Source organism: Chenopodium album, chromosome 5, assembly GCF_948465745.1.
Source record: "Chenopodium album chromosome 5, dcCheAlbu1.1, whole genome shotgun sequence".
Taxonomy (NCBI): domain Eukaryota; kingdom Viridiplantae; phylum Streptophyta; class Magnoliopsida; order Caryophyllales; family Amaranthaceae; genus Chenopodium; species Chenopodium album.
Genome location: NC_137838.1, coordinates 33,245,334 through 33,306,281, shown reverse-complemented (window position 1 = coordinate 33,306,281; position 60,948 = coordinate 33,245,334). Strand labels below are relative to the sequence as shown.

The 60,948-nt window shown below is 34.0% G+C and overlaps 6 protein-coding genes, 1 long non-coding RNA gene and 1 other non-coding gene across 9 annotated transcripts; 1 reads left to right on the top strand and 7 right to left on the bottom strand.

The window, feature by feature from the left end:
- Positions 1-1,512: 1,512 nt before the first annotated feature.
- On the bottom strand, positions 1,513-2,866 carry LOC145630658 (non-specific lipid transfer protein GPI-anchored 21-like). The gene is made up of 3 exons (XM_081682869.1): positions 2,486-2,866; positions 1,960-2,049; positions 1,513-1,857 (listed from the first exon to the last, which is right to left on the bottom strand). The coding sequence occupies exons 1-3, from the start codon at positions 2,814-2,816 to the stop codon at positions 1,625-1,627; spliced, it is 654 nt and encodes a 217-aa protein (XP_081538995.1). The 5' UTR covers positions 2,817-2,866; the 3' UTR covers positions 1,513-1,624.
- Positions 2,867-8,669: 5,803 nt separating this feature from the next.
- LOC145630657 (non-specific lipid transfer protein GPI-anchored 5-like) lies at positions 8,670-9,950 on the top strand. The gene is made up of 2 exons (XM_081682868.1): positions 8,670-9,084; positions 9,813-9,950. Exons 1-2 carry the CDS (start codon positions 8,760-8,762, stop codon positions 9,935-9,937), a joined length of 450 nt encoding a protein of 149 aa, XP_081538994.1. The 5' UTR covers positions 8,670-8,759; the 3' UTR covers positions 9,938-9,950.
- Positions 9,951-10,293: 343 nt separating this feature from the next.
- Positions 10,294-10,366, bottom strand: TRNAF-GAA (transfer RNA phenylalanine (anticodon GAA)). Its single transcript has one exon. It is a non-coding gene; the product is annotated as a tRNA-Phe (tRNA).
- A 4,880-nt stretch (positions 10,367-15,246) lies between these two features.
- LOC145632805 (MLO-like protein 15) lies at positions 15,247-21,424 on the bottom strand. The gene is made up of 14 exons (XM_081685139.1): positions 21,302-21,424; positions 20,994-21,051; positions 20,704-20,906; positions 20,153-20,269; positions 19,997-20,060; positions 19,782-19,855; positions 19,173-19,247; positions 19,005-19,093; positions 18,853-18,902; positions 18,653-18,693; positions 18,331-18,540; positions 16,171-16,238; positions 16,004-16,064; positions 15,247-15,441 (listed from the first exon to the last, which is right to left on the bottom strand). Exons 1-14 carry the CDS (start codon positions 21,422-21,424, stop codon positions 15,247-15,249), a joined length of 1,428 nt encoding a protein of 475 aa, XP_081541265.1.
- Positions 21,425-22,636: 1,212 nt separating this feature from the next.
- Positions 22,637-25,788, bottom strand: LOC145632804 (MLO-like protein 1). Its single transcript, XM_081685138.1, has 5 exons — positions 25,783-25,788; positions 25,352-25,561; positions 23,214-23,281; positions 23,050-23,110; positions 22,637-22,948 (listed from the first exon to the last, which is right to left on the bottom strand). The coding sequence occupies exons 1-5, from the start codon at positions 25,786-25,788 to the stop codon at positions 22,868-22,870; spliced, it is 426 nt and encodes a 141-aa protein (XP_081541264.1). The 3' UTR covers positions 22,637-22,867.
- A 1,088-nt stretch (positions 25,789-26,876) lies between these two features.
- LOC145632059 (uncharacterized) lies at positions 26,877-27,330 on the bottom strand. The gene is made up of 3 exons (XR_014112459.1): positions 27,212-27,330; positions 27,047-27,104; positions 26,877-26,926 (listed from the first exon to the last, which is right to left on the bottom strand). It is a non-coding gene; the product is annotated as an uncharacterized LOC145632059 (long non-coding RNA).
- Positions 27,331-29,514: 2,184 nt separating this feature from the next.
- LOC145632058 (MLO-like protein 1) lies at positions 29,515-33,228 on the bottom strand. Its single transcript, XM_081684329.1, has 14 exons — positions 32,907-33,228; positions 32,764-32,821; positions 32,484-32,671; positions 32,160-32,276; positions 31,965-32,022; positions 31,769-31,857; positions 31,549-31,623; positions 31,220-31,308; positions 31,093-31,142; positions 30,949-30,989; positions 30,535-30,744; positions 30,372-30,439; positions 30,200-30,260; positions 29,515-29,846 (listed from the first exon to the last, which is right to left on the bottom strand). The coding sequence occupies exons 1-14, from the start codon at positions 33,030-33,032 to the stop codon at positions 29,706-29,708; spliced, it is 1,371 nt and encodes a 456-aa protein (XP_081540455.1). The 5' UTR covers positions 33,033-33,228; the 3' UTR covers positions 29,515-29,705.
- Positions 33,229-35,184: 1,956 nt separating this feature from the next.
- LOC145632057 (protein CDC73 homolog) lies at positions 35,185-42,547 on the bottom strand. 2 transcript variants are annotated; one of them, XM_081684328.1, is made up of 4 exons: positions 41,427-42,547; positions 40,169-40,251; positions 39,923-40,038; positions 35,185-36,439 (listed from the first exon to the last, which is right to left on the bottom strand). In XM_081684328.1, the coding sequence occupies exons 1-3, from the start codon at positions 42,469-42,471 to the stop codon at positions 39,949-39,951; spliced, it is 1,218 nt and encodes a 405-aa protein (XP_081540454.1). In that variant the 5' UTR covers positions 42,472-42,547; the 3' UTR covers positions 35,185-36,439; positions 39,923-39,948. The 2 variants fall into 2 exon arrangements, with proteins under 2 accessions (XP_081540454.1, XP_081540453.1); XM_081684327.1 differs by lacking the exon at positions 35,185-36,439 and having other exon boundaries at positions 39,807-40,038; positions 41,427-42,546.
- Between the last annotated feature and the right edge of the window lie 18,401 nt (positions 42,548-60,948).

Below are 60,948 nucleotides of genomic sequence, written 5' to 3'. Positions count from 1 at the left end.
GGCATATTATTAGCTTTGGTGGAGTTAGATTCTAGTTGACTTTATATATGGCTTCCCCTGTTTCCTCAAAAAAAAAAAAAAAAAAAAAAAAAAAAAAAAAAAAAAAAAAAAAAAACTCTAAGCTAGCTAGACATGTAAGGCTTGGTATTAAATTAAATCTTGGTCACAAGGACATCAAATTCATGAAACAAATTCTGTTCTAAGGCAACCTTCAATGCTCAATTAACTTTCTCATGGTCTGACTACAAATCTACAATAAGAAGGATTAAAACACCACATAGAAAATTTAGGCTATACATAAACCAAGGCATAAAGAGCTATAAAAATCAACCAACAGTTGAAGCAGAAAATATGATCCTCTTTACTACCAGATGAAGGTACATTATTGTTTCCATTCTCCACTACATGTAGCATCGGTGTAACATTTTTGGTTGGATGCGACTGCTGCTCCACCGCAGTAGAATTAGCAGTTGTGGTAGTGAGGCCTAATTGATCGTCGATTGCCTGAGGAGAAGCAGGAGGAGGAGGAGGTCGCGGCAGTAGGGGGGTTTGTTGGGCAGTCTGAATATCCTTGGCTGAATTGTTGGGAGGAATTGGAAGCGATATTGGCATTGTACCTAAATCTTCAACAATAAATGAAACTCATTCATATTCAGCAAAGATTATGAGTAAATAAATAATGTATTGCATCATTGTAAGAATATGATTAGAATGTATTTACCTCGGCACATGGTGAAAGGAGGGACTGTAATGTAACAGCTTGAAAAGGACAAAGAGAAAATGGTGGTAAATTGAGGAGCATCAGTCATGAAAACCGAGCACAAACAGTGGTACCCAACTCGAAGAGCTTGGTTAAGGGCTCTGCAACAAGGCTCTAAGAAAACATATTGTCCTTCTTGGTTTAAGCACTTATCAAGCTGTAGGCCTTGTAACGAGCAACCCGGGCTTTGAGATTCTATCCCAAGAGGTAAAACACACAAGAGTAAGGTCATTACTAGAGCTAATTTTACGCGCATCATGACTCTCAAACCCATTATGTTTACAGCAATTTACTAGTGTTCATCAGTCTAGACTATATATGTGCTTAGAGCAATAGGAGGGCAGTTTGTACTTCCTCATTCTATTTTCATGATTCCATCGTTGCCCTTTTCTGTATCAATTTGTTATGCTCAGTTTCGTTGTTTGATTAAAATGATGGGGCAGATTAGTAATTTAGGACGAGTCACACGAATGGTAAACAAAGTCATGTAAATGTGAAGGGTACCAACTATGAAGGGATGCTTAGATGAATGACTTATCCCACAATCAAAGCATTGACTGTATGAGCAGTAGGGAAGAAAACTAGGTTATGTACTGATAAACATTCATGTGCATTCTGATTACACCTAAAATATGTGTAAAATATCTGAATCAAGATCATTAAATATTTCGATATCAAACTCTACACAGTATAAGGACACAATAAAATTTTATTTCACAAAAACATGTACATAAATATTTCCTGATAAACAATTAACCTTACAATAAAAGAAAACGAACACACACCCGAAACAAATAATCACAACTCTCAAAAGAATAATTCTCATCCATATATTACATAACAGTGGATAAATCAGAAAATGGTCTAGAAGTACTTCATCATCATGACAGCAACTGCTGAAAGCAGGACAGCAGGTGAAATGCTTAGAGAAGGCATTGCAGCTGAATCAGAAGGATTTAGAGAAGAACCCGAACCAGTTCCTGTACTTGTCGATGTTGGTGGCAGAGAACCACCTTCTACTGTAGATGGTGGAGTCAAAGTTGGATTCGCGTCTGAAACTGGAGCTAGTGCTGGTGTATCAGATGTTGGAACTGTACCTGATGCATAGTTAAGCAACATATCAGAATTAGTCTTAATACTTTCATAAGCTTTTCTCATGTAATGGAATTCAAAAAAATTTCATAATAGAAGATACTAACCTACTGGACTAGGGGAGATGGATGATGCAGGGGAGGCAGATGGGCCGAAGGCAACCGGACCAGGAGCAGGAACTGGAGCACCAGGAGAAGCTGAAATCAGAGGAAAAATACAAGTTTAGTATCAAGCACAAGATAGGAAAAAAAAAGAGACTTAAATAGTCCTTTCTTTTTACTTCTGAATTAAGTCAAAGTTAGCAAGCTTTGATTGATAAGTTATGAAATACAATTTATATATATTGACACAAAGTTGTAGATATGAAATTACTGATGATGAAGTACATCCTTAAATATTACTTCATATCATATAGATCATACATGGTTGTAAGAAATTATGCTAGGATACCAATATACCATTAGTATTATATCCACCTAATCAGTGTAGTCAATCTTTTGTATTTTAGCCAATTGTATCAGTAAAGATAATATAAAGTAGTTCAATGGTTACGTTACTAAATTTATCATAATAAAACATGACAGGTACTAAAAAACTAGAGCAGAGGAGGTTATATTGTTAAAATGATTTCACCTTTGCACTGAAGTGGAACACCAGGTTGATTGCAGGCCCTAGGGAGGGAAATAGCCGTGGTCCGGTTGATAGGAAGACGGAAGGGAACACCCCCGGTCACAATTTGGCAAATACAGTCAGTACCATTGCTCATAAGATTCCTTAAAGAGTTGCAACAATCGGCTGTAGGTGAAGATCCGGTGCCACTGCTGTTGGTAAGGTAGTTTACACAAGGAGTGAAGCTCGAAAGCATCGAGGATGTGCAAGGAGAAGTAGGAACTTGTGCATAAGCTCCTAAATCTAGCACCATCAAAGAAACTGCTAGTACTATGACACCTTTCATCATTTCCATGATGAGTTAAATTTTCTTGCAAATTTGGTGCTTGTTTTAAATAACAAGAGTAAAATTGTTGATTAGTGAGTGTTTTTTCTAAAGTAGTAATGAAATATAATTGAATTTGTAAGTTGGTGATTTAAGAAGGTTTAGTATGCAACAATTTATAGACAATTTTGAGGTAATAATAGTTGAGATATGGAATATTTGGTAGTTTTAAAGTGGGTTAGGAGCTCAACTACTTTTAACTAATTTATAAATACTAAAATAGGACTAAGGTTAGGTGGGTTTGGCCTGTTTTTGGGGTTAGCCATCTGACTTTGGATATTACTAATATAAATGATTGGTTATCAGCTTAAGTCACAGTTATTATCAATTGGAACACTTATAACTGTTTTTGGTTTTAAAAGTAACCTAAAGTCAGCAAAAGAAGAGTTCAAAGAAGTAAAAATAAACAAAGGTCAAAATACTTGGCACAATTTTCTTTTGGATGTTTAAGTTTGTGTCGTATTCTAATTAAGGATTGTATAACATATTAAAATAAGTGCTATTAAGTTTCTTATTATTAGTCCGTAAAAAGATTTATATTTTGAAACTAATCGTGCAATGTTGGTACAATAATTTATGGGAAATAAAAGCTCATATGAAGGATGAGAAAGTACAGGGTGGCAATATTGCAATAATGTAGTATGTTGCACTTTTGATCTTAAGACTATGCGTGTATTCGGTAAAATATAGTTGTGAAGGTAGCTGTTAGCTGTTAAAGTAGTTGTAAGCTGTGTAGGTAGCTTTTAGCTGTCAACAAGCTGTAGCGGTGAAGATAGATAATTTAGGTATGAGTATTCGGTAAAGTAGCGGTTAACTAGCTGTTACATGTAAAAATTATAAATTATATTTTATATTTAAAACTATAAATTAAATTTTGAACAGCTACTTCAAAAGCTAATATTTCTAACTTTTCATAAAAGCTACCCTAATCACTACTTTGCCAAACACTCATATTTTTTGTTAAGTAGTGGTTTGACCAAGTCAAACCACTAAAAGCTGCTCAAACGCTACCGCCGAACACACTCTATATCGTATAGAAACAAGTTGCTTATTTGAGGTATTATGGGTAAGTGAAACTTTTGGTTGGAACAAAAACTTCAGATGCTCAATCAAATTACTTTTACCACTTATAAGGAAATACTACGTAAAACTATTAACTTTTAAAGTTTTAAAGTTCGAACTAGTGTATAGCACGAGCGTTGCCCCGAGTTGGTACTTTTTATTAGGAGTTATATACAATTGAAGGTACTAAAGTTTGCCAAAAGTTGCAGGGAAGGTATTAACGTTTCAAAAGTTGCAGATAGAGTACTCAACTGAAAATTAACCTTCTACGACAGGTTACCCAAAAAAAATTTTAAAAAAGGAAAATTAAATTTCTGACATAAAGTCAGAAGGTAATAATGTTTGCTCCATTTTTCCACTAAAAAAAACCTTATAATCTTCTCCCAAAACCTTCAACACTCAATCATGGATTCCCCACAATTCTAAGTACCCCATCAAATCAAAATCATCAATAAAATAAGCTCAAATCAATTCATCAGTGGTGAATTCATCAATAATGGACTTATTCTTTCAACGCTCATTAGATGATTTAATCAAGGAATTCGACTTCATTCCCCAAAATCATCAACACCCCTTTCATCTTTCCTCTCAAAAGCCGTTAAAGAAATTCGTCGCGAAATTAAATCAACAGACCCACAAATGAAATCCACTGCACTTCTCAAATTAACTTATCTTCATTTAATTTATGGGTTTGAAATTTCTTGGGATGCTTTTCATGTAGTAGAAGTAATCAGTTACCCTCAATTCAATCTCAAAAGAATCTCAGTAGAAGTAATCAGTTACCAATCAATTCATGAATGTTAGAATTTCAATTAAAAATAGATAAATAAATAAATAAATTATTTCTTCTAAATTTTTTTTATTTGCTGCTTCTAAATTGAAGGTTTTCTAAGGAGAGAGAAAATAGAGGAATTGAAGGATTTTTGTTGCAGTAATGGAGGAGAGAGAAAGTTGAGAGTTGGTGGATGGTGATGAAGGAAATGAAGATTTTTTTTTTAAAGGAATATAAAAGGGGGAAACCGGTTGGAACAAGTTACCACTTGGAGTTTTACCTGCTGTAATAAGTTGAGTACTCTAAATGCAACTTCTCAAACTTTAGTACCTTCTTTGCAACTTTTCCCAAACTTTAGTACCTTCAATTGTATATAACTCTTTTTTTTAGTTGTGCAATTGCTAATTTTGTAAAAGACATTTAATAGTTTATATGTGATTTCAATACTTTTGTAGTATAACATTAATTTGTGTGCAAGTTTATAACATAAGTGACAATTAGTTAGATGGTTAAACAATGACTTTTCTTGCTTTCCAAAAAAAAAAAAAAAAAAAAAAAGACTTTTCTTCTATGAGGTCGAGTGTTCAAACCTCTTAATCCACACGTTTTTTTTTTTTTTTTTTAAATTTAATTGGGGCATCATATAGTGTAACTGTTGGTCGCATAGGGTGATGTAGTGGCATATTAAGGAATTGAGTTGGAGTCTTTGAGTATACGTGGTACATATTAGTATAGATAGATGTATGACCCGTATGGAGATATCATTTATTACTACTTTTGTTTAGTATTGTGAGTTTTTCACGATAGATAGTTAAAAATTTGAAACACTACATGATTTGCAATTATTATTGCTTTATTGCTCATGAACTTTCATTAAAAAAACATACACAATACAAAGTTTTATCAAGGTAAGACCTAGAACTTGAAGAGAGACGAGCGATCGGTCTTCATAAACAGGGTTCATAGGTCTAAGAAACATGAATCCTATATAAAAACACCATTTAAAAAACAATAATATGTACAAACCAATTAACATTGCACCAGCAATCAATTGGTACAACTAGAAACTTATAAAAATATATATTGACAACTTCAATCCAAAATATTGGCCATATTAGTCAAATTATTTTAACTCAATGCAAGTTTTAGTGATTTTATAAATGTCAATGCAACACTAAAACTGTACTTGACATACAATAAAGATGCGGAAAAACCAATTAACACTGCACCAGCAATCAATTGGTACAACTAGAAACTTATAAATTAAAAATATATATTGACAACTTCAGTCCAAAATATTGGCCATATTAGTCAAATTATTTTAACTCAATGCAAGTTTTAGTGATTTTAAAATGTCAATGCAACACTAAAACTGTACTTGATATACAATAAAGATGTGGAAAAAACAGATCATCATTTTATAACATACATCTATATCTATATCTATACTTATATATTAAAAAGCGTTCCTAAAACAGAATATGTGTAAACACTATAAATATGCCATATCACCTCCACAACAAAAATTAGGTTTGACATTTAAAAATGCTTACAACATGACTTGAACTTGAGATCAATAAGTATTACGATATAAGTCTTACCACCTTAGCTAACCATATATTGTGTGAATTTATCCAACAAAATTATAATTTACTTGGATAAGATGATTTGTCCTTAATTGTACTATTTGTTACATATCATCGGATAACTTAACAACTTATATTAAATTTTGTTACAAATATTGAATATGGTTCTCCTAATACAAATCTTTATTCAAAATATTACACTTTGAAGATAATTAACAATACATTAAGCAAAAATAATCAAAAGTTAATTATAAACTAGCAACTCGGGGCATCGCCCGAGCCACACACTAGTTACCTCATTAAAATTCTGATCGTTGCTCCATTTTCTAATCTATCTATAATATTATTAAAACTCAATGGGATAATATGGTATCGCCATGTGTCATCCATCCGTTGATAAATTTTGCGCCACATGAGCAATGACATGTCAAGACCTATTCATGTACACTAAATATAATAATTCAATGCAAATTTATGATTGGAATATAATTTGAACCACTAAACTTTAGAACAACATTTACCATCAAATTATCAATGTCTTTTAATACTTATTGTGCTTAATGGAATGATTAAACTACGCGTTGTAACTTTCTAATTTGACTGTAATGCTCGCAATTTGTATTAACTACTCAGAATACTATTATTTTATTATTTATTATTCAATTTATAAGCAAACCTAAATTCATTTTTAAATTTCAACTTCAATTTATTTTTGAAATTTTATAACCGTTGATGGGCATCAAAATTTCCTACTATATACGAAGTACTTTTTAGTCTACTCCCTTTAATAATGTCTTTATACAATACAAGTAATGACACGGGACATCGTTCGGACCAAACACTAATTACTATATAAATGCAATTACACTTAAACTTTAATTGAATGTATGTATGAAGTACGGATTACTTGTTAATTTTTAATTGACCCGTTTCTTCTTCTTCTTCTTCTTCTTCTTCTTCTTCTTCTTATTCAACTTCTTCTTTTATTTATTTATTTATTTATTTTAATCATAAGCTTGCCATGTACCAACTTACCTTGTTACACCATAATTATACTCGTACTTTTTTTACACCACTTCTTAGTTCTTACTTTATTTTAGTTAATATATGGCATGCTAGAAGGACTTGTAATACGTACAGTCTCTCACATGGTGCCATGGACCATGGTGCCATTGGTGGGAGTCCGATGTAGATATATACTGTATGTACTAGATATGGGAGTATGTTTGTACTCCCTCCGTCCCAAAAAGAACGACCCATTTGGCCAAAACTTTGTCCCAAAAAGAATGACCCATTTGCATTAAAACACCCACCAATTTGCTACAATATTTGTGCAAAATTAACTTCTCCATATAAGAATTTGATTTTCCATGTTATTTTATTATTTTCTCTCTCTATTTTTTTACAAACCCCATGTAAATTTATCTTTCCAATATACTTTTACTTCTTTTTACTTAACTTCCTTAATACCCGCGTAATCAACCCAAATGGGTCGTTCTTTTTGGGACGGAGGGAGTATTAAATTAGTTCTTTTTCGCAAATTTTGCTAAGCTTTGGCGGAAATTGATCTTATTTTATAAAAGCTCCCTCTATCTTTCATTGGAAAAAAAATTAACAAACAAAAAACAAATCCACCGTTTTATGTATAGATTTATTTACACCTATTAACTATTTTCAAAAACTACATTCTTGTAAACAATTAGACCATAAAAAGTTAGGTGTGTTTTCCGTGTGGCTGACCAAACTGTGTAGCCGGGGTCACTTATTTAGGGGATACCCAGTCGATTTAGGGTTACTTATTGGCCAGTTAACGCATTTTTGGGTGAGAATAACCCTTGACCGATCGAATAACCCCTGAATAACCTCTAAATAAGTAATCCTTGACCGACCGAGTAACCTCTAAATAAGTAATCCCGACTATAAGATATGACTAGCCACATATGAAAATTTGTGTAAATTAAGTGAAATTATTATTGTTGTTACCAGCATAAAGGTTATTATTGTTGTTAATGTTCGAAAACTAAGTGTCCAAAATTTACACTCAACCATGCCAAAAATTTCCTGAACAAAATCATATCTTATGGTATTAGTTTTGTGTTAGGTAACCTGAATCTCATGATCATTCAGCTAATCCTTCGCCAGGTGTATTATAACGGCACCATATTATGATAAAAATAATACTTGCATACGAAGTATTGCACATTTGCACTGTACATATGACAAAAGTTATACAATTAGTTAAATTCATATCATCAAACACGACAATTTTAAACCACAAATTTAGATAGATGGACTACCCCTGAAAATGACACAAAAGTGTAAAATTTTCTTTTAAGTTGTTAACTGCTCTCTAATTTTTTGTTCTTGCTAGTCAAAATAAACCCCTACTTTGTTCACCTAGTACGTGCCCAAAACTACATAACATGCACTTCTTATATTTGATACCTCAAAAATATTGTGAAATCAAAATAAGGTTTGTATATCAAAAATAAAATGGCTTTGAGAAAAGTGGGAATGACTATGGTTATTATGTTCGTCGTATTGATGTTTTGGGCAGGGGTTAGTGCTCAACCTAGCTGCCCTGCGGCGTTAACGTCCTTAATTCCTTGTTTAAGCTTTAGTGTCCGAAATTCATCTACACCGTCTTCTTCTTGTTGCTCGGAGCTTGCTAATATGCTTCAAACGGCTCCAGTGTGTCTTTGTAACGTGCTTAATGGTGTTGGTGGGGAATTACTAGAGGGTTTCCTTGATCGAACACTCGCTAGTGCTCTTCCTAGCGCTTGTAATATGCAAGCTCAATCTAGTAGTCAATGTGACGGTAAGTACTACTCTTTTATTGATCAAATTCTAATTGAATTTGTATATTTTTATTTGCATGATTGTTTATATACGAAATATTTGAGTTCATAACAATATTTGTTATACTAGGTTTCAAATTACTTTAATTCATTTTTTTTTTATTTGCAACATATATTCATGCCATACATTTTAAGGAATAGATTAGTAATGTAAACAGACAAATTAATCAAAATCTATGCACTTTGTTGCGAACCCTTCTCTATTCTTGGTGATAAAATTAAAAGATTGTATAGCCCCAAATATATATATATATATATATATATATATATATATATATATATATATATATATATATATATATATATAAGGTTAGTAGCTAAGGGTAAATATGTATTATGTAATTCCTCATTTCCTCAAGTTCAATAAAAACATTATTTTGTCTGAATATGAAGATGCAATTTAACACATGGTTATGAAGATATTAGGCATGATAGAGCTTTTTCTTTATTTATTTAACTGTGACGAGCATGTAATACAGTTGCCCATCATTTATATAGTTAGTTGGGATACCGGATCATGTGACGAACTTGTTTGTACCAGACCGTTTATTTAGAGGCGGAAATCGATTAAACTTAATAATATGCTTGGCCTACCTTTTGCTAAAAAAAAATTAACTTATGGTTATAATACGCGTGTTTTTTATTCATTAATCTTTCTTGCATTGTAATAACTCTGAATTGTTTGCAGGATTGGGCTCTCAAGATATGGGTGATAGTGGCAATGGTGCATACTCTGGAGGATCCATACTAAAGATGCCATTAATGCTTGCTATCTTCTTCGCGTTAGTAGCATCATATACACTCCATGTTTAATTAAGTACATACAATATACTACATTCATTATTACTTTGTAAAATTTTAGATTTTACTGGAAATTCCTTATGTATACTTTGTCACATTTTATTTTGATCATCTTACCTGTTTATACTTTATACTTCGTATATAGTATTATTTCATTTTGTTTTGGCTGGCTAGCCTCATTGTAACTCTTGTAAGTACAAAGAACATTATATATATATATATATATATATATATATATATATATATATTTGTACTCTATTTGAATGAAATTATTAATTTTGGTTTCACTATGCAATTTGGATTAAAAAAAACAATGCACTCAAAATGAAAGAATATAAGAAATACATTAATTAAAAAAGGCATAAAAATGCGGTGAATGTGGATCGAACACGCGACCTTCAGATCTTCAGTCTGACGCTCTCCCAACTGAGCTATCCCGGCAATTGTTATTAGATTTCTTCACAAATATTATATAAATATAATGATAACGTTAGTTTCCATAAATTGTTAATACGGACTACGGAGTACTATGGAAAATTAATTGTCTCTCGTAAAAGTTTGTACACATTTAATAATTCTACGTTTACACTTTTTTTTTACAAAAAAATACGGAGTAATAATTAAGGACTACTTATAAATCATAACAGTGTGATGTTGAATTGCTTATTCTCATTCTTATTGATTAAATAAACCAATATATACTCCGTATTGTTCTCACCTTTTGACACAACCCATGAAATTGCAAGCTACCATCTTGATTCAATAGGAGAACCAATTGCTTGGATACAAATTTTTTGAATAAAATACCTATTTAATTAAACCGATTAACACCCGGGTATACATAAATTTTATTTTAATATTCGACCAATGCAGAATCAAAACTACAAAAATAACATTGACCTACATAACACTCGTGTCCTACACCTAACTAACATATGTTCCAACTTGAAATTAAACCAAGCCAATTAGCCATACCTAACACTAGGGGTGTTCATAAATCGGTCCGGACCGAAAAAATGGATCGGACCACCCTGGACCGACCCCGGAATGGACCATACCGAATTAATCGGTCCGGTCTTCGGGTCTTGAAATTCATTTTTCCGGTCTTCGGTCCGGTCCGGTCCAAAACCCTATAAAAACCGGTTTTGGACCGGATCGATTTTTTTATAAAAAATATGTGTGAAACCTTAAATAACGTTTAAAATTATCCTTAATAAGCTTAGAATACTTTAACTTTATAAGTTTTTTTGCACTAAACATACAAAAAAAGACGCAAAAATGACGTTACAATATCGTTTTTCCAATATTTTTTTTGTGTTTTCCTTGACTTTATTAAAAATTAATATTCTTTTTAAAAAAATTCTTAAATCGGTCCAAAACGGTCCGGTTCGGGTTTTGGACCGATTCTTTCGGTTTGGTCCGGGTTCGGACCTAACTTAATCGGTCCGGTCTTCGGTTCTTAAAATTCTAATTTTCGGTCTTCGGTCTTATCCGGGTTGGTCCCGTCCGGTCCGGTCTTGGACCGATGAACAGCCTTACCTAACACTAAGTACAGAGTGCTATATACTCCTTCAATTCCTGTTTAGTTCATACGAATTGACATAGTCAAATTTTAGACACAACAATCTAATATATATATATATAAAAAGGGGAGTTTTTTCCCGAGATTTTAGAGAGCCACGTACGATCTAATTTTCTCAGCGCGCCATGTAGGTTTTATAAATCTTAGTAGTAACCAATTAAATAAGAGATTATTAATTTCTTTTAGAATTAAATAATTCAAATGCCACGTAAGCAAAATTGGCGAATAAGATTTTTAAATTTAAATTAATTAAATATTAAATATTATCTTTTAATATTATGAATTTTATCTAAATATATAACAAATTTTAGCTCATAAATACAAAAAACAAAAATTAAAAAAATTTCAAACAAACCGTGCATCGCACGGGCTTCATCTAGTTTAATTTAATATGGAGTGTAACATTGTGTGAAAATTGGTAATGGAGTAATATATTAAGTATAGTTAGGCGCTGTTCATCATCTAGTTTAATTTAATATGGAGTGTAACATTGTGTGAAAATTGGTAATGGAGTAATATATTAAGTATAGTTAGGCGCTGTTCACTTCACCTTACTTTTACTTAATTGAAATTATTTTTACTGAATTGAAATTATTTTTTCTAAACTTAAATTATGTTTACTAAATTGAAATTATTTTTTCTGCACTTAAATTTTTACTAAACTGAATTAATTTTACTATGAAATTATTTTTGCTGAACTGAAATTATTTTTAATGATTTTCTATTATATTTCTTCTTAAAGTTATAGAATTTTACTGAACTAAACTTATTTTTACTGGACTAAAGTTATTTTTACTGAACTGTACTTAATTTTACTGAAGTGAAATTATTTTTACTGAAATTAACTTATTTTTACTAAACAAGATTTTTTTTACTTAATATTTTTTTTAAGGTGAAGTGAACAGGGCCTTAGGTCTTGTTCAATTCACCTTAAAAATATAATTTTAGTAAAAGTAGTTTCAATTCTGTACAAATAATCTCAATTCAGTTAAAATAATTTTAGTTTAGTAAAAATAATTTAAGTTCAGTGGAAAACAATAATTTCAAAGAATAAATATAATAGATAATCAGTAAAAAGAATTTCAATTAAGATAAAATAATTTCAATTCATTAAAAATAATTTGAATTCAGCAAAAATAAGGTGAAGTGAACAGGGTGTTAGAACATATTCTTTCACCTTTTTACAATTACATTCAATAAAAATATTTCACCTTCACTAAAATTATTTCAACTAATTAAGTAAGAGTTCGCAAGGCCATATTTTCTCACCTTATGCAATTAATAAAATTCATCAATAAAAATAATTTAAGTTCAACAAAAATAATTTTATTTCAAAAAAACATAAATATTTTTTATCAGTCCAAATTAGCAAGGACTGTTCTATATATGCTCCTTGTTTCTGTTGAGCTCAAATTATTTTTATTGAATTAAAATTATTTTTGATGAACTTAAATTATTTTACAGAATTGAAATTAATTTTATTAACTAAAATTATTTTTATGGAAATGAAATTAGTTTTACTGATTCTATTTTATAAATTTCTTTAAAGTTACTGATTATTATTGATTAATAAATATTTTTGCTGAACTAAATTTATTTTTATTGAATTGAACTTATTTTTACTAAAATGTAATTATTTTTTAGTGAATTTTATTTTTTTAAGGTGAAGAGAATAGAGCCTAATATAAAGAACAAATATAATAGAGAATTAGTAGAAAAATAAATAATAAGTTTAGCAAACAAAAATAATTTAGTATATATGAGAAAAAGAAAGTTCAATAAAGCAAAAATAAGCTAAGGTTAAGAGAACAAAGCCTAAAACCTTTTTAAAAAAATTAAGTGAAGTCAATTAACCCTTTTAAGCCATGTTCAATTGACCTCAAAAATTTTTTTTTGAGTAAAAATAGGTTCACATGAGTAAATATCATTTCAGTTTAGTAAAAAAAGGTAACTTTAAAGAAGAATAATGAAATATAATAGATAATTAGTAAAAATAATTTCAATTAAGCAAAAACAATTTCAGTTTAGTAAAATTAATTTAAATTTTTGTAAAAATAATTTAATTTCATTAAAATTTAAATTCAGTTAAAAGAATTCATTTCAGAAAAAATAAGGTGAAGTGAACAGAGCCTTTAATTACTTTGAACATGTTTCTTCCAAGGTTAAATATCTTTAATTATCTAATTAATCTACTTCTTCCGTGTTTTAATAATTGTTACACTTATCAAAAGCGGTCGTATTTTAATAAATGTTTATTTCCTTTTTTAGCAAAAAACTTCATTTTAATATTGTATTTTTTCTTTTTTCAATTCGTGGTTCCACCCAAACCCACTACTACCTTTTTTTTCCATTTTTATTACTTTTCCTCTCACATTTAATAATTTTCAATAAACTATTAACCTACCATGTTTCTAATACAATTTTTTATTGCCTCAATTACACCACTCTCTCTTAATTTTTATAAGTCAATTATATTGCCTAAAACTATATACCGGTCAAAATATAACACTTATTAAAACACGAATAGAGTATACTACATAATAAAATATTGCGTTATTTTATCGTAGTCATCCTCCAAATCCTCAATACTCAATTCTGTGCAATCTATTTTTTTTTCTCTAAATTACCTACCAACTGCTTTACTTTCTTTTTTCTTTTCTTTTTTTATTTTTTTTTAAAGAGGCTCATTAAAAGATTGTTTAACTTTTTGAAAATTACTAGTTTAAGTCTCGTGCAATACACGGTTGTTATTTTTTTAAAAAAAAAAAAAAAAAAAAAAAGAGAGAGAGAGAGAGAGAGATTTATGAGGTTTTATTTTTTGTAAAAAAATTCTAAGGGTAGTACCCGCATGTGATGCGTTTGTATTGATATGACTTTTAAGAGAAAAAAAAATGAAGTGTATATATATTATATATGTCTTAACAAAATGATTTTATTTTTAATTGAATTAAACATTATTGCAAAAGTAACAAAATTGGAAGGAAAAAAAAAGTTGATAGTATAATAAAAAACAATAATTATATATAGCAGTATTGTTTAATAATATTTAAATCATTATTTTTACTAAAATAATACCAAATAAAAGACTACATATATGTAAAAATATGTTAGTTGGGTTTATATGGAGAATTATTATTGTTAAGAATTTCAATTGGAAGAAAGATATTTTAAATTATTATAAAATGATTTCATTAAAGAATCTGCGTAAAAACGGAAAGTAAAATAGGCGGGAAAAATTGGTAATGACATTGTGACAATTATTATTTTAGGTTCGCTTTTAGTATGGGTTAATTGATATTCCGTATATTCGAGTGATTACTTTAAAAAAATGTTGATTTTTTTGAAAGTATACATCTATTTAGATGATTAGTTAACAAGATCCTATGTGCCTATATGGCTATAAATGATTTATCATAATTATTATTGTCCCATCATTCTTGAATACTTGCAATAGTAACTATCACACATATCAATTTGTCCATAAATACAAACAATTATATGTTATTAAAATTTTACAAAATATAATACATGAAAATACACCTTGAGATTAATAAGAAAATATATTACACAATTACATTTTATGAGAGTGATTATAAAAGATAGTTAAAAGTAGAAGTTCTGAAAAGTTTTCAAAGTCAAAAGATGTCAACTTAACAAAAAAACGATGATACATCATACCCAATCGGTTATCAAGTAGGGTTTTGAATATCCAATAAATGTTTTCTAGTTATCCAGAACATTAGTGGCTTGCTAAATTATGACTTATGTATTCAGTTCCTTCAACACTCTGAATACTTCCTTGTCCTTCCAGCTGATTTTCCATCTCAACTGATACAATTGTATCAGATCTTTCAGGACTGCTGCCTTCTGTAACGCGGTTGCTAGACTCAATGCTAAGCCTTTTCATTGCCTCTTTATTGTAAGAATTTCCCATCTTCAATAGAACAATACAACATACACACTATTACAAATTTTTAAATGGACCTGGTTCACACTAATTTATTGTGAACCACCAACATTAGAGACAATATGATTGTTTTACTAATAACTATATTAAAATAAAGGTTATTATGTTGAAATAAAGGTTATTATGTTGAAATAAAAGTTAGTGTTATAAGAGGTTAATTTTTTTTTTTTTTTAATGATATTTTTAATTTAATGGTCAATATGAATAATAAAGATCACTATCTTAAAATTAGGTCACTATTCAACATATTATCGTACTTTAATTTCATAATAACATTAAAGGTCACACAAGGTTACTATGTTAAAAATAAGATTACTATATTAAAATAAGGGGTCACTATATTGAATATAATGTCAGTTATGTGTGTATAAACCTTAGGTCCACAATAACATTACTGTGGACCAGGTAGGTCCACGCAAGATTTTCTGACACACTATGACATTTCTTTCATATTACATAGCTTATAAGTTATAATGCATCATTCTTTTTTCTGTTCTTAAAAAAATGAGCAGGGTCATTAAATAATTACCTGTGTCACAATTGCATAAAGTGGTAGAGTGCTATAACTGCATATGGTTTGTATAACCACCCTTCAACAAATGAGAAACAAGATTCATAAGATCAACTATATATGTTACACCTAAATCCTAATAAAATTTAATGTAATCAACTAATAAGAAAGTTTAAGTAATTTACATTATAACAATTCTTGCATAAACAAATTTAGTTTCACCCATGACACACGAATGGAAACCGAACTTTAGCTGTTACATACTGTAGGCGTCGCTCGAAGTGCGCCTACATTTAAAGCATGTTGTGAATATGCTTGGCACTCATAGGAAGTGGGAATTGACATTATGATTAGGGACAAATAAAGTAGGGAGCCGCCAACAAGTTTTTTAGGAACTTGTAAACCGTTCACGGATCATAAAAAGGCAACCACGATAAAGGGACAACGAAGGCAACGATTGACCCGTGAATGTTACACCCCATTCATAATCCATGAGATTACTAACTCCATATGGTTCGGAACCACGAAAGGAGGATCGGGGATGATGGTACGAAGTGAGTCATGGAGTCACATTCGCCCGTATTGGCCTCTACTCGATTCTTATAGTGAAAAGTGATTCCTGCGATCTCAAAGGCATACAAACAAAATATTCAATTTGCTCCAAACTATTATTAAGCTAAATTGGTTGAATATTAATGCAACATATAATTCTAAAATATTGTGATCACTTGATTAAACAACAAGATTAAAAAGGAACCTAAACCGGTTGTCCAAATTATCTTATTAGGCGTGATTTTCAATTACATATTCCCTTTAAACATGCAATATAGTGATCATAAATATAATAAAATAAACATTAATATTGGAAGCAATTCAACAATAATAGAGTTAGTCAAATCAAATACAAAATAACCTAATCATGATACTAGCAATAAGAAAATAAAATAAGAGTAATTAAATTAATTAATAATTACTCACATTTCGCACGTTCCTTTAAATTGCTACATCATGAATAAACTGTTAGTAACTTCAATAAAAATAATAAAGCAAATGAAAATTAAATTAAATAAAAAGTAGAATTGATTTGGTCCAAACCCTCAGTTATTTGTACCTTTCACGCCTTGGTTTAAGGACGGAACCTCGGATTAAGTATAGACTCCTTGGAGTGCTTAGGGGAATTATTATGGAAGAATAAGGAGGCTAGAAATTAGGTTAAAGAGGGAGAAGAGGATGATTTTTGGTGCAAGGTGAGAGAGAATGATTATTGCTGCCCCGAACTGCAGAAAGGAGGGGGGTATTTATAGGGAAAATGAGCAGAGGGAACACTCGGAACCCTAAAAAGATAAAAACCCTAAAAAAGGCTACCGCGACACGGTCAGACTGTACCGCGACACGGTCAGACTGTACCGCGACACGGTCAGACTGTACCGCGACACGGTCAGACTCTACCGTGTCACGGGGGAAATTAGCGTGACGCGGGAAAGTTTTAAGCACCGTGACACGGCAGCAACCCACCGTGACACGGCAGAAAACGCCGTGACGCGGCAAAGTCCACCGTGTCACGGCATATGGCGCCGGGTCACGGTACTTATGCCAAGTCACGGGGCACTAAAAAACATGAAAATGCCCTCCAAATTACCGTGTCACGGGAATTTCTCCCGTGCCACGTCAAATCTTACCGCGTCGCGGCATTTTAGCTGCTGCGCGGTAATTCCAGATTTTTACCCGTTTTTAAAATCATCATAACTTTTGATCTGTAACTCGGAATAAAGCATATAATATATCATTGGAAAGCTTATCAAGTCTAATTTTCAACCAAGTTTGAATCAGGTAAAAATAATTTGTAGAATTTAAGATATGGCTGTTTTAGTAGAAGGGTGTCGGTTTTGGGCCGAGTTTAATGTTTTGCTCATATCTTTTTCGTTATAGCTCGGAATTGGGCTTATGATATATGGTTGGAAAGCTTATTTAAAGGCCTATCCAACAAAATAATAATTGTATCAAAATTTTATATCCATAAAATCAGTTTCTCTCAGTTTTGCGATGTGGACACGAAAAGTGGAAAATAGGTTATGGTTTAGGGAAATGAGCTAGAAATTGGATTGGTTCATGAAATATATTGGATAGAACATGGATTTAAGCACTCCAAAGATTAAATACTCAACTCGACCAATAATGGCGGTGAAAGGTGTTCATCAACGGGTTTGGTTTTGGGGAGACATTTTTAGGTGTCTACACATACATATCAATAACAAACCAAGATGTTGTCAGTCTATATGAGTTATAAAATTAGAAATTTGAGAATTGAGACTTAGAACTGTAGGTAAAGTGTAGGAGGATCTAACCCATGTCCAGAAGAAAACTGCAATCCCAAAAGAGTTAAAGAAAAGGATGATATGGATCAAAACGAGGACATATTTAGGTTGGCTGAACCAAAAGAAGGAATCTGAAGTTTGAATTTGTACTCCTCCAACAAGCACGGTATGTCTTTGAGCAACATAGATTGCCAACTCTGTGATCACTTGTTCGAGTTTGGTCCCAACAATAAGTAAGACCTGTAAAAAAAAAACATGAATTTCGATATCAATTTATCTGGTTGTGTTACCTGTTATGTACCATATAAGTGTAGGATGATTTGAGGTAAAAACTATGTTTTGAGGTACTTACAACCAAGGGGACGAATGATATCCAAAAATATATGTTCCAACCTGCAACGAATGTTAACGTGTTATGTGTGTATAAGTAATAAATTAGTTTCTTTCTCCAAAAAACAAAAGTAATAAATTAGTTGCCACCATTTTTAAGTTAAGTAATACGAGTACAATGTAACTTACAGAGTTTTTTGTGTTAATTTGGACACAGTTTACCTGCCACATTGAGTGTAAAGGAAATAACGACGAATATCCAAAGGAACCAACTGCAATCATTTTTTTCGCAAATGTTAGAGTCCTTAGAGACAGTGAAGATTAAGGTCAATATCCGTTAGATGTTACTGAAGTCCATGTGAAATGAGATTTACCTAATTGAGACAACTTTCTGAAAATCATGTTCATAAGCATAAACCAAGTATTTTTGAAAGTTAAATCTTTGATCCGTGTTACAATGTGTCTGCAGCAGGCAAAATTAATCTTTTTGTTATGAGCATATCATTAGAATATGATACTAATCGCGCTAAGAAATAATTTACCAATGTGAAGCCCAGTCTCATTGCTGCGTAATCTGCTTTAGTTAATATCCCAGCTAGGTGCTTGAAGAATGAAATCTGAAAGAAAATTAAGAAATGACTAATGTATATTTCAAGTACTTGATGACTGATTGAGAGATTTAGTTGAGCCAAAAGTCGTGATATTAGTGTTATCTCAGTCTGCAATGTACTAACCTAGTATTGCTATAGTAAGTGAAGGGATCTTCAGAGTTCAGATCTTTAATGTGGGTAAGCCTATTGTGGTTAAACATATGCATATGGTATGTAATGTTCATAAATATCACGGCTGCTCTGAATGATTGGCAGATCGAATGTATAGTCTGCTCAATGATTTTTACAAAGGCCAAGTCGCTTTTGTTAAGCTTTGAGTACCATACTTAAGCTGCTAGGCAACTTGCTTCGAAGTAGCATGCTAAGAGGTTGTTTCATACTTTCATAATTAGTTATACAAATTACAAAACTACAATTTTCTATTGCTTTGCAGTTTGCACCATTTTAAGTGTAGGATGGTTTAACGAGACCTGTAATGTTCAACAACAAATTCATGAAATTATAACTGTATTAACATCAGTCCATCCTATTAGTACTTACCACATAATGTCGTTTGTTAGCATCATCACCTTTGTACCGCTCCTTAATAAATGTAAGGCTTCGGACATGTATGACTCTGTTATTATCTAAAAGAATATGTGATCATAGACTGTTAGCAGTTTAAAAAAATAAAATTGTTTGAAAACCTCAAATGTATCCCTAATGGTTGATTTTCTTGAAATGGAAGGAAATACTATAGGTTTTTTCGGGATTACCATTATTGACATCATTCTTATTCTGCTTCCTTATAGATCGCTCCCACTTCTTCCAATGACTTATCTGTAGCGTGTGAGGAGCATTCAACACAAGTGATCTATCAGTTCGACAGAGTTGTTAGAGCTCCCAAAGTTGTCTAAAGTTATAGAAATTACCTTCACTTCTCCTAGGAGAACCGTCAATGTACAGCACGCCACATGAACAATTGCTAATATAAAGATAAGGATATGGAGTTCATGAAGAACACCAATAGATACAAAAGGAACCTTGCCCTACACAATAACAACATGTGGATGGTTAGATTGCAGGGGATCCAACCGCGAATATACTTTTGTTGTGTTTTGACTTTTGATGTTAATTATTTATGTTGCATTCATTAGTTTGTTATAATCATTAAGACAACTAAACACTTTATAATGTTTCATGCTTAACATTCCCACTGCACGCGCAGGGTTACATGCATGATATGGGTGATATGGTGATTACTCGAGTAGAGAATGATGTAAGAAATTCCTTAAGTTCATGTTAAAGACACTAATAGAATAAATGTTGAATCAAAATGAGAACAAACTATGAATTTTGCAGAAAAAATGGTGAAATTGATCATCAAAAGCCTTGTTTCTACAGTTATTTTCTATGTAGTTTTATTTTGTTTATGTTTCAAGCATTTAATTTTAGCTAGACAACTTTAAGACACGAAGAGTACCGATGGGCAGGAAGATGTATCCTCAGCAGCTAGGAGGTGACGTCCTCCATTGGAAATCTGAAGATGAGAGGTAGCTTTACTGGTTGACTTGTCATCGCGACAAGGGATCCACTTCTCGGTCAATTGTTCTGATATGCACTTATTTGCAATGTCATCTTGGAAAACAGCAAGCAGCAGAGATACAAAGCCCAACAATATCAACTCTGCAACAGAAGTTTCGTTATGACACAACACACAAGCCGAAAAAGTAACAGAAGGCATGGCAGGTACAGGTTATAATATCTGATCACCTTCTTTGATCTTTTGCAAGGCCTTATAGAGAGATTTTCGTTTCTTGCTTTTCAGCATCTGCAACAGCCAACATACATACTGTTTTTAGTTTCGAGAGATACAAAATTCTAGGGATTAATTACAATTAAGGAACAAGAGTGGATGCATGTCAACTAGCTTAGTTGGTTAAAGTCTTAGGGGTAGTATTCAAGACCCGAGATCAAATTTCTTCTACATCACTGCCTTTGCGGCTCTTTCAACACCCAAAAAAAAAAAAAAAAAAACAAAAAAACAAAAACAGTTTAGGGATGGGAGGGAAAAGACTTGCCTTTCCAAGATAACAAAGAATATTATCAATGACCCAAGAAATGCCAACAATAACTAACACCACTATGCCAATCACCCACGACGGTGTAGACTCATAGGGTAGTCCTCCTCCTCCTCCGGCCATCCTTTCCTACCTAGTTATTGTGCAGTCACTCTTCCCAACTTTTTCGGTAATCTATCCTATGATAACCTTAATGGTTTTATACAATATATGTCACAAAAAAAGTGTGCTTGCACATCTGTATTCGTAATTAATTAATAATGGTATAGCTAGCCTTAGAATTGTCAAAGGTTTTTTAGCAATATTGAAAAGGCAACCACCATTCCTAGTATATTTTCTATGTAAGATGGAATCGAAATCATTGGAAGGTTAGTCAAATTATTTCAATGGCTTTGCATGGCTATGTTTCACAATTGATGTCATCTGCACTCTGCAGTACAGTACAAGTACTATTGTTCTTACATCCAAGTTTAACACTAAGGTAATATTGTACTATATGTTATACATGTTGGAATGAATAAGAATTGTTCAATCATGCACAGAAATTATTTACGCGATTAAAAGCCTGTAATGAATGCTGTGTGTAATAGTCTATTCCTATAGTTTCGGAAAGTGTTGACATAGATATGATTTTAAAATAAACGTGTGATTACCTTGCCATGTCCTTGACTTAGTTCATGAGTTTCTTAAGATTGTCAAATGTAAATTAGAATATAATTGAAATAATTAAGGCCAACTAACTTAAACTACCATAAGATTATCTGGCTTCTTAGTGCAGTCAAATTTGTCTGCTATATACAAGTATATTGACAGCCCTTTATAGCAATTCCTCGTTCATTATTCTATACCGAAAGTTTATCATAATAGGTACGTGCCTCATAATCGTGGTTTAATATATAGTTTGAAACCTGAAGAATGATGAAGACCTTTCTTTGTAATTGTTTTTTCTCCAGGTATGATTGACCATAATTAGATTTTTTTGATAAATTCCTAGATTCTACTTGGACTACTTCAGCTAGCACAGTTCATAGATAGCGAGGCCAGAAAGCACTGCATACAGTTGTAGATAGATCATAGATGTTCCAAACGCCAAACCTCATTGAATGAAAATTGCCCTTCTTGCCATCTAAGTTAGCAACAAACCATGCTCTATCCGTCTATCCATTCACATAAATACACGAATTTATATTTAGATTGAGAATAATAAAAATCCAATCCAAAAGCAAAAGAGAATCATAATAAGACTCTTTAAATTCTCTTTTCAATATTTTCAACTTTATGTTCCAAATTATTATACAGTGTACGTGCTGTCAACTATATAATCCTCAATTAATCTATTGCTAGCATCACCTGTATGTATGTATTGTAATTAGTAAAAATCCGGGACAATGCTTGGGTCACACACTTATACTGAAAAGGTCCCTACTGCTCTTAGATTTTATGATGAGTGATGACATTGAAAAGGAAAAAAGCAGAGAAAGTCCAGTTGATGTTTCTCCCATTCCTACACATTGTTTAGTTCTTTTCTTTTCCTTTCAGAAATGTTATCATCCTCCCTGCTGATTGTCATCTCAGTTCAAGTTGTTGCGTTCTGTTCCTCAGAAAACCATGCCTTTTCATTGCCGCCTCATTGTAAGAACTTCCCATCTTCAACAGAAAAAACACAGCAATTAAGTAACAGTAACACACAAATATTAGAACAATTTGATGTCGAGTAATATGGAGTAACTGATTTGTTTTGTATTTACCTGTGTCACTATTGCATAAAGTGGTAGAGTGCTATAACTGCAAATAGTTTGAACAGCCACCCTTTAACACAAGAAAATGAGAGATGAGATTTAGATTAGTATATTTACATTTCATATGATTCATTAATAATTAGGTAATACACAAGCAAAATTATTTGTATTACATTATACTTATTCTACCATATACATATTTTGCTTCACCCATTACACACGAGTGGAAGCTGAATTTAAGCTGTTACATAAAAACCAAGATGTTGTCAGTCAATCAATCAATCAATCAATCAATCAAAGCCTTAATCCCAAAAGTGGGGTCGGCTAACATGAACCAAATTTGATTATTCCGTGTAGTCATCAACATAAATCTTTCTCCTCCATCCCTTACGATCCAAAACTTCATCCTCACGTAAATCCATGCACTTCATATCCTTCCTCACTCCTTCCAACCAAGTCATCTTTGGTCTCCCTCTTCCTCGTTTAATCCCTCCATGGTCCCACTCTTCCACTCTTCGCACCGGTGCACCCTCGGGTCTCCGTCTTACATGTCCAAACCAACGCAGACGATTTTCCCTTAGTTTATCTACAATGCCCGCCACACCTACTTTCTTGCGAATAACCTCATTTCTGATTCTATCTCTTAAAGTGTTTCCACACATCCACCTTAACATGCGCATTTCCGTAACCTCCATCTTTTTAATATGCTCTTTCTTAGAAGCCCAACATTCTGTACCATAGAGCAACACTGGTCGTATGGCAGTCCTGTAGAATTTTCCCTTCAACTTTAAGGGAATGCTGCGGTCGCATAACACTCCCGTGGCCGCTCTCCATTTAAGCCACCCTGACTTAATCCTGTGGGTCACGTCTTGATCAATGTCACCATTCTTCTGGATGATCGACCCTAGGTACTTAAAACATTCACTCATGGTCAAATCCTTTCCATCCAAACTCACCACTTCATTGCGTGTCCCCCTCTGAGTGCCAAAACGACATACCAAATATTCAGTCTTACTCCGACTTAGCTTAAACCCTCTAGATTCCAACCTTTGCCTCCATTGCTCCAACTTGACATTAACCCCATCCTTAGTCTCATCCACCAAAACGATATCATCTGCGAACAGCATACACCATGGAACCTCATCTTGAATTGGTCTAGTTAATTCATCTAGAACCGTTGCAAAAAGAAAAGGGCTTAATGCAGACCCTTGATGCAATCCGATTGTAATAGGGAAATCTTTTGTCAACCCTCCGCATGTCCTCACATTTGTTGACACATCCCGATACATATCCTTAACTAGGTCTACATACCTTCGTGGGATACCTTTCTTCAACATTGCCCACCAAAGTATCTCTCTTGGCACCTTGTCATATGCCTTCTCTAAATCAATAAAGACCATATGAAGATCTTTCTTCTTTACCCTATAAAACTCCATCATTTGTCTTATCAAATGGATTGCCTCCATAGTAGATCTCCCAGGCATAAAACCAAATTGGTTATCTGAAATGCTTGTGCATGCCCTCAACCTTTGTTCAATCACCCTTTCCCACAACTTCATAGTATGGCTCATAAGCTTAATTCCTCGATAGTTAGAACAATCTTGAGCGTCTCCTTTGTTTTTATAAACCGGGACCAAGGTGCTCTTCCTCCAATCTTGTGGGATCCTTGTAGCCGTCCATATCTTGTTGAAAAGGTTTGTTAACCAATCAATACCAATCTTACCCAAACACCTCCACACCTCTATCGGTACCCCATCAGGGCCAACCGCCTTCTTAGGTTTCATCTTCCTCAGTGCAATCTCCACCTCTACTCTCCTAATCCTTCGCACATACTCCATGTTGATTTCTTCATCACTCATAGAGGTATCTCCTATCACAACTCCATTACTTCCATTAAATAATTCATCGAAGTACCCCTTCCACCTGTCCTTGATGCCCTCCTCTTGCACTAGGACCATTTGGTTCTTATCTTTGACACACTTCACCATGCCAATATCCTTCCTTGCCTCTTGTCTTCTCTTTGCCATCTTATAAATGATCCTTTCTCCCTCCTTGGAATCAAGCTTTTCATAAACCTCCTGATATGCCTTTTCTTTTGCTTGGCGAACAGCTGCCTTTGCCTTGCTCTTAGCCTCCTTATACGCTGCAAAGGTTTCATCACTCCTACATTTTCCTAAGGCTTGATAGCATTCCCTTTTTTTTGCTTAATTACTGCTTTCACCTCTTCATTCCACCACGAAGTATCTCTCAGTATTAAGAAATATTTATAGTCTGAATTGAATTGTAGTTAACAAGGGATTGAGGGTCTAACCAGTGTCCAGAAAAAAATTGCAAACCCGAATGAATTCAGGAATAGGATGACATGGATCAAGCAAAGGACAAATTTAGGTTTGCTGAACCAAAAGTGTTCATCTGATGGTTGAATTCTTACTTCTCCGACAAGCACGGTATGTCTTTGAGCAACATAGATAGCCAACTCTGTGATCACTTGTTCCAGTTTGGTGCCAACAATAAGTAGGAGCTGTAGATATAAGTCAGGTAACTGTTAGTGCTATGAATTCTCTAGTAACTAATCAAGATGTGTTCATAAACATTGTGTATACTTTATTTAATATGATCTGCAATGTGTTCATAAACATTGTGCATACTTTATTTTGTGTTACTTACAATCAAGGGGATGAATGATATCCAAAAATATATGTTCCAACCTGCAATTAGTGTTAATCAATCAAAAATACATACAGCCATATACGTGTATGCGTGTGTAAATATGTATACTAGTCCTCCTTACTTGCTACATTGAGTGTCAAGGAAGTAATAACCATAATCCAAAGAAACCAACTGCAGCCAAAACAATAGTGAGCATTAGAGAAAAAAGATTGAGATAAATAATATAGATTAATAGTATGATGTGTAATTACCTGATTGAGACAACTTTCTGAAAATCAGCTTCATAGGCATACACCATGTACTTGTGAAAGTTAAATGTCTGATTCGCGTTGCAGTGAGTCTGCAGAAGACAAAAGGATCTTGGTGTTACAGAACATCAAACAGAAAATGCTGTGAAATGAACTCTATTCAAGCCTTTATGTCATAGTACAAGGCACTGTTACCAAAATGAACCCCAATCTCATTGCTGTGTAATCTGCTTTTGTCACTATCCCGGCTAGGTGCTTGAAGAATGAGATCTGAAAAAAGAAATTTGAAAGTTATACTGAGACTTCCTCAATGGTTTATGATATATGTAAGAAAGTAATAAGAATTAGTTTCAAGAAATAAGAATAAACATATTGCCATGTACTTGATATTTGATAATAAGTATCAGTCTAGCCAAGCCATGATCAACTTAGTACTTCCTCAATTCCTCCATTTATTTTATCCCAAAGATTATTTGTTATTTTTTCATTAGTTTTCACAATTTTTTTTTCCTCTAAAGTTGTGAAAGTTGCTTCATAGTTTCACTTCTGGAATTTGTGTTCCAAGAAATCAAGTGCATAGTGTTTAGAATCTCATACGGCACAGGTTAGAAATTAGACCTAGCTTATAAATTTCACTACTGCTTTAATTGACTGACATGATGTCTTGTCTCTGTACAATCCTAACTTTAGTCACTACTCTCTCAATAGGTTTCCAGTGAAGGATATGTCTCTAAGTATCATTGCATTACAGTAATCTATATTACTTTGTAACTCCGAGAATAATTTCATATAGAAACATCAAATAGTGAACTGACAGTCGCAATTTGCAAATGATGACAAGATTGGTTTCAGATCAACCTCAAGTGATTTAAATTTACTCACCGCATAATTTCGTTTCTTAGCATCAACACCTTCAAACCGCTCCTTAATAAATGTAAGGCTTCTGATATCAATGACTCTTTCTGTATCTGTATGAACATGATCATCATAGTCTTGTAATTAAAATGGTTGGAACTTATTGGAATCAACTCTTCACGTACAGCTAGCTATCCTATGGAAAGAAACATGAATGGCTTGCAAGAGATTACCATTGTTAACATCAATCTGCCTTCTTATAGATTCCTCCCACTTCCGCCACTGACTTATCTACAGCTTGCAATGCACACAAGAAGAGAATCATTAGATCGGAAGATTTTCTTACTGTATGATGTCTCGAAACCACTCAGATTTGCATTGCACGCAGAAAAACTCACCTTCACTTCTCCCAGAAGAACTGTGACTGTACAGCTTATCAGATGGACAATTGCTAATATAAATATAAGGTAATGTAGCTGATGAAGTACACCAACAGATACAAAAGGGGCCTTTCCCTGCACAGCAACAAGTGGGAATGAGCGAGCTTGTAAATTGTAATGGGGCCGATGGAATGTGGAAGTTGTGCTTTAATATGCTTGGTATTTCATCCATTAATTTTGTAAGATAGGATAGAATAAGTTTACTGCTAGTTTCTTACAGAATCATAGAAAGCTCATCGGCATTAAGCATTTCATTTTTTTTTTTCTTTTTTCATGCAATGTATTCCTACTCTTTTAGACTTTTACTGAGCAGGATTACACATTAGAAAAGTTGATATTATAATAACTGAATGTGACAAAATGCCCAATATATATCATTCTAAAGACTTGAAAAACAGAAAAAAAAAAAAAAAAAAAAAAAAAAAAAAAAAAAAAAAGACAACGAATTCCTGCAGATTTTAAAAGTAAAAAAAATGAAGGATTTTACTTATGTTTAAGGCAAACATTGTTATCAAGAAAGATTTCAGACCCAAAAGAATACCGTTGGGCAAGAAAAGGTGGTCTCCTCAGCTAGAAGGCGGCGTCCTCCACTAGGAAGATGAGAGATCTGAAAATGGGACATATCATTACTGGTTGACTTTTCAACATGACAAGGGATCCACTTCTTGGCTAATTTTTCTGATATGCACGTACTTGCAATATCATCTTGGAAAACAGCCAGAAGCAGCGATACAAACCCCAACAGCATCAACTCTGCAAGAGAATTTTTAGAACTCAGTTGCGAGAAAAAAGAAGCAAAAGAAGACATGGAACTACAAGTTGGTAAATAACCTTCTTTGATCTTCTGTAAGGCATCATAAAGGGGCTTCTTTTCCTTTCTTTTCAACATCTGCAAGCGTTTTTATGGTTTTAGCTTTGAAAAGAGAGAAATGTATAGAGAATAAGGTCTGATGCCTATGGGAGGGGTAGGATGAGACTTGCCTGACCGAGGAAACTAAGAAGTTTTTCGATGAACCAAGAAACAGAAACCATCAGAAACACCACTGCTCCAATGATCCATGATGGTGTAGACTCAAACGATGGCCCTCCTTCTCCTCCTGCCATCTATCTGATTTCCGGTATCACCCTTTTCTAACTGGCTCTGTGAATAGTATCCTAACATAATGATACATTTATCGTGATGAATGTGCTTGCACATCTTTGTTCAGGAGAAATGGTAATGCCTTGACTTACCAATAATGCATTAATTCATTAGTTTATATTAGGAAGATTTAAAAGTTGTCTTCCAAGTTTCAAAGTCAATCCCAGTTTCTTTCTCAATTCTCTGACTCATGGCTACTTGCTTTTAATTGCTAAGATAGTGCTGTTTAAGTTGCAGTTGAAAATCATTTGAAGATTATTCATTTGATTTCAGCATAGATATTTTTTTGTTTAATATAACTTGTTAGTTTAATACTATATCCCATGATGATTTTTGTGTCTGCACTGCAGATATTAACATTTAAGATATATTGAAGTTTTATGGAATATAAACTTCAATATATATTGTGTGCGGAATCCATATCCGAGTAGTTCAGAATTACCCAATCATACACTGAGATTTCTTTTTGTGATTGGAAGTCTGGTTCAAAAGCTCTGTATCTATGTTAGCTTGTGTGGACATAGATATGTTCTAAAATAAGCATAATCATGCTGTCTAACCCTTGGCTCGTTAATTATAAAAGTCAAAACAGACGACAATTAGCTACATTGTCTGCCTGCTTGGTGGATCTTGATCTATTGCTATCAATATCCCTACATTGCAATTTTATAGCTTACACTCATGCATAACCGTTGTACATTATTCATTTCTGTACCTTGGGTCTCTGGTTTCAAATTGTATTTTCTCCTTGTATGATTGACCATATGCTGCTCTATCATGTCTGCAACTAAAAAAGTACAGAAAAGTGCCAGCTTGCTTAAGTGTTTATGCGTTATGATGTTTACTTTGTCATGTGTCATAATACACTTTCCTTCTGCATTTGTCAATCAAGTTATTAGATGCGAGATACAAATTGTGATGATCTATTTGAATGCAAAGTAAATTGCAGTTCAGGATGATCTATTTGAATGCAAAGTAAATTGCAGTTCAGTAATTCCATCTTAAAGTAGAATTTCTTTTTTTTTTTTTTTTTTTTTTTTTTTTTTTTTTTTTTTTCTGTTCCTATTGTGTTGCACAGAATGTTATTCTAGAGTAAATTCATAGAACAAGAAATAAGGGGTTGATTGTTTGCTCTAGGAAAAAATAAAACTCTTATATAAACATGTACTATGTAGTATATATCCAATCTGCAAGACCTTGTAACACTGCAATGGTGCTAATTTATACATTTTCACGCATGACATTCTTAAGTCATATTTATAAGCGGCTTACAACTAGTCTCGCATAACATCGATTGCAGTTTGAAATAATTCAATGTTGTTCCTGGTGATTGGCCATCTCAATTGATGCTGCTGCATTGGCTCCTTCTGCAGTCCGGTCTGCAATGGCATTAGGTCTGTTAAACCCACTGCCATATCTTTCCATAGCCTCCTTATTGTATGAACTTCCCATCTTTAATAACAAAACAACAGAGTTAATACATGTTGGGATGATCCCCCCAAATCCCAAATTAATAAAAGAAAGAACTATGCAGTAGATTTTAGAAGCTAGAAAGTTGCATTTTCAACTTTTTTTTTTTTCTTTTTTGAAGCAGCTTTAAATGCGGAACACCTTAAGTTGTAAGATGAACACAATTAAAGTGATTGTCATTTATCTCTTAAAAATTCTGATCTGGGCATCAAGAGTGTGGATTTTCTCCTTACTCAGGAGGGGTTCTCCACGTAAGAATCTTGTGCGTTATTTTTTTTATCACTTCGTACTTTATTTACTCTCGATAATGATCACTAGCTGGAAGGATGATATACCTGTGTGACAACAGCAAAGAGCGGTAAAGTACTGTAACTGCAAATGGTTTGAACCAACAACCTAAAGCAAGGAAGTATGAAACGAGGTTAATTAGTCTATAGAAGTGCAAAGACTGATAAATTGAGAAAAAAAAAAAAAAAAAAAAAAAAAAAGGTATGAAAGTAATGTTACATTAAAATGATTCTTGAGAGCGCGAATATTGGTGTGCCCATTTCGCAAGAGTGTAAACCAAATTTAAACTGTTGCAGATCATGTGTCAAGTTGAAGTTAAGAGCTTGCAATAATATAATTAATTTTGAATTAGTATTTTAGTTTCAAGGTGGTAACATCTAACCCATGTCCAGAAGTAGATTGCAGACCCAAATGAATTAATGAAAAGTATGGTGTGGATCAACAACAGGACAATCTTGGGTTTGTTGAACCAAAAGTAGTCATCTGATGGTTGAACTCTTAGTTCTCCGAAAACGACAGTATTCCTCTGAGCTATATAGATAGCTAGCTCTGTGATCACTTGTTCCAGTTTGGTGCCAACCACTAGTAAGAGCTGAAGATAAAAACTCTTTTCGTTAATGAAGTAATGAAGACATCAAGAGATTCTACTTCATTACAGAGAACAAACAAAGAGGAATATGGAGCAAACAAAAAAGAACAGTGGAAGTATATGTAAACTTCGGGATCAAAGCTTTCAAAACATAATGAATGATTTGAGTAATACGGAGTACTGATTGCTTTATCTATTAATACTTACAATAAAGGGGATAAACGCAATCGCAAAATATATATTCCAACCTGCACATGGAAAAAATGAAGTTAAGACAATCCACTGCACCATTCATTTATATAAACCATACATTTGAGGAAGATAGGGAGGCTATTATGTTAGATAAAATACCAGAAACATTCAGTGTCAATGAGATAACCACAAACAGCCACATGAACCAACTGCAACCAGAAATGATGCAGATATTCATAAGAATGAATGATTGAGGACCTCACGAATTACTTAAAAAGTGATTTACCTGATAGACACAATTTTATTAAAGTCTGCTTCATATGCATATACGATGTATTTGTGAAAGTTGAACCTTAGATTTCCATCACAATGGGTCTGCAAAAGAAATAAAGATGAGCTCATGAAGCAGGGATTTTATTATATTTACTGTGTAATGATAAAAAAAATAGGAAAACAAGGGGGAAAATTACAGAATAGTGAAAGGAAACTATATATCCCTACTTAATAGAGTATATGTGATAAAGAATATTTTGTGTACATTCTCTATCGATATGAAGTGTAGTTAAACCAATTATTCGCTCTATTTGTAAAGACTTGATAACAAATAACAATTACCAAAATGAAGCCTGTTCTCATAGCTGTGTAGTCGGCTTTTGTTACAATCCCAGCAAGGTGCTTGAAGAATGAAATCTGAAAGCAGAATGTAAATGTAAATAAAGCTGTAGATGATCTGCCTTCGTCTACTTAAGTTATACTAATTCCATTTTAGGGGGAACAGATACTTATATCCACACTGGATTGTTGAGAAAAAGTGATTTTAACAAACTCTACATACCACATAATTACGGTACTTGGCATCATTACCATCAAACCGGTCCTTGACAAATGAGAGGTTTCTAACATCTAGTACTCTCTGATTGTTACCTGTATCAACAACAATGACAATAAAAAATTGAGATCCACAATACAACGCTGGAATTTTCATAGTTCTGATCAGAATCCTAATAAAAAAAATGATTTTAATTCATTACCATAATCTGCATCAATCTGCGTTCTAATAGCATCTTCCCACTTCCGCCACTGAAATATCTGCAGCTTGTGAATTGTTATGACATAGTAGAATATCATTAGTATTAAATTGGGAACATGATTTATTGGCATAAGTTCATACATCTAAGCTATGGATGGCTCTCGTGCACCTAGAGATGATATGCATAAGAAATTACCTTCATCTCTCCAAGAAGAACTATCAGGATACAGCTCAGTACGTGGACAACTGCTAATATAAAGATGAGGTAATGAACGTCATGAAGGACACCACTCGATATGAAAGGTACCTTTCCCTGCAAATGTAAAGACAACGAATAGGCTTTGTAATGTTTTTCTGTAAAAGTCATGAATCTTGAAAGCTGTCAATTGCAGTATCTGAGAGCATATATACTTGGCAGTAGTCAGTAGAAATTCATGTCAATTCACTAATTAGCCGCTTGCCTTCTCATTAAATGTAACATATTTTCAGACAGTACTTGCTGGATATGAGAGTGTCATACCTGGTCGCAGTTAGGCTCACTACTGCCAGCTAAAAGGCGGCGTTTTCCTCCTGTGATAAGACCGGCAGGAACCGAATCATCATTACAAGGGAGCCATTTTTTAGCAAGTTTTTCTGGTATACACACCGTATGAACCTTATCTCCAAAAACAGTAAGCAGCAAAGATATAAACCCCAATAGCATCAACTCTACAAGATCAAAAAAGTTGTACAGGACAGCAGTCAGCTATCAACATGCTACAACAATCAAACAAAGGCGAAAATTTTAATAAGAAACTCACCTTCCTTAATCTTCTTCAAGGCCAGATTAAGAGGTTTCTTCTCCTTTCTCTTCAATAACTACAAACATGAAACATAGCACGTTATTTTAGTAATCTGTCAGCTCTGAAACGTCTATTAGTCGAAGAGAGTAAAGAACACTTGCCTTGCCAAGGTAACTCAGAAATTTTTCGATGACCAAAGAAATAACAACAATCACAAAAACTACTGATCCTATCACCCATGATGGTGTAGCCTTAAAGTCCAGCCCTCCTCCTCCTCCTCCAGCCATCTTTATCTTCCTTAAACGAGATAAGACGACTAATACCTGACTTCTTTAAATAGTACTCGCATATATATTTAGTAAGCATGATGTCGTCAATTCAATGACATAACACCATTAACGTGTACTATATGGCAATACACAATTGACCCTTTGAAATTTCTACAATATTTTTTTTTTGAAAGAAAAATTTCTACAATATTAGTAAACGCTACTTTCTGTTTTATACTTCTTTGTGATTATATTTATTGTCTGATGTCGACTTATCTTAGGGATAGTTTGTAGTTTTGTACTAATGTTCTATTTCTTAGACAGTTGAATTGTTAAAAATCACTAAACAACAAAGAGTGGATATAATATGCAAGGACTGAAGTAGCATGTCGAAATTGAAACTTTCTAAGCCACACCTTCCTAATAACGGTTGTTGATCAATCCAAAACTCAACAAGTCAAATACTAATACTTTAAAATTTAAGAACCGGAGGCCAGACCGGTTATATTTACTATATGATCAGACTAAACCAAACCGTTTAAATTCAGACCGGACCGAATATGGAGAAAAAGAAAAGGAAAACATTTACTGTCTTTTTCGAAAGCCTAACATAAAAGTGATCATTATATTAAATTCTTTCCAATATGTTAAGCGCAAATTCTATGCATTAAATTCTTTCCAATATGTTAAGCGCAAATTCTATGCTACTCCTTGGAGTACCGTGTGCATGGTGCTCCAAGTTTATAAAATTTATGTTATTTTAATATGAACTTCTTGTTATTTTAATTTATATACATGTTATTTTAAAATCAGTTTATGTTATTTTATATTTGCATGTTTTTTAGGAAAATAACACAAGGTTTTAAACAAAATAACGCAAGACTTAGGCAAAATAACTCAAGTATATAGGGTATGGAATACCATGATCGAGGAGTATATAATACTAATTGATATTAAGGAGAAAAATAATCATCTAGAGGTTTATATTAATAAATGTAAGCAAAATATCAATTCAGTCCAAGACCAGTTTTAAAAAAGTTTTGAACCAATATGGTTCTTTTCGGTCTAGTCTAGTTCATTTTTCCAATTCTAATCAGTTATTATACACCCATACCTCCTTCTGTTAACCAAACTTTCCATAAATTACACCACCTACATGAAACATGGGCATGTCCTTACATTGCCAAAATACTTTACAGCCATTATGAAGTCGGGCAGCCCTTAAAACAGTTTCTTACACTACTTAGTAAAATGAAAGTGATGGGGATTATAATTGGCAAAATTTTCCTAACAATAAGGACATTACCCTACTATATATTAATTCTTCTTGTACAAGGGTATTTACATCATCAAATTAAAACTATTGTGACAATTTACATATCCAGAGGCGTACACAAGTATACCGAGTTTCTTGTTTAAAAGGTGTAATTTCAATTTAATAGGTAAGTTGATTTTCAGCGTCACGTATGGACAGTGCAGGTGCACATTTGGTGCTGAAGGCTTTGCCTCTTTGGGTGTTTTGGGATATAGCTTCTTCAGCTCAGAGCAGGGGTACTAAAAATAACTATATTTTACTGTAATTTTTACAGGTTCTCCAACTTCTCTGTCTGCCCATCTCAAAATGGACTTCAGTGCCAACATCAGGTAGTAGATGCAGCAGACACAAGGCTGGTGATTTCCGCACACCATTTCAAATTTCTGTGCTCCACTTTTACGCAAACCACTCCTCATGAACTTAGGACTTGGGGTGTGTCATGCGTATATCAAACTTGGTGCAGAGATCATTTCCCCAGAAATAAAGATCCTAATATCCTTGCATTCCTCTTCCTGATCTTTTAGTATTTGTCCCTTTATGATTATAGCCTGCATTTGTTGTTTACTTGCTTCAACTATATTCGCCTTTGAATTACAATAAATAACACAAAAGAGATCAGTTGTCCACCATTCCTGCTCTACCTGAAAATCTATAATGAAAAACATCAAACCAGCGTCCGACCAGAATAAGTTTAAAATGGTAACCATAGTCAAGAGAAGATGAGGCCAGCCCTGCTTATGTGAGAAAACAGCTTCTACATGAAGGGCAGAAACAGAACTCATAAAGGTTGCTCTGATGATTCCAAAATGCAACAGTGCCTATAGAAGACAATGGAAAACTGATTGCGCCAAAAAATAACAAAACTGCAAAATTTCACAGTAATGCAGTGTGATAGCATTAGAATGGCCCTTCCTGAGTCCTGACACATTTTTTTTACATAGCGTCCTTACATAACGCAAAAATGTTGTTCCTAACAGATAAATTGATATTTCAGCAATGAATCCTAAACCATTCACCAATGGCAGGACTCGCATTGAACATGGGGCTCTAAATAACCCAGAACAACTCCTCTGTGGCCAAACTACATATTCATGTTCCAAGGTATCCTCAATAGATAGGACCACCAAGAATAGCATTACGCAGCGTTTCACCAACACACTGTTGTCGTTACCATGCATTCTTACATTTCTCAAAACTCATCAAAGCCATTGAAGTGCTGCAATCAACTAGCAAGTGCCAGTGTGACACATAATCTGTACAGTTGAGGTTCTTCATTGGTTCTCAACATCAACCAAACAAAAGCTGTAAACTAGCCAGATTCCTACATAAGTCCGCAGACTTAACCATCAAGAAGAGTAAAGGGTAGGCTGCAGCAGCACATAATCTTCACACTATTATTCCAAACATTCCAGCTTAATTTTATGATCAATTAGTCACAAACTCACAATACAATTGCAGTACAATCATTAATTGCCTTATCATTAAGATGCCCCTGTAAGGGAAATTCCCAAACATATAGTTTGGACAAACTTATATAATCAAGAACATACACAAAATAGTTGCTCCGTACTCCAAACATCTTCCCAATATCATATAATCAGGACAATCCCAATTTTAATTCTGACAAATGAGCAGATATGATCAGCCTGAAGAGATCTCACCCATTATAAAGTAACATATAATTGCTCTTGATAACAAAATGCCAAAACCACTTTCCTTCAAGAGCTATATTTTTAGAACCTAAACCTCCTTCCTGGTAAGACACACCAAATCAGCACAAGATGGTCTCTTCACTCACCAGTTTAAAAGTTTGTTGATACTATTCACAGCCTCGACTGAAACCACAAAAGGTGAGAGCTAGTAAAGAGGAATGCAGAGCAAGCTAGATTGCCTCAAGGATCTCTCCAAAAACCTTTGAAAACATCCAATACTGCTAAAATTCTAGTATCAAAAGGTTCCTGAAAGGCTTCAAAAAAGGATTGCCTCCAAAAGGCAACACCCAAATAACTGATAAAGTCTGGATTTCACACCACGGTAAAGCAGCAAACTCCAGAATAGCTAGGCCACATTCAGAATAGTTTATCTTTAACCCTGAAATCAACTTGATGATCTGCAAAATTGTGAGCACCCTCTTAATAAAATATCAATCTCTGAGCTAAAACAAAATAATATCACTGAAAATGGGACACCTGGACTTCTTCTCCACACTCAAAAATCCTCCAATAGTCCTTAAGACACTCCCTACTAAACAACTTATCCAGCAATTCAGCTACAATGACAAAAAGAAAAAGACAGTACATTCCCCTGCCACAGCCCCTGTCCAGTGTTTAAAAAAGCGCGCCTTGGCGAGTTGGCGCTGAGGCGCAAGGCAAAATGGGGTAAGCGCTTAACTTGGTCTGGGCGAGGCGCATTTGGTTAGGCGCAGGTTAGGCGCACCTGAAGCAAATTTCTGCCAATATTTTAACTGCTCGCCTCAGTGCGCCTCACTTCAAAGAGGCGCATTGAGGCGCGCCTTAGGCGCACCTAGGCGCTGCATAACCCTTCTAGCCTCAGTGCGCCTTGAGCTTTTTTATACATTGCCCCTGTCATGAGAAAACCACTGCCCGGGTGGCAGGTGCACCACTCACCTACCCTAAAAAGAAATCCTGAGGCAAGTAACCTCTGATCCATCATCCCCATCAATCTCCGTATGCTATCCTACCTAACCACAAGGATCTAACAAATGCTGTAAAGCAGCCTCCCAGTCTCCCACAATGGAATAGAGTGCAAAAATTTGCCACAAATTTAGAAGCAACTGAAAGTAACACTCAAATTTAAGGGGATGTCAAATCTTTTAAGATAATAGGATCTACCATCCGGAGGCAGAAGATGTGGTCCTCCAAGCCCTTAACTACGACTAACAAACACCATTAGCCATAATTCACAAGGGAGTAAAAAGCCTTAAACATGATTACGACTATAGCATACAAGTGTGGCGAGAAGATAAATCCAGCCACTCAAAGTTGATAAACTCCAAATAAAATCGGAAAATTTTTGTGAGCTACTTAACACTATTTATTGAAGCAACTACCATATATGTTTGTTTTTATAAACAAACTACCTAATATTAACTTTTTATTAATTTTTGGCAATAAGAAAAGACAGTATTGCTTCAAAATTCCCCCTAAGTACACACATTTTGCCCCCAATCACATCCAATTGACAAACCCCAATGTTAATTCTAATCCCTTAAATTGAAAATTTAAAGTGTGAATTTAATCCTTTTCTTTTGCATGGGATGAGGTGTTTTGGCCTTCTTTGAAGATGCACTTTAAATCCTTCCTTTACCCTTGTAATTAAGCATGTGACGAGTATGAGTATGAGAAGAGATATAATCAAAATTCATTCGTTGTCATGTAAACCAAATGAAAGAAAAAGTCAAATGTTAGAAGTGGACCCATAGACAAATAATTGGACAGAAACCATCATAGGGTAGTGCCACGACCCAAAATAAACACTTCCTCCATTGTTTTAAGTTTCATCACTTTGCAAGTTGCGGAATCCTAGGCAATTTTTGGAGATGAGAGAGATAGAGAGAATAAAAAATGAACCCATGGGAAAGGAAAGAGATACAGAGAGTTTATTAGCTAAAAAGGAAAGGAATGCAACTAATTTGAAACTTCTGTTTTAGGAAAATGATGCAACTACAAAGAAGCGGAGGAAGTAATACGGCAACTATGTCAATTAGTTGTTCACAAATTTTCCATATTCCACTACTTTGGAAGTGAGAGTCTTTGGTCAAAATATACATTATTTTCTCTTGACTTTCCTTTTGGGGTTATCAAAAAGAATCTTACGGATGTGGTAGAGAAACCACCTTGAACCTCACGCTTCCATTTGTAACTACACTTTCATGTGTTTCTTTGTGGCTTATGAAAAACTACATTTTGATGTCATCACCAATTCAGCACACTTTGGATTGATCTATATTTCTGTTCATGAGCTGCATTATTACGTATGATACTTGATGGCAAGCATACAATGTTCAAATTGGAAAATTAAATTATATATTGATGTGAGACAATAAAAGCACCAAACAGTTCCAACCATTTGGCACTTGTACTAGAGATTTAGAAATTCATCCAGAGAACATTCTACTGAAATAACCCCTCGAATATACTACTTCAACTTGACATCTAGGAATATCAACACTTCTTCAGACTAGGAAAGGAAATTGAGTAATAAAATATCTCAGCTTTATATAGCTACTCTACCTACATTACACTTATTCTACTAAAGAAATTCTATTCAGAAAGTAGCTTACACAACTCCATTTATATATAGGTCTTACTGAAAAGATCACATTATTTTCCTAAATCCTAATGCAAATATTTATATCCTGTTTGAAAGCATAATCATAAAATCTACATCCATTTGTATTATTTTATGTAAAGATTAACAGGTATAATCATCAGTGGTCTTCACATTTTAATCCCATCTATTGTTTAAACCAAATTATTCAGCGATATGTGACTTGTAGAACTGGTAAAAGATTTTCAAATTCTAAGCCTCTTCCTCTGCTTTCCTTCATTCTCCTCTCCTCCCCACCTGACCATCCTTAACCCACCGCATCAGATCGCCCCACTAGCCCAATGCACATCCTGCCCCTCCCACTTTCACCAGCCTGCTGCACCAACTGACCCACCAACCTAACCAGCCCACCCTGTCCACCTCCATAACTCACACCCTAGACACCTCAATAACTATCAACCTCCCAACCGCCATCAATGTCGTCATCCAACCAACACCACCCTAAAAGCCCCATCAAGATCGCCCTGAACACCACCACCCATTCTACTTCCAAGCACCCCCGCCCCCCAAAGCCACCATAACCACCTTGAAATCAACCTACCCACCCCAACATCAAACACACTCATTAAGCAATTAACTCACACCATAAAACTACCTTGCCCACCTTATAAATCATCTAGTCGACCCCAAAAACAGCCCCACATGACAGAAATCCATCCAGCTCCCAGATGGGACAAACCTAACAGAGAATTGTAGGGTGATAGTAAGTTGTCGGTGGCAATGGAGGGGACAGTAAGGTTATTCAACAATTGAGAATAAATGAGAAGAACTCCCATAGTTGAGATTATTCATATTAATTTTTCTTATTTAAAAAACAAAAATTAAATTGCATATAGCAAGAGAGGATTATCAAATTTGGTTCATGTTAGCCGACCCCACTTTTGGGATTAAGGCTTTGATTGATTGATTGATTGATTGATAGCAAGAGAGGATTGTAAGGATTTACAAGGCTCAATTAAATTTGACATAGAAGGTAAAATATCCTATCCTATGAACATAGAAAAAAATTCGCTACTTAACGAAATCAACTAAAATATAGCTCTCGCAACAGCACAAATATACTAAAGAGCACAAAAAATGCCAACAGCAAAACTTAAGTCATTATGTAGAGTCATACGGCATACAGATTCAATTAAAAGACTCATAATATCCATAAATGCAATCTAAGGATCTCAATTCCTGTCATTTAAAGTTTAACTCTCAAAAAAACAAGGAGGCCAAAAAAGTTGCCAAAAGAGCTTACAAGAACTTTTCACATATAAGATAGCCTCAAGAACGTGATCGTGCTACAAATTCTTCTAACTTTCCCCATACTTCAAGAGCTGCTGCCCTATCCTGATGTCGTTTATTTTTGCTTATCTGTATCAATAAATTTAAATCTTTGTGAGATTAGAAATGATACACTAGTATCGAGTCTATTGACCCACCAACAAGAATATGAACATAAACATATGCATATGGAAGGAACCAAAGGCAAGGTCCAACTTACCGAGATTATTTTTACATTCCATTGTTTCACAACCTTTGCAGATTCTATACTATCATCCTCAAATCGCATGTAGAAACCTATGACTGTCAAATACACAGTCAAAATTAGGCCAGAAATAAAAACTGATCCAATGCCCAAGCAATAATATTAAAATAACTACAGATAACCGACTCTAACTTGTTACTCCAAACTAAACAGTGGAAGCTGTCAAACTTAAATGCTTTAGTGTTAAACATTGTATTAATGCAATGATTTGATCTGAAAGCTTGAAATCATATTTTGACTCTTTTAACAATTCAGTTGCATCCCTGCGCTGAAATGTAAACAAGAAAAAACAACATTTTTTTTATTTTTTGACAAGAAAAAAAAAACATTTTAGATATGAAGAGTTTCAATAAAAAAGCAAGAATTAACCATTTTAAAAAACCTTTCAAATTCATCAACATTGCCAAGGGCTGCAGTACTAGAGCTTTCCCAACCCGAGTTCTCTCAGAAATCATCATTATTAATCTAAACTCTTAATGAAAACATCACTGAGCAATTACACCAAATTGAAAATAAATTTGCCAATGTTCTTCCCCTAAAATCCTCAATAGTTAAAATCTTATTAAGTTACCATTTAGCTTAAGTTTCTAAACCTACACTTTCAACATAAAAACTTAGATCCTACACAATAAGTCCCACATGTGTCTCAATACATACCACACCAACCCCAGTATTTAATCAAACTACTTTGAGCGAAAACCAAAACATTACCAAGGTTGTATTACTACAGCTTATCCAAACCTATTTCTCTTAGATATCATCATTATTACTCTTAACTCTTACAGGAAAAATCTCTGAGCAATCACACCAAATTGACATGGAATCAGTCAATGTTCTTCCCCTCAGCATTTAAAATGTTACCAACTTTCCAATAGCTTAATTCTATACATTCAACCTAAGCTCGTATCCTACAGTCCAACACAATAAGTCCCACATGTGTCTCAATATATACCGCGGTATTTGATCAAATGATTCCAAGAGGAAACCAAAGTATAAGGTTCTAGTAGAGCTTTTCAAAAAAAATCTTACAACGTAAACGTAGTATTTCTACTTACACAACAAAGTAATGCAAACATAACAAACAATTGTGTGACACATATATCAGCATCAAATAACCATATGAAACAAGCTACAACAGCTACAAAGTCAATCCACAACACTTCAGAAAACAATGTGATCATCAGAAAATCAGATCAAAGTTTTGGCAGCTTACTCTTATTAAATATCTCAACATGGTCTTTGAAGGGCCAATCTTTAAACTGCCATTCTTTCCCAAGCACAAAAACCGCCACAACACGGTCCCAATCATCGGCCTTCAAGGTCGAGGGTTTATCCCTAACCTCATAAGCAGTCATGACCTTATCCTTATCCCTACTAAACTTCTTCTGAACCGTGACACATTCCGGCTTCGGCCCCTTCATCTGCTTCATCTTAACATCGGTAGGTATAAAAACACCATCCTCCAAAAACTCCTTCACATTATAAATAGTAATCAAAGTAGTAGAAGCACTAGGCACCAAAATAATAGGCACCCCTTCCCCAATCTTTCCCCCACCTTTAAGCATCTTCGCTTTTGGCCCCGAATGAAACCCTTCATCCTTCTCCCCACCTAAAGGCCGCCCTTTATTCCCACCCACATTCGCCTCCTTCCTCTGCTGCGGCTTCTCCTGCTCCCTCCTCAACGCCCCAACATATATACCATAAAAATCGCGGTTACGAACCTGCAACACAGCGTTTCGATCCCGAAGCGGCTTCTCACTCGCCCTTATCAACCCCATCAAATCAACCCCCTCACCACCACCCCCACCCCCCTCCTCCGAAACCCTAATTTCAGAATCATCCTCAATTCCCAAATTACTCACCCCATTGTTGTTCGGAATCGAATTAAAGAACTGGGGATCATCGGGCCGATACTCCTCAACATCGGTCGGATTCGGCAGAACAAACTGAATAGCTTCAGACGACGAAACCCGGCCTTCAAGATAATCAAGGAGAGGCTTCCGATCGACGTAGGTGACAGGAGGAATCCCTTGATTGGTGGAATTTTTGATGTACTCAGGTTGCTTGATATGGCGATTTTTGATGAAGAAAACTAGGGTTTCGAGAGTGTAGAGATTACCTTGCTTAGAACGATAAGCAGTTTCGGATTTACAGGGAAAAGAGTAGTGAGTTGAGAATCGGAATTCGTCTCCGACTCGGAGGATTTTGTCTAGGTCGCCTCGAATGGTGTAATCTCGCAGCGCTGACAGAGGATCCATGGAAGACTGCGAGAAAGAGAGAGAGGTGGTAGTGAAGTGGAGGGAATTTGAAGTTGAAGGTGAGACTATTTAAGAAAAGCCTTGTTAATATCTAATATAGTCGGTTAAGTCCCGTGTCATGCACGGTTATAATTAAACTATACAACAAAAATTATAAAGAATGGTTTTTATTTATTTTTTTTATTTTTTATTTTTATTTTTGAGGAGAATGAAGAATGGTCGTTAATTTAACAATTTATTCAAAAAAAATATTTGTCACAAAATAACTTGAATTTTAATTTATACCAAATGCGTAAAGGTTAGTACCCGTATATGAACTCAGATACATTTGTCCTTTATATTTTTGTTGCCACACTTTGACCGGCATTAAATGAAAATTTAGTTGATTTATATTACTTTAGGATAATTAGTATTCCATAATCAACTTTTTTAAAATGTATTTATAGTGAGTAGTAGCGGTTTTTATTTTGATTTTAATAATCACATTGCATAACGATTAATGTTGGAGCTTGGAGGAAAAAATTGATACTCCTTAATATTATAATAATAATCTTGGACAATGATATATTTAATACCTTATTTTTAATCTATGTTTGTATACTTGTAACTAAAAGATTAAAGTATATAGAATATATGTTAAAAAAAAAAAATATTAATTGGTATGATTGGATTAGATATGTTGTCAAAATAGAAATAAGTATTATTGTAGCTTATAAAATGGAAGTCATTTAAATTTGGTAAAAAAAAAAAAAAAAAAAAAAAAAGGAAAGTGCAAAAAGGAGGAAAAATTATTAATGACATTGAGTTTTTTTTTTCCAACTTTTATTCATATCACTTTAATTCTTGAATGGAGCAATTCTAAGCATTCTAATTTTTTTTTTTTTTTTTTTTTTGATAATTTCTTCTCTAACTTCCACTATTTTTTTGGAGGAAAATAACTACCTTAGGGCTTGTTTGGCATCAATTTTTGTTTTTAGTTTTCTGTTTTTTTGAAAACCAAAAACCAAAAACAGGAAACAACAAAAAGGTGTTTCCACTTTTCTGTTGTCAGTTTTCAAAATTATCATAATTTTAATAAGTTTATATAATTTTTGATTCATTATGGGACACATATCATATACTTTTATAAAACAAAAAACCAAAAAACAGAAAACCATAGCAATGCCAAACAAACCCTTATTTTTTTATTTTTTATTTTTTATTTTTTTTTTTGTCAATAACTTTTAATTCTCTAAATTTTAGATATAAAAATAAATAAATAATTCACTTTCACTTTTACTATTTTACAATACAATATATATCTCCACATATAATTCACTGTAGCACTCAAAATCCCCAACATTTCACTTTTTTTTAAACTCTACGTACTAAAATTTCACTTTGTTTTACGACTATTTTTTTGGTACATAGTATAATATATGTCATGCATTACCACGAGTATACAGTTTCGTTATCAACCATTCACTATAGTACTATAAATCCTCAAGCCTTCAATTACATGCATTTTTTTAGGGACTACCCTCCAAACGTTTTCCGTTTCTTTAATCATCAAAAGCAAAAAAAAAAAAATGTACAACACGTTTTTGTGGAACTGGCCTCAGCGAATAACTACTTGCAACAGAACAAAGTATGTAACTCCTAGAGCAAGACACTAACTCATATGACACTAACCAAGTAACACGAGTAACCCCTATAACACTGAATGGGTAACCTCTATAACTTTGAAAAGGTTAACTTCAAAATAGCATTGCGTGACCACCGACATAAAAGAGTAAGACCCTGTTTTTTTATCTTCTAAGCAATTAAAGCATAGAATATCATATTTCAGTATAGCACAACAGGTGTCATCACATTATTAATACGATTATTAATAAAGCTAATTAGGATTCAACAGAACCGACCAATCCAAAACCGACCATTACAGCTCAAGTCTAAATTACAACATCAAAATCAACTTTTTATATTTTAAATATATTTTTTCTTATATATCCCGTGCATTTTGCACGGGTACACTCTAGTGCCATATAAATGAGAAGCGTTTATATGGGGGTATGCAAGACATTTCGCCCACTTTAGTGAGGGTAAAAAAGTCCAGCACAAAAAGTCGTCTAACTGGAGGCTAACGACGTTAACTTGGACGGATAGTTCGAAAAACAGTGTTGGATGTTAACCCGTTCCGTTAACAATAACACCGTTTTTGCCATTTTGTAAATTTAACAATATCATTTCGACTTGGTTGTTCGTGAATACTGGGGAAGCTCGTGAGTTGAAGTGGGCGACTACTGCGGTGGTACTAGGCGTCTTGGTTACTTGGTTGTTTTGAAGTGGGCGACTACTGCGGTGGTACTGATTCAATTAACCAATTGAAAGATCCGGCTGTAGGATGCAAGCAATCTACTGCTAGGGTTGTACAAGGTGAGGTTTGCATCGATGTTGTTTAGCTCGATTCTAGGTTAGTGTTGTACATTTGAATTGAAGTGTTAGTTAGATTGGTAATTGTAAATTAGGGTTCAGTTTATGAATTGTGTCATGAATCGGGCATGAATTGGGCTTTCTAATTATGAATTGTTTTGTACATATGAATTGAATTTCTAGTTAGTCTGGCAATTGTGAATTGAATTGAGGTAATTGATGAAATTTGACATTGACTATTAAGTTGAATTGAATTGAGGTAATTGATGAAATTTGACATTGAATTGAAATGAATTGATATGAGCTTATTGATGAAATTTGACATTAAATTGAAATGAATTGATTTGAGCTTATTGATGAAATTTGACATTGAATTGAAATGAATTGATTTGAGCTTATTGTCAAATTGTAGTAACTGTTAATTGATGGAAATTTCACATTGAATTGAAATGGTTAGTTAGATTGATAACTAACAATTAAACTAACAATTACTAGAGGCAACCATTGTGTTAATAAATGGAGGGAGGGTTCAGGAAGCGCAAAATGTGTAGCAGTCTGAATAATGAAAAGGTATAGTTTATCTAGAACCTCATACATGGAGTAGACAGTTTCCCCCCACAGTTTGTTTAGCTAATGTCAAATTAATTTTCATTTTAGGATGGAATAGGAGCAGGACGTACCATGAAGAAGCTTTCTCCAGAGGTATTCAAGGTAATAAATAGTTTTTCTTTGTTGATTAGAACATAATATAATAATGGGGCTTATGCAGTGGCTTGATCTTGTAGGATGATTCCTTAACAGTCGGTGGTCGAGTGAAAGGAGAAAGTGAAGTGTTGCAAAGACATGTGAAGGAAACTTGTAGGGTAAGTCCTTAATTGCATATTTCTAGTTGTAGTATTTTGGATGGAGGGGTGAGTTGTACATTTATACTTGTTGCTTGTTATGTTTAACTGTTACAGCCAGCTAATACAAGTTGTCGCGTAGAGTCGTTTGGTAGGATATGCCAAAAGTTTGACTAGCAAAGGAAGGGGTGGGTTTGTGAAATGGGGTTTGATGGTCTGTTAAAAATAGGAGAAATTAACCTCCCAAGACAGTTGGCTTACTGGTTGATGACTCGTATAGATCCCTTCAACTGTACTCTTACTAGTAGAGATGGTAGAGTGTTTAGGCTATCCCAAAATCAAGTGCATTGGGTCCTTGGTATTCCCAATGGTGGACTTCCTGTTCCCACATACCAAACATTGGATAGTGAATTGTTGGAAAGGGTGAGAAGTATTATGGATAGGTATGGTAAAACCTGGAAAACTAAGTCTACTAGAACTGGCCGTGAGTACATATTTGAGGGTATTCAAGTTAATGCTGATTTGATTGCCCGGGTTGAGGGAAAATGGGAGAAAGATCAGGCGGAAGAGTTCAAGACTATCTTCTTGTTGTTGGCACTAGAGATGTTGTTATGTCCTAATCAGTCATCTAGATTGGCTGCTGACTTAGTACCATCATTAACTTGTGCGGCAAAAGCTGCCGAATATGATTGGTGCAGCCTAGTTTTGAAGAAGCTCATGGATAGTGTTGCAATGTTTGCACGTCGGTTTTACTCATGTGGCTATGCTAGTGGGTGTGGAGGTTGCCTTATATACATTGTGGTATGTGATTTAAATGTTGTATTGGTTGTTATTTTTGTTGAACACATGTTTGATAGTGGTTTTGCATGCCAACTTGTTTGATACAGGTAATGTATTTGGATCGGGTAAACATACATCCTATGCAGTGGGGTTTTTTCCCGCGGTTGGAGGTTTGGAAGATGGAACAAATACATAAGGCAGTTGTAGAAGATCGTTTCCCAAATGCTGGTGATTTTGGAAAGCTTGGGGTGAGCAGAAGTTGTATACCTATTTATATGTTATTATGGTATTTATTTGGGTATTTATTTATATGTTATTATGTTATCAAGTGTGATGTGGATGTATTCTGTTTTGTTATTCTAGACTTTGGATGTTGCATATGGTGAAATGCATCCTTGTGAAGCAAGGGATACAAATGGGCCCCCAGATGAGGGGTTGAAAAGGGTAAGGGGTGTAATAGCTATTTTAGTTCTAGTGTGTATATCTTAAATTTGTCAATTGGTTTATGTCAATTATGTATGATGTAACAGGTTCATGTCTGTCCCAGTGCTAGTGTTTGTTATAGGAGTAATGGTCCACGAAAAAGTGTCCTAAGAGAACGAATGTGCAGAATGTGAGTACTCCAAGTGATGGATCTATTGACCCGGTTGATGTTAAAGGGGATAAGGGAATCAATCATCCTGGTGAAGAGAATATGGTTGTGATGAACACTTATGATGTGTCATCGGTCAAAATTGATATGCTGAAAAGGTATTTGAAGTAAAATTATCTGGTTTTAATTTATTTTGTGAAGACATTTATTTGTACTTCATGTAACTTTTGCTGAAATTTACATTACATTTTTAGGTGGATATCTGTTGATGCTTTGTCCATGCTACATTCAGTTACATCAAGGGTTAGTAAGTGCATGATATTTTAAGGTGATTGATATTGAGCTTAAGATGTCTAACTATATTATTGGTCATCCGGTGCAAAAGGTCTTGAGGTTGATGCATGCTATGGAATATGGTTCGGAAACGGGTCCCTTATTATACTCGTCGCTGGCGGGGGCTGAGGTAGTCCTGTTTTCAGGGGGTATTGGTTCGGGTCCCTTATTAGCTGGGTTTTTACATACTCAGTGTTGTGCGTACTTGGCAATTTTATCTGAGGTACCCCTTTAACTTTACTATCCACTGTCCTCTTAAATCCATATAAATTGTTGTGTTATATTCGAACTCTTGTGTAACTGAATCATTTATATGATTAAGGTTCAAGGTGAATCACTTATGGCATCTGCTGCGCTGTCTACTCTTTGTGTTTTAGTGAAACCTGGCCATGCAGAAGACATATATGTGGTACATTCTACTTCATGGAACCCAACTTTGAAAGTGATTAAGAAGCATGTAAGTTAGTACTAGATGTTTTTTTTGGATTTTGTTTGCCAGTTATTACACTGATAATTTCTTATTCAATTTTCATCCAGGTTGGCAACATTGACGACCTGTTATACGAAATGCAAAAGGTTTTTGTCAATGGCTTAGCCTTTGGAGATATTACTAGAAATGTGATCATTAATAATGATCTCAAGAGCAACCACTTCTTTGGAGCTGATAACAGATTGTAATCATGTTTTAGATTATTTTCACTATCGTATCCATTTTACCCTGAATAATGGGGTATGTTTATTGTTTTAGATTATTTTCATTATCTTATCCATTTCATTATCTTATGTATGATGATTGTTTTATCTAGACATCATTTATTTTAAAAAAGGTTTGGAATTCGTACCCCTTATGTAGACATCATTTATTTTAGTGTATGGCACAAATTTGTTAGTATTTGGAGTCCAATAATATCTATCTGATGGGCTATTCTTATGTTGACAATTTCTATCTGTTTGGGCTATTGTCTGATTTACTGGGCTGGGATTTAGCTTGCATGCATGACTGAGGGTTTACATTTATCCGAGTCCAAAAAAAAATGTTCAAATTGTTCAAGTTGAACATCAAATTAGATAGGGCTATTCTTATGTCTGTTTTTTTGGGCTTGAAATCCACCCAGTTAACAACTCAGTTAACAACTCATTTTGAAATCATATTGGACATTTCAACTCAGTCATAAGAATTTTGTAAAACAAACTAAACATTACATTGCATAAGTAATTTTAAAACATATTGAACCCTTACAACTCATAACTAATATTTAAAACATATTGAACATTAAAACACTTAATAATACTAGCATATCTTACTTTCAATTCTACAGTACATTAATTTTGATGTTCAAAAGCCCAAGAGTATTCATTAGGGAATGAGTTTATCAGCTTCATTGTCATATGCTTAGTAAAAGCAAGCATTACATAACCCCCCTCGTAGTTGTTGTTTGACTTTCCATACACAGCAAAAGGGTGCAAATATGCACAAATCAGGCGTGCCATATGAACTGAAACTCGGGTTTCAGTTAAGATCATGAAATGAGGCATATGCAACTCTATAACCTACCTCATTAACGGAAGGAATGTCTCCCTACCCATGTCACGACAATTCCACACTATGTACTTTAAACCCCTTGTGTTCACTTCACTCCAAAAACTCACATCCTCATTCACACACACTTGCACTTTCACCTCTAGCTTTCTTCCATCTAAAATGTTTGCGGTGTTGGTGCTGCTTTTGAAATGTATGTGAGACACGTACAGTGGTTGTTCCAGGTTGAAAATTTTGAAGTCATTTCTGTAACTCGGTATCTTTATCAGATGATCACCTAGTGACAATTGACAACATTCAATTGTAGGTGGTATTTCTGATGGGGGGTCAACCACCTCCACCACAGCCTGTGGTAGCACATGTTCAAAACCACAACCCTCCTTCCCACCTTCGGTACAGATGAGCCACCTAAGAAAATATTTCGCATACTTCGGTAACAAAGCAAGGTCGGATAAGTCCGGCAAGTGTGCAGGACTAACCTTATTAGAGGGAGTGATGACAACGAGATCTCCTTCTAGCTTTGTATTACCAGCGATAATTTGTGCCGCAGTAGCTGCGTCAATTAACGAAATGGAAACCTTCCCATTTGAAGTCAAAATCGGGCTTGTAATGACCTCAAGCACACCTTTTCGACGCCGGATATTAGACGTCAAATTGGGAGTACAAGGTCGGACAATTTTCAAACCTTTTGTTTTCATAATTTGTTTCATAGGTCTGAGCATTAACTCTTTGGAAGAGGGTTTTTTTTCGAGTGGCTTAATCATAGTGACTGGGATTACCAAGTTATTTTTTCCCATTTTTTGGTTGGCTGTAACTGGATAGAAGCACTCCACCAAATATATATACAAGCATTTACGTAACCCTTGTGATTGTTTTGGCGGGCTCAATTCCAAAATTTTGGAGGGTTTTTTGAAAAGGAATGGCGGGTAAATTGGAGTTTCCAAGTTCCCCCAAATTTTAGTTTCCACTTGAAACTTGATATAGATAGCAAAAAATCATAAAGAAGGTTAAATAAAACAAAACATGTCTAATGTATATGGAAAATTCTTATCCCCTGATAAAGAAGGACAAATAAAACAAAACATGTCTAATATATATATATATATATATATATATATATATATATATATATATATATATATGTATGTATGTATGTATTATTTTTACAATTTTTATAAAAATTGGTAAACTCCTTAAATTTAAAATTCAAATTGGTTATTGAACGTTCTGTTTTAATATAAAACCGTTTTGTTTTAAACATTTCTTATAAAAAATGTCCATGTATAAATTAAAAAAAAAAAAAAAAACAAAATGATTAATATGACATAGACTGGTATTAAGCATAACAATAACATGAGTTCACGGTTGTATTTATTGACATTCATTTCACTAGAGGTTATAGATCACATGTGAGAATGGAATATCACATTTAACGAGCGTCTTTGTTTAAATGGAATATCACATTTAACGAGCGTGTTTGTTTAAATAAAGGTTATTTTTAATAATTTGAACCAAGTTCCAACAAATTAGAAAAAGGAGCATTTGAGTAGTTTTGAGAGAGCAATCATCAAAAAAAGATTGATAGAGAATTTAGCAATATACTGCGTTATACATGATCTTGTACACTCAATAGTAAGAGCTTGTGAGTTCACGGTTGTATTTATTGACACAACATTATGGATTCATGAACTTATTCACTCCATATACAAATGCTTATGAACCTGTAAGAGCTTGTGAATTCACTGTTCTTGTTTTAGTATGGATAATTGTTTGGGCCTTTTTACGCTACTAGGTTTGGGCAAGGTTGGCACTTGAAGCAAACTGAAGCCCAACTTTAGTGTAGTAAATTCTAAGCAATTTTAAGGATTAGTTCACACAATAACATGAGTTCACTAACATTCACACATAACATGAGTTCAACACAATAACATGAGTTCACACACAACAAGCAGTATTAAACCGTACAAAACAAATCGGTGACACACACAAATTTAAGTTAAACATAAGTTCATTACTAAAATAACAGATATTAGTTCTCCTTAATGTGATTTGATTAAGCACCAGCAACTCTCTTCTTCATTTAGCACCAGCGTTCATCATGGATTGAAGGGTCATCATCAAGGCCAGAATTTGATAACCAAGCTTCAATGTAATCGTAATCATCACTACTCTCATCCTCTGGGCGCCCATTGCTGTCACTCCCTGGATCGCGTATCCGAACAGTGGGATCAGTTGCTGGACCCGGCTGATTTTATGGTACATATACAGAATAGAAAGGTGTGAGTGAAATCCCTACTATGATAAATACAGTTAAGGCCCTAATATAAATTCAAAAAATTGGGTTTGTACAATTAAGTAACTTAAAGAGAGTAAAAGCCCTATAATAAAATCTAATAAGCGGATTTGTGTAATTAAGTAACTTAAAGAGAGTAAAAGCCCTATTATAAAATCTAATAAGCGGATTTGTGTAATTAAGTAACTTAAAGAGAGTAAAAGCCCTATTATAAAATCTAATAAGCGGATTTGTGTAATTAAGTAACATAAAGAGAGTAAAAACCCTAATTTCATACCCGAATAACTACAATTTAACTAAAATTTACTGTCACCAAATTTAATGTCCCGAAAATTGTACTATTAAGTAACTTCCGATTTACCAAAAATTGACAAAATATAATCCCATTTATAATTTCCTATAAATAATAGTAGAATGAAACTTTATTTAATCAAACATATGTAATGTAATATTAATAATACAATTCGATTAACATAATTTGCTTTAATCAAACATTATTATTAATATTTTATTATCACAATTCGATGTAATCAAGCATATGTAATATTAATAACACAATTCGATAAACACAATTCGATTAATAAATAGGGATAATTCGATTATTTTTAGACATTATACTGGAAAGTCGATAACAACACTATATAATTGACTATTTTCAGACTTTATACTAGAAAATCGATTTCATCAAACACATATTTAAGCTTAATGAATTCAGTTCAAAATCAAATAAAAGAATTACCAAATATAAAATAAATTAGGGGTGTACTTGCAGGATTGGTGGAATAAATTAAGTATAATTAACGGGAGTTACCACAATTTCGACGTTCAGCACATCTCCAGTCAAGCAAGATCTCCTCTTCCTGAAAAATGGCTCGGCAAACCTGTTCCAGAGCAGAACAACCCCTCCAACAGTACAATGACCAGTTGTCTCATATTGATATGCACCAGGCAACTTCAAGATTAACTCCCAAACTTGAAGGTGTCCTGGTCGTGCTTCAGTTATTATTACCACCACCGGCTTATAGTGCTCATAGAGAGTCTGGAAATTCTCAACGAATGATGGCCTAAGGACATCCTTTGCATTCCAGTACAACACGAACGACCCTTCCTCGAAGACAGGCTGCTTGGTGTGAAGAGGCAAGTCACCACAAACGCTCAAACGATAGTAATGTATACCGTTTTTCTTTGTGACTCCAGAGAATACAGTTAGTTGAATTGCCAGCATACGTGCTTCAATTTTCATAACATGAAGTGCATTGGTTTTAGCCCCAATGAAAACATGATTTTTCCGGAGAGGTAAAGCATATGTGACGGTCGAATCCAAGACAAATCTAGGAACAAGATCAAAGATTGGTACAACATCTTTTGGAAGAACCTCACCTTCTTCAAAAGAATGATGCTTGAACATCCAATCAACAAACACCTGCACTCCCCGGTGCTGCATGTACCCATGGATGTCAGAGAGGAGAGGGAGGTAGGCCGGTCTTTCTTCACCTCCTGGTAGCAGCATCATCATCATAACATTGGAATTCGCGAACCGATGAACGTCATCCATAGCAAGCTCGTTGCGGATAACATCATCATCGAATGGGTGGAGAGTACTAGTTTCACGTACGCAGCGTTTCTTACTCACGGTTGCTGATATGGTTTGTGGGTTTTGACTGTTTTCCATTGTTGGAGGTGGGAAGTATTTCTTGAGTTGTGGAATTGAGTGGTGTTTGAAGAAAGAGTGTTGTGTGTAAAACAAATTCAGAAGATTGTTTAAGAAACAATACAAATTCGAATCTGTCAGAATACTTTCAAAGTGTATGATGTCCCTACTTTGAGCGAATAACTAAGTAATTTATTTTGTCCTATTCGGAAGCTAGTTCACACAAATTTATTTAACCAGTAATAATCACTTTAAGTATATGAAATTAACTATTAAATTAGTTATATTAATGAAAATAACTATTTAATTAATTATATCAATGAAAATAACTATTTAATTATATGAAAATAACTATATTTAAATTATTATATTAATGAAAATAACTTTTTAATTATATGAAAATAACTATATTTAAATTATTATATTAATGAAAATACTAATCACCAATATTTATGGATTAAAAATACATAATTCAATTGAGTTATATTAAGCACTGGATATAGCATTGAATAAAAGTTCAAATTACTATTTAAACGTGCTAATTGAATGAAAGTTCAAATTACTATTTAAACGTGCTAATTGAATTAACGTTCAAATTACTATTTAAACGTGCTAATTGAATTAACGTTCAATTTACTATTTAAACGTGCTAATTGAATTAAAGTTCAAATTACTATTTAAACGTGCTAATTGAATTATGTATTATGAACTTGATACATTTAGCACCGGGAGGGAAGCTAATTGATAATTGATATAAACGAGTAATTGAAATACCCTTTAATGTTAACCCTACAATTCCATCAACCCCCCTATACCCTATAACCCTTAACCTAAACCCTCTAATTCCATCAAAGCCTAAACCCTATAACCCTAAACCTAAACCCTCTAATTCCATCAAACCCTAAACCCTCCAATTCCATCAAACCCTAAACCCTTAACCCTATAACCCTAAACCCTCTAATTCCATCAAACCCTAAATTCTTAACACTAAACCCTCCAATTCACCAAAACCGTTAACCCGTAATCTTTGACGCCAAACCCTCCTAGTCCATCAAACCCTAAAAACTTAACAGTAAGCCCGACCCTCCAATTTCATCAAAACCCTAAACCCTACAATTCCATCAAACTGTTAACCCTATAACCTAGGGCCCTAAACCCTACAATTCCATCAAACCGTTAACCCTAAACCCTAAACCCTTAACCTTAAACCCTCAAATTCCACCAAACCTAGAACCCTAAACCCTAAACCCTCCAACTCCATCAAACGCTTAACCCTAAACCCTAGAACCGCAAACCCTAAACCCTCCAACTCCATCAACCGCTTAACCTTAAACCCTAAACCCTCCAACTCCATCAAACGCTTAACCCTAAACCGTAAACCCTAGAACCGTAAACCCTAAACCCTCCAACTCCATCAACCGCTTAACCCTAAACCCTAAACCCTCCAACTCCATCAAACGCTTGACCCTTAATCCTAAACCCCCCATTTCCATCAAACCCTAAACCCTATACTTTCAATAATCCCTTAAACCTTTTATTAATTTAGAACTATTTAATTAAACCAATAAACCTCATATTAAATAAAAGAAAGAAAAATCAAAATTTAGTATAAGGACAAAACAATGGCATTAAATTATATAACATAGTACACATTAGCATTTAATGTGGTCTCATAGGTTGAGGGAGTTGTGCTCTGTTGTTCAAACACATCCAACCCATGTGGATGTGACAAATCGTAGTGATTACTGGAGGACAATAGCTTTATATGCTGTGCAAGACAAATTTGACAGTAGTGAAATCCCTTAACCGATTCAGTATGAACTCCACCTCTGATTTGCGATTTACGATGTATAAGTAAATTTTAATAAAGAAAAATATTAAATTAATAAATATAAAAAGGTTAAAAAAAACCTGTTAAAAAAACAAGGGTCGTAAAAAAAAAATCAGTACATAACTTAAAGTGATAAGAAAAAAAAATGAAAACATTATTACTCAAAGGGTTGTAATGAATTATAATTAAAACTCAAAGAATGTGAATTGAAGTTAATACTAAAAGAATGTGAATTGAGATTATTACTCAAAGAATGTGAATTGAAATCAATACTCATACAACGTGAATTTAAATTAATACTCAAATGATGACAAATTGTACTTAACAGGAACACGGGGAGGGAACTTTTTGGGTTTTCCCATGCATCTATAAAACACTGAAATGTTTTTGATCTGCAGCAATGAAAGGTTCTGCAAAAAAATCTCCTGCAGTATTCCTTATTACCGAGAGTAGAGTACAATGGATTGTCTTTCACACAAAACATAATACCAAGGTTGTTATCATAACTCTATGCTTCATATAAATACGCCATATAAGTTATATTTTTACATATGAGATCCACTGCAACTAGGTGTATTATTAAGATAAAACTTGTAGAATTTTCTACACATTTTAAATTTTAGGCAAATACATTACAATTTCCAAACCAATTGATATCGTATAGTTTTATGTTTACTTTTACTAATATGATATCGACTACAACTAAGTGGGCGACGCACAATAGTACTAATATAATAAATTTTACTAAAAAGTAAGTTTGAAAACACAGTTCGGTTTAAATTATTAGTTTTAAACCAAACAAGCTATGAGCCGCACGCAATCCGTTTATAATCTCTCTTGCCTTTTATCAACTTAACACATTTTTGGATATAAATGTTAGGGGTAACTATATAGTTAATAAACAAAAAAATTTAAATAATATCATGATTTAGTAGAACAAATCAATTTAACGATATTGGATTTTTCAGATTAAAGGTTTTAATAACAAATTTACATTTAAGATTTATAAGTAAATTGTAATTTTTTGTTTAAGGTTTTTAAGTTTATTGTATACTTTGTTTGTTGTATTTATTGAAGAGGGGCCGTATTTTTAATTAAGTTTATGTATTTTTTTTTTATATAAAATCGGGTGTATAAAGAAACCATTTAAAAAGAAAAATCGATTTAAACTTTTTTTTATTAAGATAAGAAGGATATATAAAGATAATTTCTAGTCGGTAAGAAGGATATTTAGAGATAAGAAGGATATTTAAAGATAAGAAGGATAATTTTTTTAATCTTCCCTTTATCCCTCAAAAAAGATATATGACTGGGTATGGAAATGTTTCCTCATACAATTCAAGCTATTAAGTTCTTAAAGTCAAATGTGTAATATCGAGGAAAATCCTTACATATGATATTATGAAAACTTTCTCAAACAAAATTACCTTAACTTTTACTCAATGCTACATTTGTTACATCAAAATGTCGATGTGATGTAAAAGTATGAAAACCTTAATGATGAAAAAGGAATTGCCTCCAATGACACTGCATTTACAACGTTGGATTATTGAAGACATATCACTGTCACGCTGGACTGACATCGTTGGTAAAAAAAACAAAAGTCAAAATCAATGAAATATCTTGTGTGCGGACGACCTTAATTTAAGGGGCATGCGTACCCTGCAGTAGTTTAAGACAAGGGTATGGTAAACACCTTGCAGCAGTGCAGTAAAAAATAGGAACACCTATTGTCTAAAATCTATAACCTAACCCTATGCCATTTTTCACCATTCCAGTTAATAAAAAAAGTGTTATGCTGAATTAATGTAAACACTAAGAAGAACGAGATGAAGACACGATATGTGGGAACAAAGAATAAAAATTGGACAACTGTGTAGATGTTTACACATGAAATCATCAAATGATAAAGTAAATGGTAATCAAAAGGATTATATGAGGTAGTAACCAAAAGGTTTAGTATTCTTAAGATTGTGCACATGTTTAAAAATCGGGACGTAAAAGAAGGTAAACAAAATAATCTCTATGAGCATTTTTTCGAGTCGCTAATATTAAGGATTGATTAATAAATGACGGGGGTTGATCATTTTTAATAATACTGTGGATAGGGAGGTGTTTAAAAATAGACATACCGAACGAGTGATGACAATAGTGTGTATGACCATTTTTCGAGTCGCTAACATTAGGGAATGATTAAGAAATGACAGGGGTTGATGATTTTTAATAATACTGTGGATAGAAAGATCTATATTGGTGTTTAAAAATAGACAAACCGAACAAGTGATGACAATAGTGTGTATGACCATTTTTCGAGTCGCTAACATTAGGGAATGATTAAGAAATGACGGGGGTTGATGATTTTTAATAATACTGTGGATAGAAAGATCTTGGTGTTTAAAAATAGACAGACCGAACGAGTGATGACAATAGTGTGTATGACAATTTTTCGAGTCGCTAACATTAGGGAATAATTAAGAAATGACGGGGGTTGATGATTTTTAATAATACTGTGGATAGAAAGATCTATCTTGGTGTTTAAAAATAGACAGACCGAACGAGTGTGTATGACCATTTTTCGAGTCGCTAACATTAGGGAATGATTAAGAAATGACGGGGGTTGATGATTTTTAATAATACTGTGGATAGAAAGATCTATCTTGGTGTTTAAAAATAGACAGACCGAACGAGTGTGTATGACCATTTTTCGAGTCGCTAACATTAGGGAATGATTAAGAAATGACGGGGGTTGATGATTTTTAATAATACTGTGGATAGAAAGATCTATCTTGGTGTTTAAAAATAGACAGACCGAACGAGTGATGACAATAGTGTGTATGACCATTTTTCGAGTCGCTAACATTAGGGAATGGTTAAGAAATGACGGGGGTTGATGATTTTTAATAATATTGTGGATAGAAAGATCTATCTTGGTGTTTAAAAATAGACAGACCGAACGAGTGATGACAATAGTGTGTATGACCATTTTTCGAGTCGCTAACATTAGGGAATGATTAAGAAATGACGGGGGTTGATGATTTTTAATAATATTAATACTGTGGATAGAAAGATCAAGGTGTTTAAAAATAGACTGACCGAACGAGTGATGACAATAGTGTGTATGACCATTTTTGAGTCGCTAACATTAGGGAATGATTAAGAAATGACGGGGGTTGATGATTTTTAATAATACTAATACTGTGGATAGAAAGATCAAGGTGTTTAAAAATAGACAGACCGAACGAGTGATGACAATAGTGTGTATGACCATTTTTCGAGTCGCTAACATTAGGGAATGATTAAGAAACGACGCGGGTTGATGATTTTTAATAATACTGTGGATAGAAAGATCTTGGTTTTTAAAAATAGACAGAACGAACGAGTGATGACAATAGTGTCTATGACCATTTTTCCAGTAGTTTGGAATGATTAAGAAATTACGGGGGCTGATAATAGACATACCAAACGAATGATGATGACCATTTTTTGAGTCGCTAACATTAGGGATTGATTAAGAAATGAGGGGGGTTAAGAAATAACGGGGTAAAAATAGGTGTGTGTTTAAATATAAGTCACATTAGGGATAACTTTAGGTATTATTTTGTCAGTGGATTAAGTCATGACTAGCTAATCACCCGAGTTAAACTAGATAATCACCCGAGTTGAACTACTACTAATACATGATTAACTGACTTAATATACCACCAAATGGGAATATGCCACATCATGAACATGAATTGCTTTTTCCTCACTATATATACCCTACAAGCCCTCCTTCCACCATTACAACAAAACCCTAACAAACACTGAGAGCACAAAAAAAAAAAAAAAAAACGAAAAGGAAAAAATGGCAACCAGCAACGGCTCTAACGGTGGTGAGGGATCCAATGGGGTGGTGGTAAACGTCCAGGTATCCCTCCACCTATCAAACCCAGAAAAGAGAGTTCCAAAAACAAGCGTCGAAACGCTCTAATAGCTCATCTTATTGCCAACATGGATGTTCCTCCTTTCCGCCTCGAACAACCACGAGTAAGACCTGTTCAAGTGGCCTTGGATGGAGGAGTGGGACCCAGTCATGTTTCCGGTCCGAGCAATGGTGCTGGTGTTCCCACAGTGGCAGATATGATGGTAGCTCCGGCAATAGCTACGGCTCCTCCTGCTCCGCCTGTAGCTCCGGCTGTTGTAGCTACGGCTCCTCCTGCTCCGTCTGTAGCTGCTCCACCTGCTCCTGCTGTAGCTCTGCCTGTAGCCACGGCTCCTCAAGCTCTGAAAGTGACTTATTACGAGGCACCTCAAGGTGCACCATTCCGAGTCGTTGAGTTCCGTAGGGTGGAAAGAAGTGATGGCCCTCCCCCGGTTGTCCCACCAACTTCAATTATGGAGGTTGACATGACAGCTCCTCCACCACCTCCTCCTCAACCAGCTGACAATGTTGGGGGGGGGGGGGGTTGAACAAGTTCAAGAGCCTGATGTGGATATGGACGAGGTCATACTAGCTGAAGATGGACAGGCGATGGTGCTTTCAGTCATCGTAAGGAGCTACACTCTTGGTGATGTCGGTGTTATGTACAACATTAGGACTGACGAAACCTTCGATGCCATCTACAACGACTACGCGTCTCGAATTGATGTGAATGCAAATCAGATCAAGCTTTACCTTGGTGCTATCTACGTGCCATCAACTGAATACCCTAAGGCAATGGGTGTTCAAACCGGAAGTGTACTTTACGTACAAGGAGAGGTACCATTTTAAATCATTTTGTTGTATAATAAATTGTCGTATTATAGCTTCATTGCATCAGTTGATAGTATCAGAAGAGGGCACATTTGATTGTGAATTGAAGCATGTTTATAATGATGATAATTATTTATATGGATTTGTGCATGTTATGTGTAAGACATATTAACTAATATAATTACAAAATTGCTGAATAATTAAGAAATCTATTTTGCATTTGTTAAGTATTATTATTTGGCATGTGTTGAGTATCTAAATTTTTTGTTTTATTTTGTTCAGCTAATTGACAAGTATTAAGTAATTTGTCATATTGCATGATTGTATATGATTGTAATGATGATATCATTTAAATGGATTTGATATTACTTGACAATTTTTGTGAATGTTATACGTAAGACGTGAGTACTACCCCTTTGAAATGACTAATTAATAAAATTAAGTGGATAATATATTGGTGCATTTCTTGAGTTTGATATTCTGCATCTAAATTTGTTCAACAACTATGTGACAAGCATTTGGAGTATCTTAATTAATGAAAAGAAATCTTTTGTGTACATAAATAAAATGTAATTTTTGTTTTATGGAAAAGAATTGAGTATTATATTATCTGATTTTAATATTAAAAATATTAGCCATGGGTGTCATATATTTTTCGTAGTATCAAACCCTAGATAATTTAGGATTGATGGTTGTACAATATACTTTGCCTAAATAAAAGTAAAGTAGATGTTTTCTTATTTTAATTAATACGGTTATAAACTGGTGTTTCCTATATTTAGCCACTTTATATAGTTGCTTGTGTACAAATTGTTTAACTACATTAAAGTAGGTGTTTTGTTATTTTAATTAATACAAATTGTATTCAAATGGGTACTCATGTTGGTCGTGTGCAGGAAGGAGTTGTCAACACTTGCACAAGATTCAAGAGGTTCTACCTCAAGAACACGGGACACTGCAGGAAGATCAAGCTCCGGGTTCAAGGCAAGTTGGACACCCCGCTTTGCCGTCTGTTCCACATTTGGGGAGACAAGGTTAATGTGGATCCAACTGACTTGGTCTTCTACCATGAAGATACCGTGCTGTGCACCCTCAACACCATCAGGGAAGCTGAAATCAAGAATGGAGACAAAGTCATTGTGGCTCCTAACGGGCAGTCGTGATTTGTGTTCTGCGAAGGTCTGCTTTTGGAGGGTTGAAATATCTTTTGGAATGTCTTTGGAGTCAGATGTAGAAGAACGGTTATTTGCAACACCACGCCTTTTATTTATAGTTAAGCATGCAGTAGTCTGTTAATTACGTTGCCTTAAGTGGTTGGACAATTAAATTCGGCACCTTTGATTGTAATATTTTGTGGCTGTCACATCTGAACTCCATGTTTATTATCTTTTGTGGCTTCATGTAGTTGGCCATTATGTCTTTGACACTCCTCCTGTTTATGCTATTTATGTTTTGTTAAGTAATTATCTTA

Coding starts and splice junctions, on each gene's coding strand:
- LOC145630657 (XM_081682868.1), top strand. CDS start 8,760: ATGGCTTTGAGAAAAGTGGGAATGACTATGGTTATTATGTTCGTCGTA. Junction 9,085..9,812: donor ATCTAGTAGTCAATGTGACG/GTAAGTACTACT, acceptor AATTGTTTGCAG/GATTGGGCTCTCAAGATATG.
- LOC145632804 (XM_081685138.1), bottom strand. Junction 23,282..25,351: donor CAATTTTTTTCTGGACACTG/GTTAGACCCTCA, acceptor TTTATGTAACAG/CTTAAATTCAGCTTCCACTC. Junction 22,949..23,049: donor TTTATGCAATAGTGACACAG/GTAAATACAAAA, acceptor TTTCTGTTGAAG/ATGGGAAGTTCTTACAATGA.
- LOC145632057 (XM_081684328.1), bottom strand. CDS start 42,471: ATGGATCCTCTGTCAGCGCTGCGAGATTACACCATTCGAGGCGACCTA. Junction 40,252..41,426: donor TGTTGAGATATTTAATAAGA/GTAAGCTGCCAA, acceptor TGTATTTGACAG/TCATAGGTTTCTACATGCGA. Junction 40,039..40,168: donor GGAATGTAAAAATAATCTCG/GTAAGTTGGACC, acceptor TTATTGATACAG/ATAAGCAAAAATAAACGACA.
- LOC145632058 (XM_081684329.1), bottom strand. CDS start 33,032: ATGGCTGGAGGAGGAGGAGGAGGGCTGGACTTTAAGGCTACACCATCA. Junction 31,624..31,768: donor CCAAGTACCGTAATTATGTG/GTATGTAGAGTT, acceptor TTCTGCTTTCAG/ATTTCATTCTTCAAGCACCT. Junction 30,745..30,948: donor TTGCGTTTATCCCCTTTATT/GTAAGTATTAAT, acceptor TTTTATCTTCAG/CTCTTACTAGTGGTTGGCAC.
- LOC145630658 (XM_081682869.1), bottom strand. CDS start 2,816: ATGGAAATGATGAAAGGTGTCATAGTACTAGCAGTTTCTTTGATGGTG. Junction 2,050..2,485: donor TGTTCCACTTCAGTGCAAAG/GTGAAATCATTT, acceptor CTCTGATTTCAG/CTTCTCCTGGTGCTCCAGTT. Junction 1,858..1,959: donor CATCTCCCCTAGTCCAGTAG/GTTAGTATCTTC, acceptor ACTATGCATCAG/GTACAGTTCCAACATCTGAT.
- LOC145632805 (XM_081685139.1), bottom strand. CDS start 21,424: ATGGCCGGAGGAGGAGGAGGACTACCCTATGAGTCTACACCGTCGTGG. Junction 20,270..20,703: donor ATACATCTTCCTGCCCATCG/GTACTCTTCGTG, acceptor GTTATTGTGTAG/GGCAAGGTTCCTTTTGTATC. Junction 18,541..18,652: donor TATCATTCGTCCCCTTGGTT/GTAAGTACCTCA, acceptor TTTTTTTTACAG/GTCTTACTTATTGTTGGGAC.